The sequence below is a fragment of the Anastrepha ludens genome, chromosome 3 (genome assembly GCF_028408465.1).
Source record: "Anastrepha ludens isolate Willacy chromosome 3, idAnaLude1.1, whole genome shotgun sequence".
In the NCBI taxonomy this organism is placed as follows: Eukaryota; Metazoa; Arthropoda; class Insecta; order Diptera; family Tephritidae; genus Anastrepha; species Anastrepha ludens.
Genome location: NC_071499.1, coordinates 17,562,501 through 17,634,589, shown reverse-complemented (window position 1 = coordinate 17,634,589; position 72,089 = coordinate 17,562,501). Strand labels below are relative to the sequence as shown.

The 72,089-nt window shown below is 39.8% G+C and overlaps 1 protein-coding gene across 1 annotated transcript; it reads right to left on the bottom strand.

Annotated features, from left to right (window-relative positions):
- Positions 1-22,917: 22,917 nt before the first annotated feature.
- Positions 22,918-59,869, bottom strand: LOC128856559 (40S ribosomal protein SA-like). Its single transcript, XM_054091866.1, has 2 exons — positions 59,602-59,869; positions 22,918-23,187 (listed from the first exon to the last, which is right to left on the bottom strand). The coding sequence occupies exons 1-2, from the start codon at positions 59,824-59,826 to the stop codon at positions 22,918-22,920; spliced, it is 495 nt and encodes a 164-aa protein (XP_053947841.1). The 5' UTR covers positions 59,827-59,869.
- Between the last annotated feature and the right edge of the window lie 12,220 nt (positions 59,870-72,089).

The following is a 72,089-nucleotide window of genomic DNA, read 5'->3' as shown; positions in this document are numbered from 1 at the left end:
GAGTTGGATTGTTATTTTTTGAAGAGGCTTAGAGATTTCTAAAATTTCTAAGACACATCATTTACGGATCTTTTCTATAGGAAAAAAAGTAAGTGAAAGAAATTTGCATAAAAAATGCATTGGATGCGAACAGCAGGAACCACACGCCGTAGTGGGTGAGAGGATGAGTGAGTGACTGTCACAATTTTTTGCGTTAACACAATTGCATAAGAAGACACGCATGCGACACACTTAAGGAATACCCAAGGCACTTGAGAAGAGTTTTTTATGTATATATAAATATATGTAGATATATATGTACGTATATAATACATCTATGTTTATACAATATGTAGGCACGTAAATATATTTTAGAGTATATTTTACAAATGCTATGCATTCATACGAGTGCGGTCAATAAGTTCCTTAAAATTGAAACATAGGTATAACTCTGTCACCTCACATCCAATATTTTTTTTTATTTTATTTTTTTTTTTTTTTTTGCCGAGACAACTAGCAAGTGCAGCACTCAGACATTAATTGAGTCCATTGTACTACACTTGGATTCCCTTTTAATTTTCTTTAAATCTACCCGATCTCCGAAGAAATCTGAGTAGATCTTGTGGTGCCAAGGAGCCAAGATGGTCGCTTTTTAACACATCAGTGCCAAAGACCTCAAACCTGATTCGAGCGAAGGCGGGGCAGACACACAGGAAGTGGTCCGCCGTCTCATCCTCCTCTTCACAAGCTAGGCAGAGTACACTGTCTGAGATGCCCAACCTTTCCATGTGCTTTGCCCACAGAAATTGGCCCGTCATCAGTCCAACCAGCCGTCTGCACTCCCCTCTGCTTAATGACAGAAGGGTTTGCGACAGTCGATCGGACATGACAGGTAACATCAGTTTTGTCCATCTGCAGCCTCTCTCAGCCTGCCAAGCTCGCTTGTGGGTAGTAGTTACCCATTTGCTAACCGTGGCTGTGATGGCCGCAGAAGGGAGTGGCAAAACGGGCTCTGGGCCAAAGAAGGAGCCATGCTCGGTCCTGGAGCCATCCGTAAAAATGCGAAAACAGTGTTAGCCGGGCTCATTTTCTGAGTCTCCCCACAACTGAGCCTCTGGTAGCACTACACTGTATCTCTTTTCAAGTACGACTCTTGATGGCATGGAGTCAAGGGGCATGGAGAGAATCGTTGGATCGATGTCCATGCCTTCTCTGTGTTCCAATGCCGGACAAGGGCCGTACCAGTTCCCAATGTGTTTCAGCCTGCAGATGGCCTTCAAGGCCTCTCCTCGGATGAAAGCATCAAGTGGTGGTAACATCTAATATTTAATAGGTACATTTTTGTGAAACCGGAAAAGTGAAATTCGTCTGCAAATATTGTGGGCACTCTGCCCTATCCCATTAATGGACAACCCTCTCACTTTCATCCAGTGCAAAGTGCTTAGGACTCCAAACATAGCTGGATACTGAACATAGAAAAATAAAGCAATTGGAGCTTCTTTACCCATAAACCTATATTTGGAAGAAGATGGGGTCTTCAACCCAAATATACTTTATGCCTGTATAAGGTGGCTGGTTATACGACAAATTTTATCGCATGGAATGGTAGTTTGGAGGAAAGCTTGGCAGAAAAGCTTTCTTAGCAGAAAAGAAAAATCAGCCTGTGAAATAACGGTTGGTGATCATATTCTAGTACGACTCTTAATGCACTGACTCATGTTACTCCGGTAGATTTCTATATCAAGAAAGTGGCTTACCATGAGTGCATTTAGGTTAAATGAAGCGGGTCGCCGGTTTCAAGAGGTCCCGACGGCAACATTCAACACACATTTTGCCACTCTCTTTCCATCTCAGGAGGAATGAGGTAAAGGATTCTGACTAAAGAACTTTGACACTACAGTCTATACAGATGGCTCTAAAATGGATAGAGGTGCTGGAACAGATATACTTATATATTCTCATATATTTAAAATTGTAAAATCTGTATGTCTTTCTAATGCCTGCAGTGTCTTTCAATCGAAAGTACTGGAAATTGGGGAAGCTTATTGGTTAGTAAACGCCGATTTCTCTTTTAGGGACAATCTTCCAATTCTTTCGGATAACCAAGTTGCAATACAGGCACTAGATTCTGCCAGAACAACCTTTAAACTTATTGAACAAAGTAGAAATAGCCTTATCACCTTGAGTGAAAACGATAAAGTTAATTTAATCTGGGTCCCGGGTTATCGGAACATTGAAGTTAACGAAAAAGCAGATGTACTGGCAAGAGGGGGATCGGCCATGAATGACAATCTTGCAGAATCGGTATTCACACCACTGGGTGCAATCAATAATATAATTTCCTCAAAATACCTCCGAATCGCGAACGTTATGGCCTACTTACAACCACAAACAAACGTTAATATTGATAAACATGAAACGCCGGGATGCCTGCAGACTCACAGCAGTGACAACTGGTTTCTGGTATATAGGAGGACAAGCAAAAGAAAAAAATAAATAGGCATCGCTCACAACACACACCGTCATAGTTGTAAGCAACCGGAGAAAAGGGAAAGAATTTTCCATTTCCTCTGTGAATGCCCTGCCTTATGGAAATAGAGAATGCGAACCCTGTGCAAACCACTGTTCGAGAGTCTCGAACAGCTGCCTGGTTTAGATATCAACAACCTAATAAGGTTCTTAAGCCGCACAGACTGTTATAGTCATAATTTAATAACCGCTAAACAAATTGGTAGCGAGAATTTGGTAACAAAATGGTGCGGTAGCGCTAGTTGGGTTCCGGAAGAATCACCACTTCAACCAACCAACCTACCCTATTCCTTGAAATCATGCAAAACTCATCATTGGTCATCACACCAACAATTTTAAATAAAACGTGCGGTATGGCATTCGAGATTACCACGAACAGTGGCCATTTGTTGCATCGGAGCTATTCCGACTACTTCAGGCCCGGCATTAGACGCCCTGGCTAGTCTGCCACCACATGATGTTATCATCCAATGAAAGGCCTTGTAAGTCATATGCAGGTTGAAACACAATGGGAATTAGTAAGGCCCCTGTTGGACATTGGGCAACAGAGACGGCATGGACTTCGGCCCAACGATTCTCCCCATGAACCTTGAGAGAGATACAGTGTGGTGCTGCGAGAGCCCGGCTAACACTGTTTTCGCATTTTCAGGATGGTTCCAGGATCGAGCACGGTTCTGGCTCTGGTATCAATGTGGAATCCAGCGGGACAAAACTATTCTTTGCTCTTGGAATGTACGCATCCGTCTTTCAAGCGGAGGTGATTGCTATTCAAAAATCGATGAACTTTACTGTGGAAAACAGATTGAAAGACAGATCTAAATATATGTATGGCCTTAGACATCCCTCCAACCACTTCAAGGGCAATTGAGTTCTATAACTGCAGACTGAACTTTGACGATACGGTATGACATTGGACGATCGGCAAGAGTGGTTCGCGAACTAACAGAAAATACTTGGATATGAAGAAGCTGTGCGCGAGGAGGGTGCTAGATTTGTTCACAATTGACAGCAAACGAAATCGATCTACAACTTCAAAGCAACGTTTGGCAATGTTCAGTCGTAATCTGATCGAGTTTTTGTAAAGTTTAGTAAACTTGAACGAAAAATGGTTTTACTACGATACATCACAGTATAGAAGAAGAGACTAGTAGTGAATCGAAGTTGAAGTAGGGCTCGCACGATCTGTTTACTCACAAAGAGTATGGCGAAAGTTCTCTGCCATTCACATGGATTAACTTGAAGAGGTAAATCTAAAGATAATAGCCAACGGATCTATTCTATGAACACTTGAAGTAAAACAAACTCGTTTGAAGACAATAAGGTTCTCTTCCATCAAAACAATGTACCAGTACATGAGTTCGCAGTCGTAGTAGTAAATTCGCATAAATTGCGGGATCATCCTCGGCATCGTATAGGGGTTTCACTCGACATCTTGAGGACCTGGACTTCGCCGATGACATTTGTCATCCGTCTCTCACAAACACACTAACATGCAAGCGACGACGGAGAGACTAGTCACGCTGGCACGCACTGTTGGACTGTAGGTTAACATTGCCAAATCAATACTTATAATGGTTGACGGGTGTCCGGTGGAATTTGTCGAAAGCTTCTGATACCTCGGCTGTACTATCACGACAGAAGGCGGACCAGGTTGTGATCTCAACTGCAGGCTAAATAAAGTAAGCGCGGCTTTCGCGCGAACGCATACAATATGGACAAGTTGCGAATATTTAGTTCATGTGTGAAGTCTGTATTGTTGTACGGAAGTGCAACATGGCTGGTCTCCAACACCATCACAGAGAGGCTACAGTTTTTCGCCAAGAAATGCCTCCGCATCATCTTTATGATATGTTGGCTGAACATTATCTGTGGAGAGATGGTGTTTTGTGGATCAAGGAATGCGAAATCCATGGCAATTCAAACGAAGAAAGTGGCGATGCATATATCACGCGTTTAGAAAACCTAGAATAGCACTTTACTGGAACCCGCAAGGGAGCGGAGATCGCAGTCGGTCAAAGATCACTTGACGAAGGTCGATGTTGCGCGAACTAGAAGATGCCGACATCCCATGAGACTGCGCGAAAACAAGAACCCAGAACCGTGTACGATGGAAGAGTCTGGTCGAGGCCCCATGCTCTCGAACGGAGTGAACAGAGATATACAAAAAATTTATTTAGCAATGTTAACTATATAACTTAAAACATCTTTGTAAATTCAATCATGAAAATTGTGACTAGAACTAATAATAAATAAGATTTACCCTTGCTGCGTTAGGATCGAATAACTAAATAAATGAAATAAAAATACAAGATAAAAGTAAAATATAAAACAAGTTTTTTTCCCAAAAAGGTGTACCTAATCCAAATTTTCATGGACTTGACTTCTCGAGCAACCCTCGTGCATAGCTATATCCGTAGATGAGTGCACATTTCCATTCATATTGCCAAGTGTTAATTGTTATTTGGTAAGCACGCAAATGTATTAAGTGGAATTGCAAATTCATTCACACCACAACAACAATGCTAACCACAAAAGTGAAGCAATTGGCAATGAAAATGCAACATTTGTGCCCTAATGAAGAGCTCAGCGACACAAGCGGCACGAATGACATTTACAACGCTCACATAAAAGCGTATCCACACACAAACCTACGCAGCAATGTGAGTATTAAAATGATATGAAAAATCAGTAAGTAAATTACAGGACATGTGCAGCTAATGAATTTCAATGCATTGCAGCGGCACGAACACTTTATCCCTGCTCGATTTGACATTGGCTAAGACACCCGCAATACTTCCGCGAGCAGGCAGCTGTTCTGCTATCGGGCACAAGTTTTCGCACTCCCGTTCCATTTTATGCCACTACTACGACGAGTATCCCGGCGGTATTTGAGCATAATTAAAATTGTGTTTTCGGCATTTTATTTGTTTTTTTTTTTTTCATTTGTACGCAGCGATGCAGTAAAGAAATTGCGTGAAATCCGGTGCATCTCTGATAATTAAAATATAATCGCAATCGTTTATCTCTCATCAGCAATGAAAGCTCAAATGAAGTTATTGTGCATTTCATGCAACTGACACAAATAAACACATACGTGTGTGTATATGCGCGTGTGTTTGCCTTTGTGATACCCACAATTTGATCGCATTATCGCGTAACTGGTGATAAAGTTATTCATTTTATCTAACTATGGCTGCGCTGATGAGGATTTACTTGTAACGTGCCGCGATAATGCGCTGCATGCAACACACACAGACACACACACACACATCGCCAACGTCATCCAACGTTTGCTAAAGTGTAGCACTAAGCCATTCAGCCAATGACGACAACAGTCCACTACAACAGCCTACAGCCACTGCACTACAGCCATCAACTGATTGGCTTTAATGTATCAAATGCGCATCGCGGTGACATGATTTGAATTATCTTTACGCTGATCGGCGATAATGCAATTTATGTGGCATGTTTGACGCTGACAACTGCAAATGAAGAACATTTCCTTATTGGCATTTGCGCCAATAAAGCGAGAAATTATTACTTGACTGCTTTGGTTTTTTTAGGTCTGGCTTTTAAAAGCTTAAATTAGCCTTGAGTGTTACTTTTATGGTTATTTTAGGATTTGAACTTCAGGAAAAGATAGATAAAACGAAAAGTGAAAAAAATTGAGTTCGTAAAGATTATACAAATTTAGTGCTGTGCGAACATTAGTGCATAATTTCAAGTTTGTCAAGTGTGATTATCCAGCTACCAGTCAGCAGTGTCCAATAATGATAGTGGGTTGGGGAATAAGTTCATAGAGTTTTTATGATTTATTTTATTTTTCAACTATTTGTTTGTTGTTTGGCAAAGAGTAATAATTCTTTCGATGGAATTCTTTTTGGCAAATGTCACAATTAAATTATCAGTAGTTCAATTCGTTTTCTGTAGAATTTTTGGCATAAGCGCATTTACAACAATATTTTTGGTCCGTCCAAGTGACTCAACGATACATTTTTACGATCTTTTTTGTTTGCCAACTGTGCAATCCTACGCACACCTCATTTTTTAAAGAAATTCATATTATTTATTGGTTGTTAATTCGTTACTTATGTTACATTCGCTATTTTTCACTGAATTAGTTAAAATGCAAGAGTTATGAAAATAACCGAATCTGTGCAAACGATAACGCAACTTAATATAAAGGGTATTTTAAATTCACAACGAAGCAGGGATGAAAATTTGAGATAGATGCCCAACATGCTACCCATCGTTTTGGTGGTCATCTTCTTCTTTCTGGCAGCACATCTCGAGCTATTTTTATCAACCGATTGCTAGCGGCTCGTGTTCCATGCTGGTCTTCTGGCTCTTACGAATTTTACAATGCCGGTCACACCTGTCTGTGTTCTTATCTTCTCGTCTCTTATATGGTCTAGTCTAGTTTTTCCAGTCATGGCCCTAACGGAATGTATTTCGGTAGTCCGCAGCAATTATTTCGTTTTTCACCAGCTTCTGCTCCATAAGTAAATATTGGCCTTACAATTGTTTTGTAGAAGCTTGGTGGAATTTGGTTCAGTGGAAGCGAAACCAAAAATTACTGAAGCATTTGAGTTGATGAAAAAAGTTTATAGCGATGATTGTCTACCTCGTGCCAGAGTTCATCAGTGATTTACACGTTTCAGATATGTTTGAAGAACATAAATCAGTAATCATCGAAAACTCCATCGAAATTGTCCGTAAATCTATCAAAAATGTTCTTACGAAAGGTCTGCGCACAAGTTAACTGAGGATCAAAAATTGCTCAGAATTCAACATTCAACATTCGAGAAAAGACAAGCACGTCCTTTACAACATTGTGAGGGGTGATGAAAAGAGGTGTTTCCAACATGAACCTGAAACTTGTCTAAGTGTCGAATGGAAAGCCCCAAATGAGCCAGCACCCAAAAAATTGCGTTTGGAGAAGTCAAAAATCAAGTTGCTACTTATTTGTTTTTACGATTCCAAGGGAAACGTCTACAAGGAGTTCGTACCAACGGGCTAAACCGTCAATGCAATTTTCTATCTTGGCATTTTGAAGTATTTGTTGCATCGCATTCGTCGAATTCACCCAGAATACCGCGAAGGAGGAAGCTGGCGTTTATTGCATGATAATGCACCATCTCATCGATCCACTTTTTGACTTATTTTTTCACTATAAATCGCATTTTAAACAACAATTATTCACCGTATTTGCCTGATATGGCTGCCTGTGTTCTACCTATTCGGAAAATTGCATTTGGCCATGAAAAAAAACCTTTTGCGTCCATAGAGGCCATCCAAAAGGTGTGTACCGACATCCTGAAGAACATTCCGATCAATGACCTGAAACACTCCTTCGAAAAGCTTTTAGAACACGCAAAACAGTCTATCGAGGGGGAACTAATTTCAATAAATAAACTAGAAGTTATCAGAACAAATCTCCTGTCGTTTCTAATTTATTTCTCGTGTTCTGTTATTGGATACATTTCTTTGTTCAATGTGGCGTTCTTTTCCTTCGCCTGTATTTGCTGTCTTGTAGTCTAAAAATGCCTTGTTTTTCTATTCAGTTATCCGTTTCACTTCTTCAGTGAACCAGAGAGTTTTGTTCCTCTTAACCTTAGCAATGCCCACTAGCAGTTTGCCTAGAGCTTTCATCTGATGCTTTCAAAATATTGGACTTAATCCCTTCGATCAGTCCAATTTTTGACTACTTTTACAATAAATCTGCCCGTATGGCGTCAGTTGTGGCTCGAATATTGCAATAAATCGATTGCTAAGTGCGCTGCATGGCAAGTTGAGCCGTCTTAATACAGCCGGCAGAAATTCACTCGAAGGCTTGCCATTGCCGGCGACCGCTATTAGAAAAAACCACAGTCATCGATATCGATAGTTCTCATGCAGCTAAAAAACACGCGATATTATTTCTGAAAATAAACCTATAATTAATTCAGTAATAGGATCTTAAAACATCCACAGAAAAGGTGTTTAGCTGCGATTTTTGATTTATCTAATTAAAATATTTAGTTTATTCGTGGAAGTTTTGATACTAGAGCCTCCATTAAAATTCTGAACCTTTCTTATACAGAAATGTGTGTCCAATTTCGTTTTGTTTCTGGCACCTGAATTTATGGAAATAATAGCGCATTGAAACCAATTAATTTGAACTGCTTATCTTCTGCATTCACGGCGAGACGAAAGTTTGATGGTGCCTGCATAGAAATGTGATCCATTTGCATTTGTATTTTAACAGCTAGAAAACGTCAAACATTTTTAATCCATGCGTAATCCTCAGATTAGTGTCAGATTTTGAAATACTAATTATATTGATTTGTCGCTGCTTTTTGCCGACATTTCTATCGGCTGCTTGGTGTGCGTTGCATAGCTACAAAATGAGCAGCGGGCTACCTTTTTTCGTTAGAGTGTTTGCTTTGTTTTTTTTTTTTGCTTAGTTTTTTTTTTGTTTTTGATTTTATTTTTTTTTTGCTTTTTCTTTCTAAAACTGACCATTAACTTTCAAAAATGTGTGCATAATTAAGGCATAAGCCGAAAAGAGTGATCCGCACAATGGACGCGTCGCGGCGCATACGTTGCAGTCAGCGGGGATAAGCGTTTGTGCGATTTGCTATCTAACGACTGCATGTGTGTCCAACTCTGCTGATCGAAATGCACGTGCACATATTTTTGGATCAATTTTTTTTTAAGAGAAATTTCGAAAATGAGCATCACAATTAAAGTGAAAAATCTCCGATTTCAACTACTTGCTTTGCTACTGGTTTCACTTGCGATTTATCTGTTCTATGTTTTTCTGGGAGTTGACAGTCAGTGTATCATTGATAATCTCTATCAAAGCGAGTCCTCGGAAATTCTGAGAAACAAGAGAAATCCGCTCGAAAGCGTTTAAGTATTTACTTCCGTTCTGTCTGGCAATATTTTTTTCGCAGTTAGAAATAAGAAAAGAGTTTTCTGAATGAAACTGAATGAATTGTATGGAAACCGCACAATGTCAAGACCAACATGAAATCCTTTTCTTTCTTCCTTCAACTATTTATTGCTACTTTCCTCATTTGTTTTGCTAATGTTTGTCCTAAAGCGCTTAAGCCTCTTTTGTTTGTATTGTTTTTCCCACGAATGTACACAAAACGCTTATGGGTTTTCGTGTATTTGGCGCGTGCATTTGTAATAAATTCAACTTTATGTCAAACGAAGTGTCATTGAATAGTGTCATCCCTCAGAAAATTTGCCTGCTTCCTTCCTGCCACTTCGTTGATTTATGCACAACCTTTTGTTTATTCAGTTTTTCTTCTTGATTGTTTATTTTCGTAGGCTGTGCCCAGTTAAATGGCTTAAAGTTGAAAGAGTTGAGCTATGGCACGAATGCCACGAAAAACACTATGCGCCATAAGTATATTCATATTCAAGTAAATGTATGGCAAAATATTTTTCTAAGCATGTTGCCTTTTGTGTACACCTGAGACGTACATTTTTGTACCAAAAAATATTTGTACGTATGCGTAAACATTTCAAAATATTTCTACGAAGCCTTTCAACACTCACTCAGCACACTCAAGTGTTTCATATCATTTACCGAACCGCCTGCAGTTTGAAAAGAAAAAAAAAAATCCCATCATTATTCTCTCGATGCTTACCAATTCATTCCACATTGTGCTGTTGTTGTTGCACAAGCAACTGTTGTGTTGTCGCGCAAAAATTAGCCAACTGTCGTCGCCTCTCATGCCACATAACCCATAAACAATAATCCAATTTGGTTTTTATTTAAGTATTTGCGATTATTCACAAAAATGCACCAACCAATTTGAATTAAACCAATTGGCGATGTCTCTTAACTGATTTGCCTTTTTGATCGCCGCGCAGGCGCAGTGAAGTGGAGTTGAACAGTCACGCAGTAGCTCAATTGCTGAGCAGCCATTTGTAGTGATTTCCGACGGCTGCCAGATCACGGCGTTATTTCACAAATTCCGCGACAATTCTTTCCTAATTTGCCTACCCGCTTTATGATCGTTACGCCAAATGCCGCTGTAGTAGTTGTTTGTGATTGTTGTTGTTCTTGGCAGGTAAATTGGCAAATTGGCTAACAACCAACAGCGATTGGCGATTATTTATGTATTTGTTTAAGATGTGCGCATATTTTGCATTCACTTTGGTAATCTTGCATTTGAAATGTACGCTGAAAGTTGGTGTTAATTTCAGATAGACACTGGAAGAAAATTTTACATTTATTCGTACCCACTGGTCCTTTTGGAAATATCTGTGTGACCAAAATCTCAACAAAAAGTGTTTATAACTCAATCTAAATATATCTGAAGTTTCTACAGATAGGCTCTACTACTTTTTGATAAACCATTTAGGACTCGTCCCATATTATAAAGCTGCAATTGAGTAGAAGCGAGGTTTTATCACTATTTTTGGTGATACTGCATACCAGGTGCTCACTCCCCCGAGTGCATTTCTGCAACGAAAAAAGATCCTCATGAAAAACCATTTGCCGCTCGAAGTCGGCTGGGGTAGAAACTGTGAAAATTGAAACTGAAATTAAAACAGATTGATTATTCTATGGTCTTCAGAATAATTTCATACATTTGAAGGGAAATTCCAGGAGTGTACCCAGCACTGGTACACAGATGACTCGAAAACACAGAAGGCTTAAGCATTCTGTGCCAATGGGTAATTTTCCTTCCAGGCGGAGATTAATGCCATCTGTCTATGTGTAGAAATAAAACTTAGAGAGAAATTTCCCAAATGAGCGAATTGCCATTTTGAACGGTAGTCAGGCGTCACTCAAAGCTCAGTCATCCTGCAAGCTTAAGTCGTAACTGGTTCGTGAATGTACTGAGCAACTGAATATACAAAGAACACACAATTGTGTCCGGCTAATTTGGTTCCCAGAACACAGGTGTATAACTGGGAACGAAGTAGCGAACGCTTTGGTGAGAGATGCTGCGGACTTGCCATTAATAGGAGCCGAGCCCTTCCTACCAATTGAACAGTACACCGGCAAGCAGCAGCTTAGAAGTGAAAAGCTTAATCTAAGGGAGGTTAGCTGCCACCAAACTATGGGGGTATGTCGGGCAAAACCCTTACTACTAGGAGAGCACAACCAAAAGAGGCTTGAAAAACTCATGATTCTCCCGAAGGATAAACTGAGATTGCTCACGGGCTTTCTCACATACCATTGCAGACTACATCGATATCTGCGATATGGTCCACTGATTCTTGTCATTTCTGCCACGAATCCCAGGAGACTCCAATACACCTACTCGGTACCAGAGATCCGTCTGAGTTTATTGATCGATTTTCCGACATATCCCCAGCTTCTATATCTTGTTCATTTGCCTCGGATGGTTTCGACATCGGTATATCGCACTCACTCATTCGGACCTCCTTTGACATAGTCAATTTACCATTTCTCACCGCTAGTAGTGTGCTTCCTCCGGAACCCTGCGTGCCAGTACAGCTCATAACGGGATGTGGGGCTTGAGCCTGCGCAGCCGATTGCCCGAGCCGCCGATTTTTCGACGGGAGGATTTCCCAAAGATGGGATACCTCGTGGGTTGTAATAGGGGGATACATGTCATGGATTTCATAGAATGCTGGGCTAGGGAATAAAAGGAGGACGTTGGTACAGTAATCTCCACTTGCTGCTTGAATGGCCACCAATTTCGCCGTTCCCCGGTTGGATTATTAGGCAATCCTTATATGGAGCTTCCCCCTTAGTTCGTGGTGAGTTAGCCCCCATGAGATGGGGGCTAGACCGCCACTTAACCATCATCACCACAGCAAGAAAACCAACGTGATGAGGTTTGCTATATAACCAGTACAGAATATATAATATATAACCAGCAATACTTTGCAAATACAAAAGTTTCCAAACAAAGTCTAAAGATGTGATATTGACGCGCCATGGTACGTACGCAGTAGTGATCTCGAACGTCATCTTGGTATTGAGCCAGTCGCTGCGGTAATCCAAAAATATCTCATATCCCACATGAAGAGGCTCTTTCACGATGTTAATACCGAAGACTCAGCTCTCACCGATCGGAGTGAGTGGAAAGAAAGACTGAAGCGTAAAACCCGAATCACCTCACAAATGTAACCGACGGTACCAATGCCAACTCCATCATATGATCACAATCAGGGCTACTCACCCATGAAAATACACAAACTGCTTCTCATACTTGACACTATCTTTGCGCTAGTCCTGATCGCCATACTCGCTGTGGTGTTGTCATTCATTATCAAAGCTGGTGGTGATGATGATGTTGCGACAAGCACTAAATGCATTAGCATTCAACTGAATGAGGTGTAGTCAAGGCTGCTCTACCGACATGACGCACTGACACACATTATTCCAACAGACCTACACATTAAGAAGACGGCAACCATGAGTGCATTTAGGTGAAACGAAGCGGGTCGCTGGAAAGAACAAACTCATGGTCATGCCAGCCGACTACTGCGACAAACTCAGTTAACCTCGGTGAGGGCTGACTACATCGTCCCGACGGTAACATTCAATAGGAATTTTGCCACTCTTTTTTCATCTAAGGAGGAATGGAATAAGCGATTTTCACTAAACAAATTCCACACTACAGTCTATACAGATAGTTCTAAAATGGATTGTAGTGTTGGAGCTGGTATATATTCTCATAGACTTAAAATTGAAAAATCTGTGCGTCTCCCCAATGCCTGCAGTGTCTTCCAGGCGGAAGTGCTGGCAATTGGGGAAGCTGTAGGCTGCTAATCGCAGATTTCTCTTTTAATGGCAATATCGCTATTCTTTCGGATAGCCAAGCTGCAATCCAGGCATGTGCAACAAAGTAGGAATAACCTTTCCACCTTGAGCGAAAACAGTAACGTTACCTTAATCTGGGTCCCGGGAAATGGGAACATTGAAGGTAACGAAAAAGCAGATGAACTGGTAAGAGGGGGATCTACCTTGAATAACGCTCTTGCAGAATCGGTATTCACACCATTAGGTGCAGTCAAGAGTACAATTTGCCTTAAATACCTTCGAGTCGCGGATTGTAGAAGGAGAAACCAGACGAAATGCAAAATCAGCAGAACGTTTTGGCCCACCTACAACCTTAAGCAATCGTCAACATTGATAAACATGAAACGACGGGACGACTGGAGACTAACGGCAGTCATACCTGGCTTTTAGTCTGTGGGAGAACAAGCTGCCAAAATGGGCATCCTCACAACACATACTGTCACAGTTGTAAACAGCCGGAGAAAAAGGAAACAATCTTCCATTTCCTCTGTGAATGCCCTGCTCTATGGAAGGACATAATGTTAACCCTGGGCAAACCGCTGTTCGAGAGTCTCGAACAACTATCTGGCTTAGACGTCAACAGCGTCACGTCAACGGTTCCTAAACCGCACAGACTGGATATAGTCATGCCGTAAATAAGTAGTAAACAACAAAATGGTGCGGAAGCGGTAGTTGTATTCTGGAAGAATCACCACTCAAACCAACCAACCAACCAACGATGTGAAGACGAAAAAAACAAGGCCCTCTGGCATGACGAGCATCAGCAAATTTTCATGTTTGAGAAGTTCGCAGATAGTGAACTACTATTATTGGCCATGAATTTATCCAAAAACTTCCCTCAAAGTTATATCTTTAGAAAAAGAAAATTTAAAAAACCTGCGATTTTCATGTTTTTCAAAAAATATTTATTACTTCTAATTCTAATATCCTAATATCTAATTTGACTCCCTTTAAAATAATCCTCCATCCAGATATAATAGACTTGCACTTTTTCCTACCCTCAAAGCCCATCGGATATGAGCTTTTTGGCGCTCCTGAGTTGCAAACCTCCATAATTTCATGGGCATTTTCAGTTTTGAGGAGCAGGAAAAGTTCGCAGAAGGCCAAGAACGATAAATATAGTGGCTGAAGCATGAATGAATCTACAAAGTTATCAAGTGACTGGTCAAATTTTAGAAACCTCGTAGAAATCGAGCATCAAACACAGTCACTCACACCTTATTTGATGCAGATACGATAAAGAGTGATGTATATTCCATAATATTTTGCGAAAATGTAAAAGCAGAGTAGGCAGACATCTTATTTATATTGTTTTTTTTTTCATTTCTCAACATAAAATACAAAAAAGTGTCCACTGATTCCGTTGTAATGCAAAAAACACGAAGATACAGAGAATTCACGCCACTGCTCTTCTAAACTTTTGCTATAGATTTCCTTCAGCGTAATTTTTCAGTGTAGTACAACAAAAATTAATAAATAATGTCAAAGTATTTTTCATCCCAAAGCTATCTATTCAAAGACTTGACCGTCTACATATTTTTGGCGGGCATATTTTTTATCGGCATGCAAGGCTTAATTATATTCGTATAAATCGATCGAGAAAGATCAAAATGCACTAAAAATCAAACAGATATTCATCTCAACTAACAAAAATAAGTATGTATGTTCATGGTTTTCAACAAAAAAAAACATTAAAAAAAACACCGACGGCACAGTGGCACATGAAACTGTCGCGATCAAGATAAGACTGCTGTTTCTAACGCCTTCGCAGCGATAAAAGGTGAGCGACGCTACTTTGATGCGGCCGACTATCAGAAATGATTAAATAATTTACTGAATCAAGATGATCAAGAAATGCAGGAGTCAAAATAATTAAAGAAAAAGAAAAATTTAGATATGTAAAGTGGACAACACTAAGTAGTTGCTCCAATTAAGCGCAAGAGCCTGGGGCAGTTGCACGCATTCTTGAAGCAAAGCAAAAAAACAAAAAAGGAAAGTCGAAGAAAAATATTCTTAGCTGCTTGGGAACTCAAAATTGCGGGTGGTCCTCTGCACTTTTGTTGAAAAACAAGGATATACAACGGATAGCATTCATATAAATTCAAACAATGTGTGTTTGTGTGTGCCTCTGTCTGTGTGTGTGAGTCCAAATCTAGAGCGTACGGCTATTTTTGTATAGGATAAATTAGCTAATCCAGCGCATGCGCAAGGATTGCACGTAGCAGTCCAAAATTTCAAATTTATATCTGCCTAAATATGTTTGTGTACGGGCAGGCGCTGCTTTATTCTCCTGCTGCGCATTAAACTACATCTTTGGGATTTTCTATTTTTTATTTTTCTATTTTCCATTTTTTTCTAACAACATTCAATATTTTTTATTTCTTCTCAACCAACAATTCAAAAATCATGCAGAAAATTTTATTGCTAACTATAACGAATGTGATTTTCCCATGCAAAGAAGAAAAGTAAGATATGAAAGGGATTTGGCGCGAGAAATGTGCCAGCGAAAGGATTACTGCATGTAAAATGGCCAATGCGAGATCTACAAGCGAGAGGTTTTATATTCGATTTGTTTTACTCTGTTCCCAGCAATTCAGTTCGCAGCTCAATTGAGTGGAAAAGTTAATTTACGTAGGCAATTTTCTTTTGTGTCTATTGTTGAGAGCTGTAAAAACATGTCAGTCAGTTTTTGTGAGGAAATCAGCTACGCTGTTGAGTTTTCAATTATGTAAGAAAGAATTTGTTAGCATAAATTTCACGCTTTTCACTTGAAGCAAAGATGTTTATTTAAAATTTTTGTTCTACTTACAGCAGCATTGCAACGAAGGAAAGTGGAAGACTACAGGCCATTTGCTTTTTGTTTTTCAAATATAAAAAATATTGCAAGCAGGATTGGCCATTTAGCTGGTTCCTTTTAAACACTTATTTTGGATATTTTTATAAGGTTTTTGTTCGGCTACCGCTTCTAGTTGCAGTAAATTCTTCAGACCATCACCTGGTTTGAGCTGACTATATTTTGCCATGTCCCCATGACCATTAACTTCCTTCTGCGCTCAGTTCAGGTACTTCTCTCGCATTCCTTTAGCGTTGAGGTGCACTCTGGATCTATAGCGTATAGTAGAGAAATCCATAAGAAAATGTTGAGACTTCACGCCCACCAAAAAAAAATCTCACTGTTTATTGTACTTTATGAGCTAAAAAATCTATTTTTGGAGAGTCTTATAATTAATTATGAGCGCTAATGAACAATTATTACAAATTTTTTTTTAGATTTATTGCAGAAATATTCAATGCACCCATTTTTTTCTTTTCATTTTTTGGTGGGTTCAGAATGCTTTCGATCTTACAGCGACCGTCGTGACTGCGTCAAGTGGTGTGCCTACTAAAGCAATCCCACTTCCTCTTCTGGGGAGACTCCCTTCCCGATACTATATTAGATTAGCTCCTTTATGAGGTTCGCACTTCGACCACATGACCTTTTGTGCCTTCTACCTATTACCGTAACTCATCCAGACCCTTCCCTTATTAAACTCAGGATGGAGCTGGGTTGGATTGAGCGTATGTGCTTTTCTTCTGGCTGCAGTTGGTCAAAATGTCTCTACCTTCTCCGCGCTATAGCGCTGCATTCCAAGAGAAGGTGCATTGGAGTCTTTTCTGGAGTCTACTTCCTTATTATTTCTACTTTCTGCATTACTTCGGGAGGGTCCAGAATGACGTCCATGAAATGGACCAGTTCTATACGCCCACGTCTGGATTCAGCATTTTTGTAGCCAGGCTCGCCTTCTTATGTATCTGTCTCTGTATGCGGCTTCTCTTTGTTGTACTGCGATGAGGTCTGATAAATACTTAAGTTCACGTAATTTACCTATCAACTGTCCACCACGATCCTGTAATTTCATGCCCGCAGGCGAATCCACATTTGTCGCGTTACTACCGATATACAACTTTTCATTCACGTCCTCTCAAGAGCGTAGTGCGACATTTGGAAACGGAATGTTCGCGCATGTATCAACGTTGAATGATAGGGGTTGGTGAATTTGTGTGCCGAATTATCTGATAATAAGCATTTGTATAAGATTACCTCGACACAGTTATATTGAAAGAAACTGCTGGGCTAATGAGCTATCAAGTGAATTCTCCATGCAAGTAGACGACTGGAACCCCCGTAACTAGATATGAAAGGTATACTTCGCCTAACTCAACGGATGTCTCGAAGTTGATATATTATCGGTATATTTTGTGTCCCAGTTACCGGAGTGGTAGTAAATCAAAGACGCTCGAGGGTAGCTACCTGGAGAATGAGATCAAATCATCGCATCACCTTCCATTAGCTCTTCTGCCTTTTAAGTAAGATATACGCATCTTGGCCACAGAGCTCGTCTTATTTATGACGAAATATAAAATATCTAGAACCTTTCTCTTCTTAATAGCGGGCCCTCCGTTGGTGCTCTCTGACAGGGTAAAGTACCTGGGACTCATCCTTAACAGATAGCTGGTGTGGAAGTCCAATATTGAGGAAAGAATTAGGAAGGCAACAGTCGCCTTGTATGGTTGTAGCAATGCAAAAGATGGGTCATGTTGCCTAAAGTTACGTTTTGCCTTAATAACACAATTAATAGACTTTGGGCTCGTTGTTTGTGCGTTCGAAATTAGTCGGGGAATGCCTGACTTCTCTCTCGATTGCATCCGAATACTTCGATATAAGGCTCATTTGGAAACTGCTGGGCTGATGAGTCGGCCAGGCAGGGAACTTTGAAGACGGTTTCGTCGCAAAATCAGAGGATTTGGGTTCCCTTAAGAACCTGCGGTCTACTCCTGGAAAGATGGGACATTGCCCATTAGGTGTCCATGCGGTGAGACTTGCGATTGCCTCAAGTCCATTCTGCAGAAGCTGTCTTGAGGCCGAGATGGAATCATCTCAGTACCTTCATCTCAGCTGCCCTGCTCTCGTCTGACAAAGATTTAGAGGGGTATCCCTTGAGAACCTGTGGTATACTCCTGAGAAGATGGGCTTCGCATCAACTCAGCAGGCGCTGGGCTACTGAGCAAACGTGCAAAGTGCGAGATCCTGGTATTCTAACGCTCGAGATCCTGGTCTTCTAACGCTTACAAAGCCGCAGCTCTCGAATTCGGTAGGTATCCTTACCGGGAATTTTCCGTGAAGTGTCCATGCGATGAGACTTGAGATTGCTTCAAGTTCTTTCTGCAGAAGCAAGTTCTTTCTGTGCCTAGAGAACGAGGTGAAATCGTCTCAGCACCTTCCTCTCAGCTGCCCTGTTGACGTCGCGCAAAGATTAGGACATATTCTTTGCTACACCTACGGATATTGCGCGTTTAAATATCAGACACCTGGTGAAATTCATCAGTACCTCGAATCAATTAATACGAACGTAATTAGCCACTGTTGATCGTCATCCTACAATCCAAAGGCCATTCTTCCTTTTTCCACCTGTCTGGTTCGTTTCCTTCTGGTTTTTATTTTCTTTTTTGGATGGGTGGTGGGCATAGATTCATTCTAATTCCTTTGTGTTTTATTTCTTTCCTTCAAAAACCACAGTAGCATTTGCGTATCATATAACTTATTTGAAAATAAGTGCCGCGCTTAACTTCGAATCATATTTAAAAACCATATTTACCATTTTCGAAAAAATTAAAAAAAAAACAATTTTTTTTCTTTAACAGAATGCCTCGTACCGAAATAGTGTTTCTAAAGATTCACTGCTTATTATAAATTACGCAAGTGCCACGCCCATTTTCGGCATTAATTTATGACTTTACCATTTTCGAAAAAAATTTAAAAATCATATTTTCGTTTTGGCATTCATCCCTTGCGCTAATTTTTGGGTTTTGAAAAACATTAAGCGTATTGGAAATTAAGAGGTGTTATGACCATTTTTGATATAAATTTTGAAACAATTCTAATAAGCAAATTAAAAAAAAAAAAAAATGTTAATCCCCTGGTACCAAATTTGTGCACTTTTTCTTCAATTATTGTAATATCGAATTTTCAGTATTTTCGAAAATTACGGTTATAAGATAGATTAATTATCGAAATATCGAATTTTCAGTATTTTCGAAAATTACTGTAAAAAGAAAGATGAATTATAATATAGAAATACCAAATTTTCAGCATTTTCGAAAATTACTGTTATAACGAAGGTAGGCACACTCTACATCAAATTTTGTTCATTTCCACTGCCAACATATTTTTCTGTTCAAGTGTGACGTCCGCACTGAATTTCGCTGAGATATCTCAATGTTTACTCGAGTCATCTGTTACTCAGTCAGGCATGGCTTAATCAAGTCCCCTATGGTTTGACGCGTTTTCGTAAACACACATTTGGGTAGGCTTTTGCATGCAACCGTCAAATGAGCAAAATTATAGTAAATACCTTCGCTGGTGTATCAGAACGGCTGTGTATTAAAAATTCAATTTGCACTGAATTTCGAAGAATTTTGAGAATTTCGAAAATTCACTCGAAAAAGGAATTGATTAACGATATTAAAAACGGGTAACCAAATTAAAATGCAGTAACTGCACTTAAATAAGTTGTGAAAGACGCTGCCGATTGTGCACGAAATTGCTGAAATACTCGAACACAACAACAATAGCAAGCAAAGTGAAGAAATACGATGGCGCGCGCGTGAAATTTCGCACACAAAAGTCGACACGATTCGACGATTAAATTACATTTTTGGCCGCAAGTACCGTTCGCTGGCCAAACGGTGTAACCAAAACAAGCTGCCATTGTTGGCGGTAGGCTGCGAAGTGCCAATAAGAGCAACAGAAGCCATTTCGGAGAGTTGATAAATTTACGAATTACGCTTTTCCAGCTGAAATACTGCCACTACTCGCACGCTGGCTGCGTCGGCATATCGTATGCGCGTATGTATGTATGTGGCAGAGGCACTGTTGCAATACTTAATGCGTTCATTTAAAAGCAGTTTACGTGCGTAATTTCCACACGCCACACGGCACTGCATAACATCAACAGCAACAACAACAAATTTGGATAATATGAAATTTTGAAGACTTTATGAATAAATTGAAATGTTGCTTTACTTGCCTTGGCATAGTAAAATTTATCGAGTACGTAAGCAAAATTGAAAGTGAATAAAAGTTAAGTGCAAGTGACGGCATTTGTGGCAGCCACCATTTAGCGTGGAACGACATTGTTGACGTGCTGCTGTGTATGGCGGAAAACCAGCGACAATTTTATGCACTTCCACATAGCAGCTGCCGCCTATCAGGCATTGCAGTGACGGGCTGTGGCATCACGCCTGTGGCATACGCATGCCAATAACAAATTCAAGTAGTTTTAGCTGATACGATGCAGGCGCTGATGCCGACGCCAGCATGCGGCAGGCGCAGTAGAAATTCAAGCCACGTACCGAGGCAAGCGTGTAAAGGACATGCAGGTACTTAAGTACGACTACACATACACACACATACATACATGCATATGTATATGCCACATGTGTAAATATGTGCCTATGTAGGCTGCCAGTGACGGTGACAAGCAACAACTTGCAGTTGCATTGTATGTTTATGTATGTGAGTAGGCATGTGCGTATGTGTGAGTGCGAGCACGCGCATAAATTGTATTATATTTCCATTTCTAATGATCTCTCACATGCTGTGGATGTGGTTGGCGGTTATTGTGCACATTTTGTTTCTGCCGTAAAATGAAAAATGGAAAAATTTTACTACACCACACGCCACTCCATTCCATGCCACATTGCAACGCAAATAAACCGCAAAACGCCAGCATATGCGCCAAATTTGATTTTCATTTCCTTAGAAATTAAGTTGACAATTCCCTTCGGGTAAATTAAGCTGCCATTAGAAATGATTTGCTGGCACACCTGGCTTATTTCTGCAAGGCAGAGGAGTAAACAAATGCTGAGCCACCGACTGTGCCACACAGCTGTGGTCAGTCAGCGTGATCAGTGCGAAATATCAGTCATTGGCATCAGTGTCAACCTCAGCATTGTCGCCTTCAACTTCACCTAAGCAAACTAACTGGCCAATTTGTTGTTGTACGTGCATTTGTGCCCAACTCGGCACACGTCGCATTCGTGTTTTGGTTTTTTTTTGGTATTTTTGTTTTATATATTTTCCATGTCATTCCTACTTCCATATGTATGAGTTTGTTTTTAGTTTTGCGCCTATAAAATAAAAATATTAAAACTGTTTGCATACTGCGCTCACGCCAAAGGGTGCCTGGTCATGACTATTGTCCATTCGCAAAGAAGTCTGTAAATATTTGGCTCGAGCTCCTCCATTCATTCAATTACCAATTAATGTTAAATTCTACAGCAAATACAAAAAATCCAATTGTTCTTTCCAATAGCCATAGAATGGCTGGGCAGTTGCAAAGCAATGAGTTTCGTTAAAATTCCAATTGAAAAAATTTTATTGTTTCTTAGCTTCATTTATAATAAAACAATGCCAACAATAACTGCTTCGAAGCGGGAAACGGGAAGTCTCAGATGAGCACTCAAATCAAATATTTGTACACTATTTCTCCGTAAATGTCGTGGTAGGTCAATGAGGGATTTTTTTAATGACTAACTCAGAACCATGCGCTTGAAGCCTTTTATAATTAAGTCCAAAATAATTTTGAGCGGCAAAAAAATTCTACTGAATTATCTTATACTCTTTTTCTAATATTTATACCCAAAAGCGGCGAAAGAATTTGGTAAAGTAAAATTCTACTGAATTTTCATATACTCTTCCTCTAATATTTATAAAAGTGTTAATTTTCATTAAAATTAAAAAAAATCAAAAAGTATAGAAAAACAAAATAAATCAAAATAAATAAATAGTTGGCGTGTACACCCTTTTTGCTTTTTTGTGGCCAAGCTCCTCCTCCTATTTGTGTTGTGCGTCTTCATTTTGTTCCACTAATCGAGGGACCTACAGTTTTAAGCCAACTCCGAACGGGAGATGGTTTTTTCCATACCAAAACTATACTCGAGAGATTTCCATTGCTTGCCGAGGAACGACCGCTATTAGAAAAACTTTCTATTTATAATTTTGCGGTTTCACGTACGGAGATTCGAACCCACGTCCTCCCGAATGGTACGCACCAAACTGTTTGGAAAACCTGTCGCTTTTATAGTAGTAAAGTTGAGGCTCTACATGCAAAAGTGTTGTAGAAAACTAGTGAGGTATTGCCTACTCGATTCGCTTGTGGACATCGCTGACTTCGTGGAAAATGAGTAGAACCAATTCAAATTCTGGAGGATTTTGAAGTTGCAAATTTATTTAAAAAACGTTCAGGACTCTCTTATCATTACCTTCTATATACATTTTTTCTTTCTCTGATACTTTTCTCCTTCCCTGCTTGACTATCTACCCCCTTTCAAGAACTTTAAATACAATGGGCTTTTTAGCCAGAGTGTTTTAGGAGCTACCAAATCTCCTGGTGCTCCTTGGTTCGACCTTTTCAAATTTCAATTCCATATACATTTTACTTCATCAAAAGGAGGGGCTTTACTCGCCAAGATCATTCAGCTAGAAGGAGCTCGGTCCCTGGCGGTGAAGCTGTCGAATCCGCCTGGTGATGTACAGGTAATCTCTAGAATATCTCAATCTGATAGCAACACACCCATATCGAGTTTCAGGCCGACGAAGCGATCTGATTCGCACCAGCTGGCAGCAAAGAGGTTGACACTTCGTCGTCAGTGCCTGCAATCTCTCCGTCGATTTGCGACTTGATCGAAGGCGGGGAGACCGCAACCAAGGGTAGTCCTGGTCTAGGCGAAGAGGTGTCGATGAATTCTAAAGTGCAAGCTTCACAAGGGTCTACTCTGGCAAAGACTGTCGCATCCAAGAAAATAGGGATTATACAACATGATTTCTCGGATGGCGTTTGGTCTACCAAGGAAATCTGTAAGGTACAAAAATGCATTCTTGATAAGATGTATGAATTCATTTTCAAGCCTGGCTGACTAGTTCTTCGCTGCCTGGACAACGAAGCAATAGCCTGGACCAAAGAGGCAATACCGGCTCCACAGGCTGAAGTGCCAAAGGCTACAGTCATCGTTCGCTACTTTCCAAGTTCAGTTTCGTGGCCTAACGAACAAGGTTTGAGGCAAATAGTGTCGCGAGACTCGGAACTTCGTATCAGCGAATGGCGAGTACTTCACCGGCTTCAAAATTGGTAACTAGTGGAGCTGTCACTTGTTCTGGACCCTAGTTCGGCTGAAAAAAACTGATGATGCGGCAAAGGTGCCGGACGATCAGCCATCAACTTCCGTAGCGGCTCGAGCTCTGTTAAGCATCCAGAAGCCAAAGGTGTGATGTAGCAACCAGTGCCAAAAAACCATCCGCCTTTTCTGGTCTGTGGAGAAAATGGGAAAGGAAAGACCCGAAGGCAGTGGAAATAAAGTTTAGTAAGGTTCGGAAGAGCCAGTCTGGGAAATAATACCCCATGGGACTCACCCCAAATTTTAGCCCTGGAGGTAGTTTATTTATTTAAACCTGCAGACAGTTTCGCAGTTATCAAATAAACCTCCACCGCGGAGAAGAAGCCTCAAAAAGGCTCAGTGTCATGGTGGAGAAAACGTTTATGAACTTTGTGGCCATTAAGGAACTGTGGGCCTCATATGGAAGCGTTAAAGGTTTGCACACAAAAATGTGTAAGTTTAGTTACGATACCAATGTTAACCTGCCCAGAGCGGCAATATTGATCGGAAAAAATATAAATTTTCTTCCAATTTCTTAGCTCATACAACGTGATCTGATGGCAGCACAGGCAGAAGAGGCCATTGCCCGAGGAAAAAGAGCGATTGTCCGGGCCTTGCTATCGCTTCTAGGTAGTTCTCGGCGACTACAGCCACTAATGGTCTATTATCGCAATCAAAATTTCCAATGGGTCACATGCTGCGACGTCCCACTGTATGGGGACGCACGGAAATCAATGTATGAGTTGAATCACTTCTTCATTTTACTTCTACTAATAATTTAGTGGTGACAAATAGAAGCGGTGGATGTCCTTGATCTCACTCTTACTAGCGCATTTAAATCAAATACTATTTCCAATTGCTACCCGCTATGAAATCTCTTTGTCTGATCTTCGGTATATTCGGTTGCTCGTTATATCAATTCCACTGGGAGCAAAACATTGGGGTTCTGAGTGGAAGAATTACTAACTCTGAGGAGCTTAATCTTGAAGTTAAAAAGTCAATAGAGGGAAAACCCTTACGTGCTTACCATTGCCTCTTACGTGGAACCATACATGGTCAAGTCCAAAATAAACAAGACTGAGCTAAGAGAAGCGGCAGGAGCTTTGTTCTAATAACTTCGAGTTTATTTATTCAAAATAGTCCCCTCTGGCCGCGATACACTTTTCGCCCGATCTAAAAGCTTTTCGAAAGAGTGTTTCAGGTCATTGACCCGAATGTCCTTCCGGATGTCGGTACAAACCTTTTGGATGACCTCTGTGGACGGAAAACGTTTTCCTTTCATGGCCAATTGCAATTTCCCGGATAGAAGTCACAGGGAGCCATATTAGGCGAATACGATGAGTGATTGTTGGTTAAAATGCGATTTCTAGTCCAAAAATCAGTCACAACAGTGGATCGATGAGATGGCGAATTATCATGTAATAAGCGCCAGCTTTCTCCTTGGCGGTATTCAGGGCGACGATGCGACAAATGCTTTAAAACGCCAAAATAAAAAATTGCATTGACGGTTTGGCCCGTTGGCACGAGCTCTAGCAGCGTAAAAACAAATGAGCTTCGACTCGATTTTTGACTTCTCCAAACGCGATTTTTTTGGGGGTGGCTCGGCTGCGGCCTTCCTTTCGGCATTTTGGCACTTAGTTTCAGATTCATCTTGGAAATTCCACGTTTCATCACCAATAAAGGAAGCTGTCGTCTTTTCTCGCCTCTTCAATGAAGTGTTTCGAATGTTGAATTCTGAGCAATTTTTGGTCCTCAGTTAACTTGTGCGGAATCAAACGTTCACAGACCTTTTCTAGACCCAAATGATCAGTTGAAATAAGATCAATCGATATTTTGGAGATATTCAATTCCGATCCCATGAATTTCAAAGATGATTTTGGTTAATTTTTGATAAATTTACGTAGAATTTCGATGCAGTTTTCGGTGATTACTGATTTTGATGGTCATTGTCATTTATATTCTCACAACCATCTCTGAAACGTGTAAATCACTCATGAACTCTGGCATCAGATAGACAATCATCGCCATAAACTTTTTTCATCAATTCAATGTTTAGGAAACATTTTAAAACAAAATTTGATATTAGTTCTTTGTTCGAAACGCATTTGTGTACCGATGACACAAACATACTGACACCTTAGACGCAATAACTTCGCTTCTACGGAACCGAAAGTCACTAACTCATTAAAAAGGTCAAAGATGATTTCACCTTGTATGTTTACAATTAGGCAGTGCAATAATGGAAAGCCAGTCAATGTTGATGAGGGATCTAGTTTCCATTCATTCTAGGCTAGACTTATCTAACTATTTCACAAGTGGGGTCCGTGGTCCATCTCTTATTGGTATGGCCGATGTTAACCGAATTGTTCCAGAACTTGCTTGTTGATAAAAACATGTCCACATACTGGACTGACTGATTTAGACCAGACCATACTTGTGGTGCACCGCTTAGCCAGCTCATTTAGAGTGGCTCTACATTCGATTGCTTCTTTGGGGGAAATATAATTGTTCTATAAAAATTTGAGCAGCTTGACTGTCAGAGTAGATAGTGAAATGACGGAAATTTTTTACTTGATTTTTTTTTTTAAATAACGGATCATCGAGGTAATATTTACAGTAAATTATAATAGAAATTACTAGAAAATATCCTCATCATCATCGATTTCTGTTTCTCCCATCGGAGCATAGAGCCTCCGTCAAACTGTTACATACTTCTAAGGCTTGTGTCGTATACATGCATATGCGCATACATACATACATATATGAATAGGTATATGTATTTATTTATATTGAATTGAAACATTCAATATGCGTCTGCTAAATTGGCTCGAATGCTCATTTGTTTCGCATTTGTGGCGTTGTTTTGCCTGTTACCTGTGAGGTCTGCGCATTGTGTCCGATAACAATGTTTTGACCGCAGTGTAACCAAAATATAGGATACCAACAACTGCATAAATGGTTGTGAACGATATAACCAAAACATCAGTGCAGCAATGCTATGAGCGCGAGGATATGCCACAGGATATCCATAATGCCTGCATGTTTGCCATTTGCCATTTGCCAGTTGGGCAGAAAATGCACAAATGTACGCAATCAACTATTGTCGCTGTTGCTGTTGTCCTTTGAATGGGCGTCATGTTGACATGTTCCACTAATAGCACGCGCAGCAACAACCAAACACAAGCCAGAGATTTACTTGTCACAGAGTTGGAGTTGCGTGTTTTGGTAACTTTGGTGGTCTGCAATTGCATTGTCTGCGATTACCGCTGTGCGTGGTGAGAGTCTGTCCGTGGTGTTGCCAAAACAATGTCTCATTATTGTTAAGACTCATTTAATGGTATTTTCAGTTTCGCAGTTTGTTGTTCTTGCTTTTGAGTTTCGACAATTCGTTACGTGGATTGTTTTATTGCAACCTTGGTGACATCTTTTTTAAAGGAAAATGTCTTGGAAATTGCCTAACTGCAGCATAAAATTTCCAACGAATTGAGGCATCACAATTTGACGGGCTCCGCTGTAGGTACTGCTGCTACATATTTAACGAATGTCTCTCTTTTGTGCCAGCGGGCGTGAGTTGCTTTGCGAGTTATACTGCAGTTACACATAGCGAATGGTGACTGTTAAAAATAACTTATGTATGTATGTATACTCGTATATTATTGCTTGATTTTATAAGCATGTCGCAATTTGTGGGCGTTTGTTTAGTAATAAACATTTCTACAAACCCAGCACGCGAGGACAATAGTCGCCATTGTTGTAAGATTGCGGTTAGCAGAGAGATTTGGCTGCGGTGATAAGCATTTTGCCGATGCGCATGTGACCACTGACCAGATGCGCTGGTAGAACGATTGGTGAACATTTTTCGAATTAAATGGAAACGAGAGAAAGATTGGACAATTGAAGCGCCACCAGCGTTATTGAATAATTTCACACATTAGTTGGCATGATTCATAGCAGTAAATATAAAAAAGCATTGAATAGTGCAAAGGAATTTTCTAAGAAACCCAAGAGGTGCTAAAGATTGTTTGAGAATTTTGGAAAGTATATAAGTACAAGACTCCGAATGCTTCCAATGCTTCACGTATAGTCAAAATGTACAACGTCTAATGAAAACTAAAAAGCAACGTTAGAGCTTGAGGTAGTTCGTATCGAAGGGAATCGGACCATTAACAATGAATTTAAAACTCCGTTGGGTACCAGGTGTTATTTTTAATAGCCCGCTATTTCGGCAGATGTCACTTTTGAAGCTGTCATTTTTTGATATTTGACAAGTAGATACTACGCCATTAATAAAAATGAAACGATAAACGCTTAAACAATGCATTATAATATTAAAATTCACTATAAAAATGGTGAAAATTTGGCAAAGACGGTTCGTAAAACTCGAACATTTTTGGGTCATCGTGAAGCACCTTGTCGGACCGCAATACAGAAATTGGTGAAAAAAAATTCGAAAATTCGAACTGTTGGGACAAGTTGGTGATGTGAAGAATAAAACCCGTGTACGTGGCTCAAGCACAGCCGAAAATATTGCTGTTGTGGCCGAAAGTGTTGAAGAAACCCCAGGTTTATCAATTTCTCGGCGTTCTTTGCAATTAGGCATTCCACAAACGTCATTACACCATATTTTGCATAAAGATTTGGGTCTTAAGGCTTACAAAGACCAGTTAACACAAGAACTCAAGCCGGCCGATCATCAACAACGTCGTGACTTTGCTTATTGGGTCGTTAAAATGCATGAAAATGATCCGGAATTCCATCGAAAAATCATCTTGAGTGATGAGTCCCATTTCCATCTCGGTGGCTTCGTCAACAAGCAAAATTGTCGGATCTGTGGTACGGTTTATGGTCCGGCGGAACATTGGACCTTACTTTTTCGAAAATGAAGCTGGAGCAACAGTTACGATTGTGTGCGCTATGTCGAGATTATTAACAATTTTTTATGGCCGGAATTGGATGGTATTTATCTGGACAACGTTTATTTTCAACAAGGCGGCGCTACGTGCGACACAAGCAACGAAACCATTCTTTGAATATCAAAATAACACCTCCTATTTGAAAATCCTATAACAGGAGGAAAATAGGCCAGACCTGGGTGCCTAACCGAAGGTTTTAAAAAAGGTACCCAACGGAGGTTCAAGCGGAAATAAATAAAAGCCTATAAGTAGCAATCAGCTCTTTAAAACTAAAACATGCGAGGAAGACCATGTTTAAGATCAGGCTGATCCGATCTTAATGTGGTTTCTTACACATTCTTACGACTTTCCAATAAGGGTGGGTCGGATGGAATAAAACAAGCTGTGTGAGAAGTATTTACGAAATTATTTTACTTTTTATTTTTCTGGTAAAGCATGGCTCAGTAAAAATTTATACGCTTAAAAATATTGCCAACTTCTGAAAGAAACTAGTGTTCGAAAGTTTTTATCTTGAAAGAAAGGATATTTATTATGCTTTAATTTAAATTAGAGTACCTTGTTGTGCTAAAAATGGCAAGCATTGTTATTAATCTACTTTATTAACCTTTGAATTTAAAGAACATTGAATCGTTTTTCTTTAAAATGCATCTTCTTTTCTTCAACTTGGCTTTCCCAATCACCCAAAATTTCTATTTAATGTAAACTCGATGGGTCAGACCAGAATTTGCCAGGTGATCTGTGACGATGAATGAAACGCTAAATTGCTCCTGGAGACACGGACACGCTCCCACGACAGTCGGTTCGATGTTACTGGAACGACGGGAACTTACATCAGGCACTCCCCCGTACATATATGGGTATGTTTTTGCTACTACAACATCAACCATAACACCAACACTAACAGCAACAACACTAACAACAACATCACACTCAAAAAACAACAACACCAACTACAAGAAATATAGAAACCCACCAACAACAACAAGTACACAAACGACAATAACAAAAACAACCCCAAAAACAATAATACCCAAAACATCAACAACAACAAAAATAATAATAACAATAACATCAACAACAACAGCAAAAACAACAACACTAACAATAAAAGCACCAACGAAAAACAGCAACAAATATACCGTTTATAGTAAATTTGTGATTTCATTATGGACAAATATCTTCCCTTTCAAGTCGCAGCTGCATATCATAACCTTTTCCCAAATTCACGAAATTTAAATTTTCACGGGGCCCATCTACATTTATTTTCATCTAATTTTTGGTCTGGAAATTTGCTCAGATCTAGTTTTACATGTGCTTCACCCTTTATAACAACACCGCCTTTGTTGTAAAAAAAGTCGGTGCGTCTTTTGCTACAAGGTTCTGTTTATCAGAACGGTTTGAATATTTCCTGGTACGATAAGATTTGAGCCCCTGATTTAAAAGAATTCGTTACGCTGGCTTCTACTTGTTTGTCATATTTTTCCCGACCGTAGTCCAACAGCTTAGGATTTTCCTGACTGATGCCAATATCTTCACCTTCAATGTCGGATCACGTGTCTTCATGACACCCATTTTAGTATTTGTGTTTTTTGTATGTATAGTTTTTAGTTTGGTATGATCATTTAATTGCGCTGTAAATAGTTATTTTTAGCCATTTTAGTCATTGGGCAAGTTTTGAATCGATTTTTGGGGGATTTCGTTCATAATTAGTTTTTGAGTTTCGCGCTTCATCGTCTCGAACCGAGAACTTATTAACAATAAAGCTAAAATTGTAAATATATTTTTAGGTACATTGATTACAAATACTTCAATATTAAAATTAAAAAAAAAATACTTCATTAAAAGCAGTAAAATGAGAAGCTAGAACTTCAACTCCTATAAGTTGCATTTCAAATGCAATGAACCGAACATTGCTCGTTGTTCATATGACTCGTTAAACATTTTTTGAAAGTTAGTAGTTTAACTAGCCTCCCTGTATCGTAGATTATCCAGAAAGAGAGTTACTTCAGAGGCCTTTTCGCCGGTGACTCTGACCATTAATTTCACATGTATTCACACACTGGTCCAATTAGTCGTTGTTCAGACAGCAACGACAATTTTTTCGTAAACAAATCCCAGTCGTAACCCCGATTACGTCAGCAAATCAGCTGATTCCTTCAAAACCACAGAAAAACATGACTTTTTACTGGGTTGACATTGAACAATTTGTGCACCGTGAATAGGCAACATTTTTTCATAGAAATGTAAGCACCAGAAGTATAGATATATTTAACGCAAATTCCATTCTTACGGCTTTATGAAATTCTAAGACTAAGCTAATTCAGTGATCAAGTCTCATATTTAGAGCTCTCTTTGTATATACATACATATGTATGTATATATGTACGGTTTCTACATACATATATATGACTCCTTTGAAACATCTTTTTTAATGCAGAAATCCCCAAATTTATAAATATATCTGATTCTGTTTAATTTCAACATTTTGCATTTCGATTTTTTCGGTTGATTACTCTAATATTTACTTGCATAACTTCAACGGCATTTTCCGCTAGCCTCTTCGCCTGTGATTATCTTGACCACCGAGGGGAAATACGAGCACAGCTCATATAACGCATTTTTCCACCATTTGGAAGGAGCGATAAGAAAAATACACACATACGACACCACTTCATGACACGCTTCATGCTCGAGTGGTGAACTCAGCACTTCGAGACAGACCACCGTTTGATCATCGATTTTGGACGGTGGCAGCGGCAGCGGCGACAAACACAAAAACCGCACGTGACCACGTAAAAGCGGGCGGTGATTGAAACCACAAACCGCAGGGCAAGCAACAATTCTAAATCATTGATTGAGACATGCATTTGTGCTCTTCCAATCGACCGAACAAATATTGGGCAGATGAAGTAAAATTTGCCTTCAAAACTGAAAAAAAAAAATTAAAAAATTTCCGCATGCGAGTTAATTGATTTACGAATGCAATTTTATGCTTATTGTCGGTAGATTTTCTTCAAACTTCACCGCCGCCAGCGTTGCTGTGAAAATTGCTGTCTTAAGCCGATTAGTGGCGAGTGGGCGATCCAGCTACGCAACCTAATACAGCTGGATGCCTGCGTGCTTCGACCAATTTGAGAAATTTCACACTTTTCGGTGGTCGCCTAGAAAGCAATGTGTTGGAAAGTAGCGAAATTACTCAATTTAATGCCAACTCACAGTTGGGAAAAGTCAATTATGGCATTTTACGCAAGATTTGTAATAGAGATATTGTCGCATTAGGCAAAGGTTATCATGAGCAGTGTGGCAATTATAGCGAGTTTCCTTTTTGCCACCCGGAAAACACTAATATTTTAATATTTTTGAGACGTTTGTAATTTTCTTACTTTAAGTCTGTTTTACCGTTTCCGGATTTTGCCTTACCTTCAGATTGGATGAGGAGTAAGCTGGCAAACGGGAATGGATAATTAAATTACTTAAACGTAGTTATACCTAAGTCTATTTGTACTGAGCGTCGAGGTTGAAGTGGACCACGCCTTTTTAATCATCCAACGGCCATTAATGAAGCTGAGGAATCGGTGGAGCCGAAAATTGGTCCGTTAACATTTACAGAAAAAATCTTTCAAAGTGCTCTAAAGCAAACTCTAAAATTATAAAAGTAATTGAAGACAATTTAAAATATATTTCTTAATTTAAATTATTTTTTTATAAAAATATAGTTCATTCTATAAAAAAAAAAAAATTATAATTCAAGTTTCATATTAATTCATCATTTTAACTATAGTTTAAGAAATACAAAAAATAATTATTTAGTTTCAATTTATTTTCAATTACAAGATTTCTAAAAATCTGGAAAACTTTCATCAAAATTTCAAAATTTTTGGTCAGAATTACCAAAAAAATAATTGGGTATGCAGCTTTATAACCCACTGAATTTTGGTATAATAAAATGCAAGTTCGAATTGGCTTAAAAATCACATTCACCATCGGTTCCTGTTTCTCTCATCGGATGGATTTTGGATAATTTTTCCCCTGACGTTGTAGCGCATTTCCTCCGTATAAAAGTGAATATCGTGTTTTCGCGCATAAACAAAATGCTTCCAAACATTCTTAATAAAACGTCTAAAGTTTGTAGGGAAATTGATGAATTCTTCTTTCTCAAAGCGTGTGCTACATATTGTGCCGCTGTTAACGTCCAAATGTTGTTGTTGTTGTTGTTGAAGCAGTAAGAGAAGCCCCGTCAGTGAAGAATATATCATCGGTCGTTTTCGTCAGGCTCATCTAAAGGTAGGCCCAGGAAATATGCTGTTTCGACAGGTTGGGTCCAGAGAGAGAGGGGTGTTAGATGAGTGGGTTTTAAGGGGCTTGCGAAAAGGTGATTAGTGTCGTGAAGGGTGCCTTCACATGCCGGGCATAAGTAAGGTATGTCAAGGCCAATTCTGGATAAGTAGAAGTTTAACCTGCTACAATATCCAGAACGTAATTGTGCCAGTGTTACGCGAGTCTTACGGGGAAGCTGAAGGTCTTCATCTGCAATGGGTAGTGGTTGGACTCCGATTACGACATTCACTGGACGGGAGCTTATGAAGGTGGTAACAGTCTCCCGGTAAATGTCGTTTAATGTCAGTCTAAACACTGTCCAGTTTAATAGGCCCCTGTTTGTCTTGTCCTGGATCTCGTCGGCGTAGGTGCCTTCTGTCGTGCCTTAAGTCCCATAGGGAGTGATCCACACGGTATGTGACCACGTGTTGCTCCCGTCAGCAGGCGTCTGTTGCCTTAACGGCTACTACCACCCCTGATAGGCCAGCACCACCAACCGCCACCATAACCCATTCCTCCACGGAAAGGAGACTATCGGAGCAACATAACTCCCCCAACACACCCGATCCTCTTATCACCAGCTCCAACCCCAGTGCGAGGACAAACCAGCGGCTCTTGGTCCCCCGCACAGTCTGCCCCGTGTGTCAGACTAGAATATCTCGGAACCTGGCTTCAGTCAAATGCAACTCTTGCAGTCGCTGGTGTCACTTTCGGAGATGCTCCGGTCTGCGAACCCGCAACCGCCCTCCGTGGCGCGGCCGCCCACCACCACCAGGCCGCAACAGCTACACCGGAATGCACAGCAAGCCCAACGTAGGCAACCCCACGCGCCCCTCCGTCCACGTGTTACTATCACCTTACCAAGAAGCTTCAAGCTTCTTCAATATAACTGCAACGTACTAACGAGTAAGGTCGACGAGATAATTGACTTTATGAGCCGACACAGTATCCCAATAGCTGCGGTCCAGGAAACCAAGCTGCATCCGTGATCACCAGGGATGGCTATAGCATGCACAGACACGATCGCTAGACCAGACCACTTGCCATTATCGTCTCAACTGAGAGACCCGCCGACTTCACCGATCCTATATTAACTTTAACAAAGCTAATTGGGCCGACTTGGCGGAGTTCGCCGAAAATACTTTCGCCACTTTTCCCAACCCCATCGATGTGCGCGCAGGCGAAAGCGCGTTCCGCAAGGTGCTTACAGGTGCTGCGGCTCGCTTCATCCCCGTTGGAAAGCTCAAGGACATCCTTTGGGAGTAGGATTTCTCTCAAGGGTCTTCAAGCTATCCTTCGCCATCCCACTACTGAAACCTGGGAAATCCGCCAACCAAGGGGAATATTATGGACCGATAACTCTCCTTTCCCCAGTAGTGAAGACGCTTGAAGCCCTCCTACTCCCACTTTTTACGAAACATCTGGCCCCAGCCCCACATCAGCATAGTTTCCGTCGAGTGCATAGCACCACCACTGCACTCACCGTCATAAACTCCCAGATAAACCGCGGGCTTAACCAAAACCGCCAGCGCGAGAGGACTGTCCTAGTAGCGTTGAACTGAAGAGGGGGTCCGCCAACTATCTGAGCGATCGTCACTCGTCAGTGATTTTTCGTGACCATACATCTAAACAGAGGAAGATTAAGCAAGGTGTTCCGCAGGGTGGTGTCCTTTCACTCTTGCTGTTCAACTTCTACATCTCGAAACCCCCCAGCTACCAAAGGAGTCTCCCTCACATACGCTGACGACTGCACGATAATGGCGTCGGGCAATGACATCGATGGCCTGTGCTCCAAAGTGAAAAACCACCTCATCGACCTTTCTCGCTTTTTCACTGCGAGGAATCTCCAACTTTCCCCCACTAAGTCCAAGGCGACCCTCTTTACCACCTGGACAAAGGGGGTCAAACTGTCGTTCAAGGTAAAAGTCGATGACACACCAATTCCGACTGTAAAGAACCCCAAAATTTTGGGTGTAACCTTCGACAGTTTGCTCTCCTTCTCAGCGCACACAACCGCAAATGCCACTAAAGTCCAAAATCGCAACAAGGTCCTAAAATCGCTTGCCGTTAGCACTTGGGGCAAATACAAATAATTGTTGCTATCGACATTTAAGGCAATTGGGCGGCCGGTTCTAAACTATGCTGCGCCTGTCTGGTCGCCTGGAACTAGTGACATGCAGTGCATAAAGCTTCAGACATGCCGAAACACTGCCATTCGGACTGCGACGGACTGCCTCCTGATGTCCCCATTACAACACCTTCAGAACGAAGCCAATATGCTACCTGTCAAGGAGCATAACAAATTGCTAAGCAAGCAGTTGCGGTTGGGGTGTTACCGCAGGTTTCACCCTTGAAAACACCTGCTTGAGCCAGAGCCGCCTCCCAGGTCTGAATAGGTCTTAAGGTAGCTCCACCCGTTGCACTTGTTGCACTTAACCGAAGTGGAGTTCGGGTGGAGCCGTTTATGGCATACGCAGCAATAGAATACTTCTGGCCCAGGGTTGGATTCAATACCAGCCCTGAAGAGAAGTATTTGGAGCAAAATTGCTGCGAGTCGTTGCTCCTGTGACGGTGTTGGTATGGACGTTGTTGTTGTTGTTGTTATTGTAGTAGCATAAGCATTCCGCAGCCCTATAATATACAAGGAATGCTGCTTAAGTGACAGTCCTTGGACGGTTATAAATCCTGGTCGCCCCCGTTACCTAGAACCGACTGTCGTGGGAACGCTTTACTTAGCTGTTGTGAAATCTGTAGTTTTAAGCCGACTCCGAACGGCAAATGATTTTTTATGAGGAGCTTTTTTTAAAGCAGAAATACTTCAGAAGTTTGCCATTGCCTGCCGAGAAGCGACATCGGTGGTTCGTGCACTACTGAATGGTAGTTCCACACCAATCCACTCGGCTATGACAGGCCGTTTTTCAATGCGTAGAACTTTTCTTTACTTTGATACCAATGTTTGTATGTATGTAAGTATGCATCGTTTCTGCATGTCACTATCCATAATTTTAGTACTTTCTCTACACCATAAAAGGCAAAAAAAAGAGGAAAACGAAAAAAAAAACACGAAAATACGCTTGTCACCTCCTGCAGCATTAGATTTCTGCCACACCTACCAATGCATTCAAAAATTGTTGTACATACATACACACCTACATGCATATGTATGTACATACACTTTGTAGACCGCGCTAAGTGTACTTGTCAGGCGTGTAATTTCCGATCAGCTAGCATTCGTTCCAAAGCAAGCAAAAAAATTTCCACCAATTTTCGTTTGATTTGCTCGATTTTCACATCAAGATTATTAGATTATTCACCTACGTATTATCTGCCATAAAGAACTTGTCTTTCGCACCATTTTTTTTGTTTTTTTGCATTTTCTGCCACACAGGAAATCATCAAAGCACTAATTTGTAGTTACGAATTTATACAAACAAATTTACTGTACCAATTACATACATAGAAATACATACATACATACATATGTACGTACATAGGAGCAGAACATTCGCGCCTATGTAGAAATAAGTTATCAAGCAAAGTGTTTATTTGATATGTTTCATATCCGGTCTGAGGTTACTCAATTGAAACTCTTATAAGCGCAGTTTTATCTGCTCTCAATACGAAGGCCTATTTCCGCTGGCTGTGTGACATTTATTCATTTCCATTATATGTAAATCCAAGTATGACTAAAAGTTGTTTCATATCCATAAAACTACAAGCATTTATGTATGTACATATGTACCTCTACATATTCCTTAAAAATAGAACTGCCTGACCCAAAAGTCACCGTCACCATAATCATTTCAGTGTTTGTTGATATACTTGTACGAGGGCAGGCTGATAGGTGGCTTGATTGACCACTTTATGGCGAAATTATTTAATATACAGCTGCTCACACTCAAAATGGGACACAAAGAAAAATTATATGTTGCCTTATTTGGAACTAAAAATCGAAAACTTCAGTTAAAATTGAAAATTCACGTTTATTATGCTCCTCTTTATTAAAGAAATATCAAAACGAAAGAAAAAAAAATACAGTAATTTCCATAAGAATTATCTGAAATTATTCATTTCATATTCTAGCTGCTTACAGCTCACCTCACACTCCAAGTAGAGAATAATCTCATGTTGCCATATTTGGTACTCAAAATTAAAACTTCAGTTAAAATTGAAAATTTTCATGTAAAACTTTTCTCTGTATTAAAAAAATATGAGAATAAATAAAAAAAAAATACAGTAATTTCCATAAAAATGTTCTAAAATTAGCAATTTCATATTTTAGCTGCTTAACGTTCAGCTGACACTCCAAGTGAAGCAAAAAGAAAAATCGTAGGTTGCCATATTTGATACTCAAAATAAAAATCGCGGTTTGAAGTTCAGAATTTCCATTTAATATAATATATTTTTTTTATTGAAGAAATATGAGACAAAACAAAAACTCAATCAATTCCATAAAAACAAAATGTATTCCATATATTCGGTTGGGAAAAAGAAATTCGTTGACCTCGCATTTCAGAGCTTGAGTACTCCCCCAGAGACAAGTAGTCTTTCAACGACGGAAAAGTTTATGGCGACCGTTTCTTTAAGATGTATATGAGTAATAATCTTTCATCACATTCGATTATCTTGAAAACGTATCGTCGAAATCACAGGAATATTAAATCCACTGAACGGTCATATTAGGACAAATATATCTCATACATTCTCGCGACAGCTGGCTCTACATTATCGGAACGACCCAGACTTGTATCCGGCCAAGGACTGTCATATGTGAGGAATATTTATGTTGATACAACAACAAACACCTCATTTAGCAAAGGAAAATGTGCTATCTGGAAAGAGAAATAAGGCATATTTTAGAGAACTCAAGGGAGCACATTTTTCGGAAGACCTAAAAATGTTGAGTAATTTCTATTCTTAAGGTCAATCAATGTAAAAAAAATTGTTTAAATCATTGAAAGTAAAGTTTTCTGAGCGTTTTTTGCCAGATATCTTTAGCGAGCCATATCCCGTGTTGAGGCCAGCTCTATGCAAATTATTTCAAACGGGTTTCTGACTAATCTTAGTATGCGAGTTTTTAATCAGAATCTTTAGAAAATTTTCGGGTAGAAGTTTCATAGTCTATTGAATTTTGATAGAATAAAGTGTGGGTTTCAAGTGGCTCAAAAATTGAGTTGATTTTTTACTTTTTTTTGCTGGCTGGAGGAGAAGCTTGGAAAAATACGTAACAGAAGTGTTCGCCCCAAACAAAACTAAACGCGATTTGTATTCAATGTATCCAATGCCCTATAAATCAGCATATCTGAACTTTTTTTAAAGATTATAATTAAAAAGTGTAAAATCTTGATGGACAATTGCTGATTTTTTTTTAATTTGGACAAAGTTTGAAACCTAGATTTAAGTGGTTTTTAAATGAATAAATTATATTTTCACAAAAGAAATTAGAAAAAAAATATTGAAAAACAAAATAATAAAAAAATTATTAAAAACTTTTAAGTCACTACTAAAATTTTGACAAAAATGGTTTTTTTTTTCATTAATTAAGACAATTATCAGCTTTGTATTCAATTGACTATAAATCAGCATATCTGAAAAATTTCTGAAGATTATAATTAAAAAGTGTGCAGCCTTGAAAGAAATTATACAAAAATTAATAAAAAACATATTTCTTATAAAAAAATTACAAAAAAAATTACAAAAAAAAAAAATTTAAAAAAACAAATACAAAAAAAAAAAACGAAAAAAATTATAAAAAAAGTTATAAAAAAAGTTATTAAAAAAATTATCAAAAAAATTATTATTTAAATGAAATAAGCAACTCAACAGCAAAGTTGTGCTCATGATCTTAGACAGCCCCCGAACCGCTTCAATGGTAGGTGAGTCCTTTAAATCCAGGCTGAACTATGTCGGTAGGCATAATATCCTGATGCTAACATGGGTCCCATGACACGTGGGTATCGCGAGTAACGAGATTTATGGCTATTTAGCTAGGATGGGCTATGAGGCTAGGATAGGCTAGGAACGACACAGTTAGCAAACGGGCCACAGTTAGCAAACGGGTTATTTTGACTCACAAGCGAGCTTGGCAGGCTGAGAGAGGCTGCAAATGAACAAAACTGATCTTACCTGTCATGTCCGACCGACTGTCGCAGGTCCTCTTTTCATTAAGCAGAGCGAACTGTAACCAGCTGGTTGGACTGATGACAGACCACTTTCTCTGGGCGAAGCACATGGAAAAGGAAGGCTTCTCAGACAGTGCACTCTGCCCAGCATGCCCAGGAGAGAAGGATGAGACGGTGAAACACTTTCTGTGCGGCTGCCCGGCCTTCGGTAGGCATCTCAGACAGTGCACTCTCTGACTAGCATATGCAGAGGAGTATGAGACCATGGAGCACTTTCTGTACGTCTGCTCGGCCTTCGCTCGAATCGGGCTTGAGGTCTTTGGCACTAATGTGTTAAGAAGCGGCTGATGTGTATGGTTCCTTAGCACCGCAAGATCTGCTCAGAAAGGAACCCGAGTGCAGTACAATGGACCTAATGTTGTCTGAGTGCTGTACTTGCTAGTCTGTCTCGACAAAAAAACAAAACATATAAATTGTGTAAATTTGTCAACTAATCCTAGTGCTATACTTATTTCATGCATTGTATTTCGAGATTCGCCGGAAAATAAGGAAGACGCTAAGCTGGAACAGCAACAACAACCGAAAAACGACCCGCGTTTTTTACTTCATTAACAAAATTTTGTCAAAAATGTTTTTTCTTTATTAATTAAGACACTTAACAGCCTTCCCTCGTAGATTCATAAATGTAAGTGCTTATGTAAACATGTAAATTCGGATTTTATAGGCTCTCCAAGTACACAACTTATATACATACATACGTACTTATAGACAGACAATAACCTGACGACACTTAGCATTCATTTCCAATCAAAAGACAAGGCTTTTCTTATACGAATATTTCCTAAATAAGTTCTATCTTTGTTAATGTTTGCTCATACATACATACATACATACATACATACATACATGGAAATATGTATGTAAATAGAAGTGTGTTTGCTTATCACAGTGATAAACACGTGCGCACTGACAACTTTACTTTAGCTAAGTGCCAGTTAAATTTAATCTATCATTCCTCACCTCACAGAGTCGATTCACAAATCTTGGCTTACAACGCGAACCATTCAAATGCCACCGATGGACACACGCCAAAGATTAGAAGTGACAATTAACGAATTGTGATATGATAAGGCGAGCGCAGGGCGGAAAGAATGGCTCGCACTGTGTGTGATCTTCTTTATTGCCGGAGTGATATTCAAATCGAGGGAGACTCACACAGACGAGAATTAACTGTGGGCAAGTCAGTGTTTCCTGGAATTGTTTACTAAGCATTTATTAGCGTAATTTATTCAAAAGGGAAAAAAGAAGATTTTTTCTTTCATAAATAAATTGTGAATACTACATTTGGGGTCGTCTTTTTTCCTCCTTTACCATATTTGCCTATCCTGCTGTACATTCTTTGCTTCCAATTATGTACCTGTTGTGCTGAAAAAGAGTCCCATGGCTAATCAATGATTTTCCTTGGCACTTTAAAGGACACCGCCAGCATCGGTAGCCTGTGAAAATAGGATGTACCGGTGCGCTCCCTTTAGAAAGCAGAAAAAAAAACAAAAAAAAGAATCCTGGCTTGCATCTTGCCGCTTAGATCTTGCGCTAGATCTGCTTGTCTCTTACTGATATTTCTGTATTAGCAAAACTCAGGGAATAAATATGTATGTATGTATGTACTTGTGTATGTATGTATGTTTGTGTGCAGGTATCCCACACCTGATTATTGCGAACTCATGCTGTGCAATTGAGCCAAAGGAAAGGCAGGCGTTGCACTTGTTTCCATTCGTTTTCGAAAATATGCACTTTGTAAAATTTATTGCACTAAAATCGATCGAAAAGGTATGCAGCGTCGGTAAAATCGGCGGTCAAGGAATTCTTTCATTGTTCCAATTTTAATTTCGGTCAATTAAGTGGCGTCTGCCATTGCGGTGGCCTTCAACCAAAATCATTTTCCAACCACAAATATTTATGTTGCCATTGCTATGCCTTTTAATGCTGTTATTATTCTAAGCATCTATGACGCCCACCCGATCGATTTATTATTAGTCGCATTCATGGTTTCTCAATTTATTGCGGTCACTTTGAATTTATTCATTTAATTTGCTGCACTTCGGAAGTGGCTGGTTCCTTTCTATTGGAAATGGAGGTGTTGGCGTTGATCCTTTTTAGTTTTTTTTTTTTTCAAACCGCGGCTTAGGTAATTGTTCACGCCTTGTAAATGGTTTAGTTGCCTAAACTTTCTTCGTTGACTTGTCGGCGCTTTATTTGTTGATCTCACAACAGGAAAAATAAATACTAAATAATTAGTAGTCTTGTACCGCTATTTGAATTATGACTTAAGTGAAAATAGAAATGTGGATTTACGGCCAATTTAGCTGGACAATTTTTTTCATGATGGCACATTTTTTGTTGTAATCTTTAGATCCCCTTGTGCGACTTTGTTCGGCATTATCGAAAACGCGCTCAAAAAGCCTGGGTGGGTGCCCATCAGTTTGAAGGCCTTGATGATATCTCAAATATGGATATGGATGGCATCCTACGTGATGTGTACTTTAAATCTTAATAGATGTTAGTCTAGGTATCACTAGCGAGCAAAAGGTATGTGCGTGGCTTAATGCTAGCCGCGTTAACTTATTGGGAATTGATTGTTTTTTTTTTTTGGCGGGACCAACTAGCAAGGACATGACTCAGACAACATTAAGTCCATTGTACTGGATGGACGGGTTCCCTTTTTAATTATATTTAAAACTACCCGACCTCCGCAATAATCTGAGTCGCTTCTTAACACATCAGTGCCAAAGATCTTAGGCCTGATTCGAGCGAGGTCCGCGCAGACGCACAGAAAGTGGTCCGCCGTCTTATCCTCCTCTCCATATGCTGGCCAGAGTGCACTGTCTAAGATGCCTACCTTTTCCATGTGGTCCGTCATCAGTGCACCCAGCTGCCTACAGTCCCTTCTGCTTAATGACAAGAGGATTTGCTACAGTCGGACATGGCAAATAGCATTAGTTTTGTCCATCTGCAGCCTCCCTCAGTCTGTCAATCTTGCTTTAGGGCTGTTAACCGCGGCTTTGATGGTTGCAGAAGGAAGTGGCAGAACGGGCTCCGGGCCAAAGAAGTTGCCATCAGAGCCCATCCTAGCTAAAGAGTCAGAGGTCTCGTTACCCGCGATACCCACATGTCCCGGGTCCCATGTTAGCAACAAGATATTATGTCTACCGACATTTATTTATTTTTGTTTTGGTGGGTGGGTAGCACTTACAGCGACCGTCGTCTACTGCGTCGTGTGGTGTGGCCACAAAAACGATCCCTCCTCTCCTTCTGGGGAGACACCCTTCCCTATATTACTTCGGGAGGGCCCAGAATGGCATCCACAAAGGACCAATTCTATTCACCCACGTCGGGGTCCACCATATTTGTAGCCAGGTTTAAGGCTATCGGCTCGTCATCTTGTGTATCTATCTGTGCGGCTTCGCTTTGTTTCACGGTATCGAGGTCAATCTTTTTTTCCGTAGCACATTCTCGATGTATTTTAATGTCCCGAGCTAGTACGACCGCCGCTATATTGCCCGCGTATCTCACTAGATATATACTTGCTCAATATATCGTCGTAGCTCAAATTCCAGAGATCGAGGCCGAGAATAGATCCTTGAGCTGCGCCAGACGTTATCGCTTACGTTTTCTGACCATCTGGTTTGTCGTACAACAGTTCACGCTCACTCAGGTAGCTCTGGAGAATCCTTAGCACATATGCAGGCCCTCGAAAACTTTTTCGTAGTGCCTTTATAATGTCTATCCATCGTAGGTTGTTAAAGGCGTTTCGTATATCAAGCGTTTGCCAGGACGGTGATGCGGTTCGGGTAGTGGCGTCTGCGTTGATCACTGCTTACCACCTCCTCTATTACGCCAATGGTTGATTTTCCGCGTCAGAAAACATATTGCTTTGCTGACAATTCCCCTGCACTCTCAACGGACTCTGCAAGTGTGCGCTGTATGAGTTTCTCAAGGAATTTCCCGCCGCTGTCCAGCATGTAAAGTGGACGCCAAGTTGACGATTGCGCTAGGTCACTTTTACCCAGAAGAGCTGACCGGAGGGCCGTCTAAGGCTATGACATATACTGATCTGTCTCTCCATCAATCTAATCTATCGTTACTAACCGACTAATCATCACTTCTTCTTCTTCTCCTTATTGATTGGCGCGATAACCGCTTAAGCGGTTTGGCCTTTGGTTTTTGGAGGATGGTTCCCTTAGTTGAAGACTCTGATTGCCATTCACCTGGGCGTGACCAGGACGAGTTTTCTGCACTCGGTCCAAGCTGCTCACAACTTCCGGGCTTCGCTTAAGTATCCTATCCGAACATCCATTTGAGAGCAAGTTACTGTAAGAAGGCGAACCAGAATATCTGGTTGTGCGCTGACTTTGGCACCCGCCAAGTAAAAATCCTCCACCCACTGAAAACAAAATCGTCACATCTAGCGTCACAAAATTTTAACTTTTTTCAGTCTTTCGTCCGCATTTTTTTTGTAATACTGAGAATATTTTTTTCGTCAGTTTTCTTAATCAGCCAAAAAACTGTTTCGACGCATTTTCATATAGACATCTTAAACAGATAAAATCGTGCAAGATATCAACCAATTCCAATTAGGCATATGAAACAATCTTATGGGCATCCATTCTTTAAATTTGATAATGGATCTGCTTGAGGAGTGCATGGCTTGACTATCTTCTGGCGAAAAAAAAACGAAACATTTGGCCATAAGAAATACTTACTTTTTTGTATTGTACATTTGAATGTGTTAGTAGTAGACTCTAAAAACTTATCGGAAATTGGTATCACAAAAAAAATTCCTGTTTTATGGGCGTAGGTACATATGGATAGGTATGCACGTACGTAAGTATGTATGCATCTTTAAACTGATTCAAAGAATAAACAAACAGAGATACAACATAAAGACGAGCTGTAAAACTGATTATTCGCTTAATCTCTCACCGATCTGCGCAAACCTTTCATGGATGGAATGTCTCCTTACAAGCCCGTTTAGTCCAGCAAATCTCTTATCTGCTGTCATTAAACGGTCGCATTAGTGCAATACACACAAGCGCATACACACAGAAACAACCTTACATTTGCACAGTTCTTTCTGTACATTAGTGAGAAAAAAGAAACAACGGGATACCTGTCGCAAAAAGCGAAATTACCAAAAACAAACCGACAGTGAGCGAGTGGGTAGCGCATCTAAATTGCCCACTAGGCAGTCATGGGTATTCTGTGAGTACCTTTCTCGCTGTAATTACATGCACGGCACAGGAGGTGTTCAAATGCTCTTGTAGACTTGTTCGTTTACTAATCTGAAGGTGTGATGCATGTCAAGAGATCTGTCTGCGAGAGATATGAGTACATGTTGTAGACGAGTCACGTGGCTTTGGCGACATGCTTGCAATGAGCGAGCCTCTCGATGGAGTTAATGTCTGTGCTGCGATATGATTTATCTGTTTATTAGGGGAACACATGTGTAAATTATTTTCAATTTTTTATTATTTTAAATTTGTTTTGGACGATGACAACATCCGATGAAGCGACGCTTGGAGTGTTCGAGAGAAAGATTCTGCGTAAGATTTTTGGACCTTTGCACTTTGGCAACGGCGAATATCGCAGACGATGGAACGATGAGCTGTATGAGCTTTACGACGACATAGACATAGCGCAGCGAATAAAGATCCAGCGGCTACGTTGGCTGGGTCATGTCGTTCGAATGGATACAAACGCTCCGGCTTTGAAAGTATTCGATGCGGTACCAGCTGGTGGTAGTAGAAGAAGAGGAAGGCCTCCCGTGCGTTGGAAAGATCAGGTGGAGAAGGACTTGGCTTTACTTGGTGTGTCCAATTGGCGCCGATTAGCAGGAGAAAGAAACGACTGGCGCGTTTTGTTAAACTCGACCAAAATCGCGTAAGCGGTTATCGCGCGAATTAAGAAGAAGAAGGAAACTTTCCACGGTGACTTTCACCTTTGGACAAAGTAGGTCAAACTGCAACTTAAGGTAAAAGACGACGACACACCAAATCCCAAAATCTTGGGAGTAACCTTCGACAATTTTCTCTCTCAAGGCAATAGGCCGACCGGTTAAAAACTATGCTGCACTTGTCTGGAACCAGTGATTCGCCGTGGACTTGTCAAAACACTGCCATTAAGACTACGACAGGATGTCCCCACTACAACATCTACTTGACGAGGCCCCCATAAGCTCCCTGTAAAGAAGCATAATAAACTGATCAGCAAGCAGTTCCTGTTAGAGTGTTACCGCAGGTCCCACCCATGCAGATACCTGCTTGAGCCTGAGCGACCTCCCAGGCATGTCAAGAGGCACCACCTCAACTACGCGGACGAGATCCAGGATAAAACAGACCGACAATTACTGGATCGGACAATGTACAGACAGGCAATTAACGACATTCATCGGGAAACTCTTACCACCTTCTTAAGCTCCCAACCCCCAAATGCCGTCATCGGAGTCCAACGCGTAACCTTGGCACAATTAAGTTCTGGATACTGTAGCAGGTTAAACTCCTATTTATCCAGAATCGAGTCAGACATTCTAAACATATGTCCGGCATGTGAAGGTACACCGCACGTCACTAACCACCTTTTCACATGCTCAATCAAACCTACTTATCTAACAGCGCTCTCCCTCTAGACCCAACCTGTCTAAACAGCGAGTTTCACCGTTAGATGAGCTAGACGAAGGCGACCGGTGATTACACTACACTGAAAGGGCAAAGTTACTGCTACAACAACAAAAACACATCAAACTCTCCCATCTAACACTCCTTGACCTCTGGACCCAACCTGTCGATTCAGCAAGTTTCCGGTGCCTACCGTTAAATGAGATAGACGAAGACGACTGGTGTTCTACATAACACTGACAGGGATAAATATACAACAACAACAAGCTGGAAAGCAAGAGCAGGCCCAAAGGTCTGCCCTTATTGGCATCAATGGGGAGCTTCGGACCACTCCTACTCTAGCCCTGTACGCAATGCTGAATGTGTTACACGTTGGCATCGCAAGAAAAACTGCCGCTGCACGTGCCGCAATCAGATTGAGGTGTTCGGACCACAATTTAGACTTAAACGGTGGGCGCTCTAGTATTCTTAGAAACTTTAAGTTCATCCCCATAGTGCTTGATCTGGGAACATCCTTCTTGGGTTCGAGAGTCCTTTTTTCATTCATATTCCCTCAAGGGAGGAGTAGGCGGGTTGATACATTTAGAGACAGGATATGGCGAACATGTTTGCGGATGGCTTGAAATCGGTGGGAAAGGTTAGTGGTAGAGTTTTTGCGAGAAGCTCCTTATCAAGCTCAAATTTAGGCTAATAAGCCACTGTAGTGGTTTCCGCGCGAAAGTAGCCGCAATAAAAGAAGCAGTAGAGCAGGTACAGAGGTAAACATTTAGTCCGCCAGCCACCGGCTATTAAGATCCTGGGCTCGTTATTGGTGCGTTCGAAGTTAATCGGGGAATGCCTAACTTCTCTCTAGACTACATCCGAATACTTCGATACTATATTAGGACCACTTGAATTCCCCGTCACAGTGGTGAAGTGGGAAGCTTCTGGGCTGCTGAGCTATACAGCCTAACGGGGGACCCTCGAGACAGTTTCCTCGCGCTACACAGGGCTAGTTTACTGGGGCGGCAGCCCTTGGTCGGGAAAAACTCGAGTCATTCAGACAATGAACGACATTCATCATGAGACCCCTATCAACTTCCTAAACTCCCGACCCCCGAGTGGCGTTATCGACACTAATCACTTAATCACTCACTCACCTAACATCTCTCTAGCTCTGAACCCAGCCTGTCGAAACAGTACGTTTTCTGGGTCTACCTGGGATAGGTGATGAGGCACTAACAGGGTTTATTAAACTCATACAACAACACCATCAAAGGTTTCCTCGCGAAAGGAAATGATTGGTTTCCCCCTTGAGAACCTGTGGTCTGCTCCTGGAAAAATGGGACACGCGTCAACTCAGTGAGCGTTAGGTTAGGGCAAATGTCAATGTTATGTAGATCAAACATGCAAAGTCGCAATTTCCGCCTGGCCATGGTTAGATCGGAGGCGCTCGAGGGAACTTTTAAAGCTAACAAAGCCTCAGCTCTATAATTGAGTGGGTATCTTTACCGGAAATTGTCCGTTAGGAGACCATGCAATGAGTCTTGGAACTGTTTCAAGTCCTTTCTGCGGAGGAAGAGATGGAAATACTAGTAAACTAGGCCTGTCTAGTGTACCGTATCGCGGAGGATGAGATGGAATCATCTCAGTACCTTCTCTTCAGATGTTCTGTTCTAGTCGGGCTACGATTCAGACATCTTGCCTCTTACGTTTTTGCTATACCTATGGATATAACAGATTTCATAATCACACACCTCGTTAATCTCTTCAGCAGCTCGAACTGGTTAACGCAAATGTAATTAGCTTCCATTTGGCTGCCATCTTTCTCTAATTCAAAGTCGCTACATCTTTTTCCCCTTCCCTTGTTCGGTTCTTCTACCTCTGTTTTCCTCTGTATTACTCTGTATGGCATCGCAATGCTCGAATTCGATTCTCTTTCCAAGTGGGCTCTTGTATGAGCACCCATTTATTCTAACCCATGATTTAACAAAATTAACTGAATGCCAAACTTTTATGAGTGAGGTAAAACAACGTAACGCAGACTAGCTGGGCTATCGGTTGTGATGTGGTAGGAAAGTGGCTTGTCGTTTACGATATTTAATCGGTTCTGTCGCTATCTCTTTCTATATATATATATGTATCTTTCTATCTCTCTCGCTATATATCTCTCTCTTGTATTTCTATTTTTTTCTCCTTTTACTCTCCTTGTTTCTAAGAACATTCTCAAATGCAACGTATGAGAGCTATGGCCCACATCTTTCACAAGACAGCGCCTTCCCAATTCGCCGTGACGTCAGAGCTGCGAGTAAACAAACCACACATGGATCTGAAGTCAGTTCTAAGGCCACAAATTGAAAATTGTGAGGAAATAGATTTTGAAAAAATTTGTAGTATAATTTGAAATGTGTAGAGGCAGCGATTCTACAGAATCGTTACAACTTTTTTGTTATTCAATTCTATTTGTTAAGCACAAACAACATATTAGGAAAAAAGTATTTTTTCTACCTCATACCGTCTTGCTTTTAAAGCGAAAAAGGCTGCTTTCTACAGGAAAAAAAGAAAAAAAATCTGTAACAAAAATTGGCATCCGTTTGGTTCTGGAATAAAAGACAAAATTATTGTAACTGAATATAATAATGAAAAACACGCGTTTGCTTTGCAAAATTAATTACCACAAATAGGGCAGGAAATCCGCTCTTTTTTGCCCAAACATTTTATATGTACTCTTTTTAGCGAATTCCTTGGGGAACAATTTCATTTCTGGAGCATAGAAAATCACAAAAATCAGCGAAGTTTTCCACAAAGAAATGCAGACCATCCCACTTCAGGTACCATTTCTGCAATTCTTCTTAGCCAACAAAGCTGTGAAGAAATCGTGCAATTAACGCCCTCAAAGAGACGCCCACATGGGAAACTCCTTTGAACAGATGAAGGAAAAGATGGAGTGGACGGCAAGGCAGCATTGAGCCATTGCAAGTGTGGCAAAATGGGAAATCCATTGCACAAAAAATGTGCGTACATAAAAACAATTTTGTAGTGCAAAAATCCGAGAAAGTGGGTGTAGCCATGGCAAACCGCTTTATTGAAATTTCAAAGCAACGTGCGAATGAAGAAGAAGGAAATTACAAAACAAAAAAAAAAATTTTTTTTTGAAAATAAAAAAATATTCGAAAAACGTTGAAGGAAGATAAAGGTCGAGTTGTTGAACGGCAGCATTGTGTGATGCAACAGCCGCTTGAGTAATTCATGCCAGTATGCGACGTTGCTGGTCAACTCTGGCTGCTGGTCAGTCGCTGCACTTGCTTAGAGTCGTTTGAAAATTTAGAGAATTTTATGTGCAAGAGCTGAGCATCTTCTTCTGATGCTGTCAACACTATGTCAATAAATGTATATACAAAGGACTGTTTTGTTGTTGTTTTTTGCTAACAAAATTGTATGAATTTTTGCATGAATTGCACAGTAGCCACCACAGGACATTCGATAAACCATATACTTGATGGGCATTTTTCTGTGAACGCTGCAGTCAGTTTGTTATTTCTTCTTCTTGTTCCGGCTTCAGAAATCGATTCTTATTAAAGATTAAGGGGCTAATTGGACCTCTGCGCCCGATTGTGGTACTGGGACCATCAGATACCTCCAGGCCGACTATTACATTCTATACCTACCGGCAGGTGTTAATACCGCCGCTTCTCACATGAAGTACAGACGCTGACAGAATAGCTGCTCACTCTAAGACAGACAATTTAAAATTTTTTTATTTTTTCTAGTTTTGATCCGCGGGTGGCATTTTATTTCCCCAACGACACTTTATATCTACCGCGCATTCCCCTATACGCCATCTGGGCACGCGTCCGTTGTGAGACTGGAAAAGTCCAGAGGAAAAATAGTATAACTTCGTTGAATCGCAGCTCCGTGGTGCCCAGTTGACATCGCCGGGACGTCTGATGACACGATTACTGAACTAAAAGCGCAAAAGATTGGTTGTGGCATGGGCTGTGTGGCATTATGCGCCATGCGCTGGAACCAAAGGTCATCCAAAAATTGCGTTCCCCCGACAGCTTGTAACCGGAACGACCCGGATTTATAAACGGGAAGGGCTGCCACTTCAGCAGCGTTCCCCGTATTACATATACGGAAATATTTATTCGGCTACAACAACAACATCATCATCAAAATGCCTTCAATCTCAGGCCATAAGAGGTCGTTTCTAATGGCTCCGCAGCAGAGATATGATGCTGAGTTTCCGTGAAGATCTTCACCAGGAAACCGCTGCCGCTGTTAAAATAACACACCAAAACTCTATTCCGACCACCCTGTATAAATTTAGTCATTTGGTTCACAGCGTTGAAGACAAGATTTGCTATTTCGCTGATGTGCCTTCATAGTGACAATGGTGACAATTTCACGTCTAAATGCACATCAATGCATTGAGCGGAGGCCGCCTGCTTTGTCATCCTACTTTAGCCTTTGTGCGCTGCTGCTATTGCTTTGCGGCAACATAAAGAATTGCAAAAAGCAAGAGCAAAATCAACAATAAAGCAAAGCAAAGAATCAATGCTGGGTCGAAAAGAGGTTTTTTTGATAAATCGATTATCGACATTACCGGCACAAAGAGAGTTCACAAAAAATGGCTAAGCAAAAAACAAACCCGTACTGAAATAATAGCAGTAATGCAGCGGTAGATAGATTTATGCCCTGATTTTCTTCTTATTCCCTTTCTAATTTTAATGTTTTATTCTTGTCTTATATGTTATACTTCTTTTATACTGGCGTGCATGCCATTAACTGGCTGCATCGAAATATAAACCAAAACCGTCCCAGTGTTGACATTTCTTTTCCTGTACTCTGCGTCGCAGTTCAGTGATCCGCATTGAGGTCGCCGCCAAGACCGCCTCCGCCTCCTTCTCACTCGCATGCATTTTTTGATATTACTCTGATATTTTTTTTGTGTTTTTTTTTTTTGGTTGGTTCTTATTCTACAGCCGCGTGTTGTTTGTGGTCATGTAGGTCACGCTTCAGCTGATCGCTATTGTCCTTTGCGGTAATACCCACGCGCATTAGCCATCCAAGTCAGTTTCTAATCCGCTCGCTATACTATCGCCCGATCGTATCATATATATTCTTTGATATTTCCCGAAGTCTAAGCTGGTTAGTTGCGTCGGGCGGGTTCTTTGTCCACTTATCAATAAATTTCTTTGTTTGCTCTTCTTGGTATTGATTTTGATTATTTGCGGTTGCGGTTTTGTTGCGCAATATGGATTTCATGCTTATCGGAGTGTGGCTAAATTCTATTGGAGTGCGGCTCAAAAAAGTGAGGCTCTAAAATGAAAGGCAAAAAATACTGCTCAGCCTGGTTGGTATTTTTGCTTCACAAAAAATGCTAGCCAGTCAGTTTTTTGCTAGTGGATTTTTCAATCTTCTCTGACGATATCACCTAAGTACAACAACGTCAACGTACTCGACTGGCCTGAGCGGCTCGTCTTCAAATGATGCTCCGTGTATAACCACGATCTATGACGAAGACGAAGCTTTTTTAGCCGGCAATTCATATTGCATCCTCGGGTCGATAGGTTCAAGCGTCGTGACAGCAGACGTGTGAACTACTTTCTCCAGCGGTGAGGTTCAGGTGACCATTAAAAAAGCGAAGGCTTCCAAACCCATTGGCTTGAGGGATTCAACATGCTAATGCTGAAACATCTGGGTCCATTATGAAGAGGATATCGCACAAGGATATTCAAATTGTCAATCACAATTGGCTCCACTATTGAAACCTAGAAAATCCGCCAACCAAGGGGCGTCTTATCATTCGACCACTGTGCTTTCCCCAAAGGCATATTGAAATCACTTCATATCCTCCCACTCTCACTTTTCACTGATCACCTGACACCAGCTATGCATAGCACCACCTCAGGACTTACCGTTCACTGTCCTAGTAACGTTGCACCTATCAAAGGCTTTCGATACAGTCATTCATTCCACACTACTAGATGATATTTGAACAGTCGACCTTCCCGCCGAGACTGAAGAGGATGTCTTCGTGACAGTCATGCTGCACTGAGGGCCCTGGAGAACGCGAAGCAAACCTCAAATTTTGTTCAAGAATGTCAGAAGAAGCTTAACTCTGTCGCAAGACAGAACAAGCTTGTACTTATATGGGTTCCAGGACACTCCGGTGTTCAAGGAAACAAGATTGCCGATATGGCCACCATTGGAATCATTGAGGACCCGATTTGCCTCTTTTGGTTCGAGGAGCCGGATATCACTGAGCATTTTCTCTGTAAATGTGCTGCCTTTGCTAGAGCAAGACTACGAATTTTGGATTCCGATGTTGCGAGAATGAGTAAAATTCTGGAGGGTATTTTCAGATTTGCCAAAGAATCTGGAAAATTCTGACAGGACTAGCTATCTCTCTCTCTATCTCTATTCTATCCTATCTCATTCTCTCTATTGCTTCTCTCCTTTCCTCCATGGCTATTTACCCTTTCCTACTTTCCAAAGCTTTGACTAAAAAAGGCTTTTTAGTCTAAGTGCTAAGTGGTAACTCCATTCTCTCGATGCTTTGTGGCTCGCCTTTTTCAAATTTCCAAAATTTCAATCTCGGGCTTAATCAAAACCGCTCTTGCGAAAGGACTGTCCTAGTAACGTCGGACCTCTCGAATGCTTTTGATACAGACCACCATTCTACGCCAGTAGAAGATATCCATCAGCCGACTCTACTTCTGGAACTGCAGATGTGTTCCACGAACTACTTGTGTGATCGGCAATCGTATGTCAGCTTTCGAAACTACAGCGGAAAACAGAATACCGCAGGGTGGTGTACTTTCACCCTTGCTTTTAAACTTCTATATTTCGAGGCTCCCCCAACCACAAGAGGGAGTTTCACTGGTATCCTCTGCTGATGATTGTTCGATAATGGCGTCCGGTAATGGCATCGATGACTTGTGCTCCAGAGCTGACTACTATATCGCCAGCCTTTCTCGCTTTTTCTATCCGAAGAATCTCCAGATTTCCCTTTAAATCCACTGTGACCCTCTTTACCACCTGGCCGAATGAGATCAAACTGCATTCAAAGGTGAGAGTCGTTGACACACCAATACCGACCGTTAACAACCCTAAAATGTTGAGTGTCACCTTCAACAATTTGCTCTCCTTCTTGGCGCATACAACCGTAATTGTCACTGAGGTCCGAAATAGCATGAATATCCTCAAATCGCTAGCGAGCAGCACTTATGGCAAGGTCACAGAAATGTTGCTGGCAACATTTAAAGCAATTGACCGGCTAATAATAAACTATGCTGCACCAGTCTAGTCGCCTGGCCGGAGATCCGTACCTATCGAAATCCTGCTGTCAGGACAGTCACGCGATACCTTCTGATGTCACCCCTGCAATACGTTCACAATGAGGCTTCCATGCTTCTGGTGCACTGTAAGATGCTCAATAAGCAATTCCTACTGGGTTATTACCTTAAGAATGACCTCTACCGACAATTTCCAGAGCTTGAGAGCTTTTTGACTACAGTCACTGAATTGTACAGTATATTTTTGATAAAGTTGAGTAATATTAGAGCTATTTAAAATTCAAGCCCATTACTGGACTAAATAGATGTTCTAGTCGAAGTGCATACCTTTTCCTCATAGCTCTCGTTACTTTTATTTATGCTAATATCCTGCTGTAAATCTACCAACGCGTTAAGGTTTCCACTTTAATGTTGTATAACCACTAACACTTGCACCAGATTTGCATACCTAATGAAATCACATAATCGTTAAAGCGCAACTAGTAATTTTCATCATTTAATTAATGAATAGCGACACTTGGAACGTGGCTGAGTCGACATTACGACGATGATCGATCTGCGCATGCGCACCGCAAAGGAAAACAAATGACTGCAGCCAATTTCTACAGGCGAGGCAATCATTAGTCTAAGGAAAATTAATCAATTCGTAGAAAAACAACGTAAGCATACTTTGCTTTTGAAGTGTAAAGGCACCTTTTTTAGTATGAAGTTTTGCGAGAAGTCGTAAGGCAGCAAATTTTAGACTTGTAAGATAGGCTGCAAGAAATATAAAATTTATTCTTCTTTTTTTCCCTTAGAAAGTATTATTTCAGTAGTTTAAAAAATGCTTTGCTTTAGTAAATTATGTCCACAATGTCTTTCGATTGATTAGTGCAATTAGGTGGTGATCCATGTTGGAACCCTGCGTGTGCCTTTACCTGCTAGCTAATGGTCATTGAAGTATATATTTCAGTCATATCCTATTATGACACCGACAGCGTTTTTCTGCTTCTAATTTTGACTAACAGTGGGTCTGAATTAGTCGCTTTACGCTTAAACGACGAGCTAAATATGACAAGGTTAGGTTGTGTCGGTTATCCACTATGAACACACGCAAGCTCGCAGCCCATTGTGATGCCGCGTAAGAAAGTTGCCCATATCTCCTAGAACCAGTGAGAACTTTCCAAACACTTTAGAAGAGCACTGAGATCGTTCCACAGTATTCAAATCTTCCAACTCATTAAAAATTGGTCTACCTAAAATTGCGAATCTACATCTCGACAGAGTAGAGCGATGAGCGAGAGCGTCTCTTCCTCATATAGACAGCTTCTACAGAAGTCATGTGTTTGCACGCCCACAGTCTGGGCGTGTCTGCCTATTAGGCAGTGCTCCGTTTATCACAGAAATCGGTGTGCTAAGACTGTGCTGAGATTCTCTGCGTTTAGCATTGAAGGTTTCGCCCACAATTGTGGGGCGATTCTGCATGTGGGTTCATAACACCATCTTACATTCGCTGCTCTTAAAATTTTCTCAAAAATAAGTACCAAATCAAGTCTCACTAGTTGATCGGCCCTCAATATCGCAATGGATATGAACCCATGTTACCTTTAGGTGAGAAGATTCAGGCACCCCCCTAATGAACTTGGTGGTTTCGACTGCCTTGGGGGGTTTTTATCGCCTCCTGCCTATCACTGAAAATGTAAAAATAATTTCTAGGTATCGTACTCGTACTCTACCATTGTCACAGCATCTATTATTGCCAATAAAAAATATAAAAAATTATAATGTGCGCGTACATTTCTGTTAGGTGTTTGGTTGAACTCGTCCGTGACTTTGTTGTCGTTTTCATTGGGGAAAGATCTTTTAAGATGAGAGGTAGGCCTCCTCTACGTTAAAAATATCAGGTAGAGAAAGATTTGACTTCACTTGGTGAAATATACTCGAAGGTTTGCTCTTGCCTGCCGAGGGACGACCGCTATTAGAAAAAACTTTTTCCTCATTTCGGTGTTTCGCGCAGATTCGAACCTACGTCCTCCGAATACTCCGAACCGACCCATTCGGCTACGGTGGCCGCCGAATTGCTTATAGCTTCACCAAATTGAAGGAGATCCACAGATGTTCGATATAAGCACTGCCACCCGCCCTACCCTCGAGCTTTAGCCTGTTTCCACTCTTCCCATGAAGGCAGGAACGCCGTGAACAATTGTAAGGACAACTGTAGGTGATAGTGCATAGTCCACTAGTCTAGGAAGACACGAAATGCCAGTGAGAACCCTACCGTGACCGTAGCTCTTGTGTGAACACGTCGCATATAATACTTTCGATGGCGTGGTTGACATTGCACCGGCTATGAGAACAGATGCGAGGCTTTGAACCTTGTCAACCCTTTTAATGTTCACACCTTTCTCAAGGGCATTCTGCCATACTACAATACCATTACCATACCCAGAGAATTCGCCTAACCAACGCTGTATGGAGCCAATGAATGTTTCTAGGTTTTAACCTCCATTTTTACTCAATTAGCCTTCTGCAGGAGTTCAAAGTCATCATGGCTTTGCGTACTGTATCTGAAACTATGAGCCCCCAATTTAGATTTTATGCAGTACAGGGCCTAGATATTTGGCCCTTTCCGTAACTCTAAGGGGTTTTCCTATAGGAATGTTTGTTTAAGAGCAGGTGTTTCCTGCTGAAAAGTATCAGATCCGCTTTCCCAGACGTGCTTCTAGTCCTCGACTAATACACACAAGTGATAGTCTGTTAATAGATCTTTTTTGAAGATCACACAATGTTGGAAAGTGTCTTCCAGAGATTGCTTTTAAAATATCATCGGCGTATGAAAATAAATTTCCTCAAAGTTCTTGGAAAAGAATATTGACGGGAAGGTTCCACAAAAATGGGGAGGTTACATCACCCCATGGGTGGGTCCCTGGTCGAAAATTTCTTAACTGATGATTCACCCAAATATCGTCCGCCACGATCAGCATTCGTTCTATTTACTAGCACCTCAGTGAGCGATCGTGTTAGTTAGAAGGCAGACTGCGACTTATTGGTAAAACCTTTCAAGACGGAACTCGGACAACTACGGACACTCAAGTATCCTTAGGCACTTTGGGTGGACATCTGATGAATAGACAATTCTGCTTAGTCCGAGCGAAACATTCGCCACTCACATTCCTTATAGGGAAGAGTGGGCGGGTGGCAGTACTTGGAGGCAGGGCCTGGTGAACCTGTTAACGGATGGAACGAAGGTGGATGGAAGGGTGGCGGAGAAGTATTTTGTGATGTGATCCCCATCAGACATCACGTTGACTACCTGCCGTCTGTTCCTGGAGAGGAATGCTTCGCGTCGTCAACTCAGCAAACGATAGGCAAGTGCATAAACTTGTAAGTTCGCGAAATCTTGCTATCCATGAGTGGATCGAAGGCGCTCGAGGTATCTACTGAGGTTAACAAAATCTCGACACTCGAAATTCGTGGGTGCCCTTATAAAACATTGGCCGCGAGGTAGACATGCTGTAAGACTTGGCATCACTTTGAGTTTGTTTTGCGTCAGAGGTAAGGAAGATGAGGTGGAATCATCTCATCCGCTTCTTCTTAGGGCTAAGATTTAAGATAGCTTGGCTCTTTGCTACGCCTGTTGTTATAGCAGAGCTTGATATTGAAAAGCGGATGAACTTCATCAGCAGTACGAAGTGACTAACGTGGCCGAAATTTAATAAATTTATTTAAATAATTTTAAATAATGATTGAATAAATTTAATTATCACTGAATTCCTAATAAATTGAAACAAATGGATTTGTATACAGTTTAACGCATTTTTAGGGAGATAATTATATGTGAACCACCCTGTACGTGTGAAAAAACAAAATTTCTCGACTATGATGTGCCGCATTTTCATCGCTTGCAGTTTTTACGTTTTATTGAAATGCGTTTGAAGGTCTGTGTACACTTTTGTAGCATCACCGCAGTCATCAGGTTTACATAACCGCAAATGGTTTCACATCATATCAATCACGTCTATAGCAGCAAATCACGCGTGGCAATGAAAAATGCTGAATTAAAAAAAAAACACGTAAGGTAATTCTGATGATTGAAATCATCGTCAAGTCACAAGTAAATTAAACTCTTCAATGAAAAGAGTTCCTCGAAGGCCTATGATACTCTTGGTTCTGTGGTTTTGCTATTATTCAGCGTTTGATGCTGTCATAAATGTGGTAACTGACAAGGTCATAAAATTATATGAAAAAAGATCAAATGTAGAGTACCTTGAAAGTTATATCTACTACACATTTAGGACTCAGAAAGATTTGTTGAACGTACGTAGGTATGTATGTACACACCGTCAGTTATAAGATTTCTACGTCTATTGATACTGATTTCACTATCAAATGCTGCGCATGCGCATACAACACAATTTCTTTCGCTTTTGTCTACATTTCACTGCGCTGCGCTGTTCATGACCTTTAACATTCACTTATATAAATATGTTCATATATACATACATGCATACATACATACACACCGTCCCATTCAACTTTGCTGTCAGCGTTTAATTTTGCTCCACAAATATTCTTCGTTGTATTAAATTTACTATAGAAATCGTAAACGAAAATGAAACTCGCTGACATTTGGTAGCTCCAAAGTCGTCGTTTTGTCAACTCACATTCACGTGCGCTATTATTCTCGTATATCCTGCATCAGGCAACAAGAGTGAGAGTGATTTTTTTTTGTTTTTGTATGTCTATTCACTTTTGCTGCTGCGCAGGATAAAGTGCCGCATTGTTTTTGGCTCCCTCACATGGCTGCTTCTTTCCTTCGCTGCTTTCGTGATGCGCAGTATTTTTCGCTTTATTTGTGTGCTCATATGTGACTACACTCACACACACACACACACTCCCGCATGTATTGTCCTTTGAATATTTAGCGATATTTCATTATAGTCAGATTTTTATGACTTGTTCGCAGTCAATTCGCTCTCGGATACCTTCTATTGTTTGGCTAAAATTTTTGTATAGGAAACTATCGTACCGAGATGTTAGATGATTGGCGGGAGTGCAATTTACAAAAGAACTTTTACTATGACACAGGTCAGGAGGATATGTGGAATGCATTGTTTGAAAAGAATTCTCAGGTTTTAGTACTTCTATGGGTCATTCACTCAGTTGAAGTGAAAACTTTGTTTGGCACAAAAGATTCCTATGACATATTGAGCTATTCAGTGGATGCTACTAGAAGTGGATGCTTGTTATTAAAATTGTTTTAATACAATAACCTTTGAATATTTTAGGAGAGTTGCATTAAAATGGCATTTTTCATATCACTTTTTTTTAAATTTCGTCAAGCAGTTATGTATTTATTGGCGTATAAAAGTATCTATGCAGCAAATATACTAAAAACGGGTACTAGTGACTGAAGCTAGGAAAAAGTAAAATAATTTTCAGTCTAACTGACACAGCGCAGATACAAAAGCATTCCAGACAACACAGCATAAAAGATACCCCATTTGCGGACTGGCTGCTCAAATGTGTACTAACAGTCAAGAAAGTAAATATTTACTCCGACAGCCAAGCGGCAATAAGAGTCCTCGGGTCTATGACGGTGCATTCGAAATTGGTCAAGGAATGCTTGACTTCACTTTCGACTGCGTCCGAATTCTTTGACATCAGCCTCATCTGGGTTCCCGGTCACAGCGACATTGTGGGAAACTGTGAGGCGGATGAGCTGGCCAGACAAGGGGCATGTGAGGTGATTTCCCCGCGAAGGGAGAGAATTGGGATCCCCCTGACTACCTGCGGTCTGCTCCTGAAAAGATGGGCATCGCGCCAACTCAGCGAGCGCTGGGCAAATACACAAATGTGTAAGGTCGCGAAATCCTTCTGGCCACGTGTGGACCGGAGGCGCTCGGGCGAGCTTCTGAGGCTGACAAAATATCAGCTCTTCAATCTAGTGGGTTCTCTCATAGGACACAATGCGCGAGTAATGCATGCTGTGACACTTGGAATCACGTCGAGTCCTTTTTGCGCTGGATGTATGGAGGATGAGGTGGAATCATCCCAGCACCTTCTCCTTAGCTGCCCTGCTCTGGCGGGACTAAGATCCAGGCATCTTGGTTCTTACTTCTTTGCCACGCCCGCTGATATAGCTGGCGCTGACATTAAAAATCGCAAACATAGTCATCGTTCGTAATACGCACGCTCCTAACCATCCCATCACCGCCTCTCCCCGCCCTCTCCCCGCATCCCATCGGTGTTTCCCTTTCACCTCACCTCCTTCACAATGGTATCACAAAGGACGAATCTTTCTTCGTCCAAGTGTGCTCACTCCCCGGGCAACCATACCAACCTAACCTAACCTACCCCACTTGTAGAACCGCTACAGTGGCCGGTCATTGTTGACTTAATTCTGAATATGTCTACTCGTGGCTTTCTTAACAACTCGTCAGTTGTGGATTTGTTAAAATTGGGCCACTTTCTTTTACTTAATTTGCAGGTATCCGTGTTAGTCCATCTGCCAACGGCCTGCTCCTGGGACAGCGAGAAGATCTCCCTTTTGCGCACGCCTTGAGGGCATCCTATTTCTACCACTTTGGATTCCTTATAGATTTCCCGCTATCTTGTCAGTTCATCAGCTTTCTCGTTTCCTTCTATGTTCCTATGGCCGGATATCGAGAGATGTGAGTGATGTGTGTTGTACGCTTCACTTAAAACCGCAATTTAATCTAACTGACACCTTCCAAAGTACATAAAGATACATATTTTTCTCTCAACTATCTTTCTCTTAATCTTGCGCTCGCTTCGCATTTTCGCCACTCTAAAACGTCTCCAATTTACCCAGATTCGCCCTGGGTACTCGATGGCAGCAATAGCACGGGCAGCTATCATCAGCTTTTCCCAGGTCTTGCCAAGATTGATGATATTGATACCATCAGTACGGCGCTTGTAGACGTACTGTTCCATTTGGAAGTTCACATTTTCGGAACCCAAATGGGTGGTAGCTACCAACATCTTGGTGATGTCGTCCTCTTTAAGGGACAGAATATCTAATCCTCCCGACATTTTAACGTATTGGAGCAACGGAACGTTGTGGATGCCACTGGGAGCGTTGCCTTGAAATAGCCGGTAAGTAACCTTCTCAATGAGTACACAAATTTTCGCTGCAAAACCAATTTCTAAGCACTAATCCTTTGAGCTCTGTAATTTCAGATCAGCTAATGACATACCGCGTTGGAAGCGTCAGTCGAAGGAGATTTATACCATGAAACAGTACACCCCAATAGAACGCGCTGAAATTGTTCAGCTGTACATTCAAAATTCCTTCTCGATTGTAAAAACGCAACGTGCGTGGAGAAAAAAAAATAAAGTGAAAAGTGCGCCCATTTCTCCTTGAACGGAACCGTAAATAAGCAAAATTACCGTTTCTACGCCACTGAAAACCCTCAAATTATTGAAGAGGTACCTCTCCACGACCAAAAAGTTACAGTCTGGTGTGGCATTTGCGCTGATATGGTCATTGGGCCGTTCTTCTTTGAAAATGGTCAACACCAACCATTGACCGTCAATCAAGAGCGTTATCGGGCCATGATAACCGATTTTGTGATGCCGATTGTTCGTGAAAATGGTATGGAGCACTTCTGGTTTCAGCAAGATGGCGCACCACCACACACAGCACGAGCCACCGTCAACTTATTGAAGACTTTGTTCCCTGGCCGTTTGATATCAAAAAGCGGCGATTTTGACTGGCCGCCACGATCACCGGATTTGACGCCACCGGACTTTTTTCTTTGGGGCAATTTGAAATCTAAGGTTTACGTCAACAAGCCAAAGACACTAGGCGCACTTAAGGCCAATATCCGACGGGAAATAGCCGCCATATCGGCCGAGACGCTGGCCAAAACTATGGAAAACGCCGAAAAACGGGCACATTACGCTATACGAGCTAAGGGCGACCACTTGCGCGATATCATATTCAAAAAGTGATGTAAACGAATCTCCTTGAACTAAATTAAATGTTTTTCACAATGAAACACAAAAAAATGTTTCTTTTTCCATATTTTTTTAATAATCACATGGGTCAGTTTAATATGGCCAACCCTGTACATATGTGCATAGTTGGTTGTATTCTGTGCAAGTATGGCGAATTGCAAATTACACCTCAACTATGTTTTTATATTTTAGGGCAGTAACTGTGGTGAATGACAAAAGAAACATAGATTAACTTTACTCAAAGGCAACTCAAACTGAGCTGCCTTACTATTTGTTTGAATACGATGATAGACAACTGACCTGGGTATTTGCTTATTGGATTTTAGTTGATGCTACTTGCGCTCAATCAAGGAAACAATAGAAGGTATGTTTGCAGTAGAAGAAAAAGAGCCTTTCCGAGATGGTGAGATTTTTTTAGGGCTATGTCTAAGAAACTTAGCAAAAAATTATAACAGGGAACTCATTTGGGAAAAGCGTTAAGGCGTTATTCACGTATGTTTCTACGTTAGGTTAGATTCGACGAGCTGCTTTTAGAAGCTGTTCACTCGGTGGCTACAGAAATCTTCTGTAATACCCAGAAAATATTTATTCATTTTAATTCCTACTTATCCTTATACACAAAATCATAAAAATGATTTTAATTCATTTTACGTAATGAACAAAAGGTAGAATAAAATGTGAATTAAAAAAAGGCAGTTTAATTTAACAACTTAAAAATCAAGTCGCAAACACAAGGAGATCAAGGATTCGACTTGATATTGATCTGATATTAAAAAAAGAGGTTGTCTGTAAAGTCGGTTTACTGACGATAGTTTAACGATAGTTTAACGTGATACTGATTGAATGGTTGCATTTTTCAAAAGAAAATTTTAATTTTATTTGTTTGATAGATATTTTGTATGGATATAGAGAATGAGTTAACATTAACATAACGTAATATAATATAACATAACACAACACAACACAACACAACACAACACAACACAACACAACACAACACAACACAACACAACACAACACAACACAACACAACACAACACAACACAACACAACACAACACAACACAACACAACACAACACAACACAACACAACACAACACAACACAACACAACACAACACAACACAACACAACACAACACAACACAACACAACACAACACAACACAACACAACACAACACAACACAACACAACACAACACAACACAACACAACACAACACAACACAACACAACACAACACAACACAACACAACACAACACAACACAACACAACACAACACAACACAACACAACACAACACAACACAACACAACACAACACAACACAACACAACACAACACAACACAACACAACACAACACAACACAACACAACACAACACAACACAACACAACACAACACAACACAACACAACACAACACAACACAACACAACACAACACAACACAACACAACACAACACAACACAACACAACACAACACAACACAACACAACACAACACAACACAACACAACACAACACAACACAACACAACACAACACAACACAACACAACACAACACAACACAACACAACACAACACAACACAACACAACACAACACAACACAACACAACACAACACAACACAACACAACACAACACAACACAACACAACACAACACAACACAACACAACACAACACAACACAACACAACACAACACAACACAACACAACATAACATAACATAACATAACATAACATAACATAACATAACATAACATAACATAACATAACATAACATAACATAACATAACATAACATAACATAACATAACATAACATAACATAACATAACATAACATAACATAACATAACATAACATAACATAACATAACATAACATAACATAACATAACATAACATAACATAACATAACATAACATAACATAACATACCATACCATAACATAACATAACATAACATAACATAACATAACATAACATAACATAACATATCATAAAGCATTCACCAACAGCTTTCATTTCATACCCATATTGTACATACACGTCCGAAGGTTACCCGGGTCCACGTTTTGGCATATATTTCCAGACCCTAGTCATCAATAGGTATGAAAACTACCCCGTATTAAAGCACTTATCAACAGCTTTCATTTGATACCCATATTGTACATACACAACCAAAGGTTACCCGGGTCCACGTTTTGACCTATATCTCGAGACCCCAGTCACGGAGCGGCATGAAAAATACTCTGTACTGAAGCATTCACCAACAGCTTCAATTTGATATCCATATTGTACAAACACATTCTAGGGTCCACGTTTTGGTCTCTATCTCGAGACCCTAGTCACGGAGCGGCATGAAAAATACTCTGGACTAAAGCATTCACCAACAGCTTCCATTTGATACCCATATTGTACATACACATCCGAAGGTTACCCGGGTCCACGTTTTGACCTATATCTCGAGCCCTATTTCCAAAATAAAATATAATCCATGTTACTCGTGGATGATGTAGCTTTCGAATGGTGAAAGAATTTTTAAAATCGGTCCAGTAGTTTTGAGCCTATTCATTACAAACAAACAAAGTTTTCCTCTTTATAATATTAGTATAGACAACATATCTTATAAGGCGTATGGTAAATATTAAAATACATTTTTTCCTTCATATATAATAAAAAAATTAATAATTATAACATTAAAACAACAGGTATTATTAACAAACTTGGTTTTATTTTAAATTCTTCAAGTGAATCAAATTAATAATAATCAATAAGAAGGCATATGCAAATACAAATACGTGAATTTATATATGTACATATGCGCAATGAGCAAGGTAACTACATATGAGCAAGGTAACAGTAATGAGCAAGGTAACACTAAAGAGCAAGGTAACACTAATGAGCAAGGTAACACTAAAGAGCAAGGTAACACTAATGAGCAATGTAACACTAAAGAGCAAGGTAACACTAAAGAGCAAGGTAACACTAAAGAGCAAGGTAACACTAATGAGCAATGTAACACTAAAGAGCAAGGTAACACTAATGAGCAAGGTAACTACATATGAGCAAGGTAACACTAAAGAGCAAGGTAACACTAATGAGCAAGGTAACGACACATTTTTTCGTGCGTGCAGCCTGTTAAATCGAATTATAAGACGTTATCACGTCAAAAGTAGTGTTCATTATGCAATAATAAATATACAAACCCTAGTGTAAAACTTTGTGCAACTTAAAAAAATTCTAAAGAAAATTCTTCAATTTTTTAACAAAATTTGTGGAAACTTTTTGGGTATATAAAGTAGAGTTTGGTCCACATTATGGTATCAAAACGGCGCGTAAGTGCTAGTTGTAGTGTACCTGGGGTACTCTTGCCATCTAACCTACCTACCTACCTGCCTAAAATATAGTTTTGTAGCCACGCAATTACATATACTCGCTCTTATACGCTTGCCACGGAGCTCCTTCTCCATTTTTCCACACTCAAATTGTCAGTGAAAAGAAAATTTTCATATGAAAATATTTTCACATTTATTTTCATTTGTTCACGGAAGGCGAAGGGCAAGGGTAATTAAATCGGGATAAAACTTTTCATTTCACATTTTTACAGAACGAGAATTGAACTCCCAGATAAAAGAAAAAAATATAAATAAAATTTAAAAAAATATAATATATATAAGTTTTTATGTCCTCCAATGTTTATAGTCCCCTAATTGCAAAAGACATTTTAAATTATTAGCTGGTGCCTTTTGCGCTACCTGGCACAGAAACAGCTTTTCTGGCATGCAATCAGACAGCATAACAAAAATAACTTAATTTTCCGAGATCAAAACTTTTCAATAAGCACTACCCATTCACGGGCCGTTCACAGGGGTGCTTTTTGCGAAAAGCTCTTTATTTTCTATGCACTTGTGCGTGGCCAGAAGCGATTCCTGTGCTGGGTTGTTCAATCAGCTCACAACCTTCAGCTTCGGCTAGCTGTTCCTAGGTGATAGCTTCTTGATAACCGTCATGAAGTTAACTAATTTGAGCAGGCAACAACCAAATGGTTGTGAGATCAACGTGGACACCTTAAATTCTACCACTTTCCTGCTTTCGTAAAGCAGGTTGCGTCGGGCTAGTGACCCAACCGGAACAATTATTACTCTCAAGAAACGGAAATTCCACCCCCAATCGGAGCAGACTAGGAGTGATATAATATGTTTTTTATTTTCAATTGTATTTATATGTAAAATTTATCAAGGAATACAAAAAATATAAAAAAATATTTAACTTTTCGTCCCTTCAAATAATTATTTTAAGAGATATCAGGTCAGTCCGTAAGCTCGTGCGTTTTTTAAAGGTGGTTTTACAGTTAATAAAAAATATGTTTAAAGTATTTATTAATCAATACGCGTCAACGCTTTTTTGTCTACATTGCAGATTTAAAACTAAAATGGTAAGGTTAAAATTATCCACAATTATATGTTTGCAAGCCTTTTTCATGTCTTAGATTTTTAATGTATATTCGTAATTTTTTTGCTGACTTCTGTTATTTCGAAAATTTCCTAAGAAAAAATTAATTAGTTTTTTTTTTTCATTGTTTCAAAAAATCATATTTTTTTGGGGAGCGATACAACCTATCAGGCACCCATTATTTAAATAACGAATTTCTTTATGATTCACGAATCACCATCTCATAAGTAGTAAATAAAACAAAAAATCTCCATTTAATTGAACATTGCATATGATTTGGCAGCACTGCATTATTTTTGTATCCACAAATTGTAATTTAATCCCATTATCCCATCATTTGAACGATACTTCATGAGATATCGAACTAGTGGAGTATAGAAGAAGCAACTGACATAAGCATACGTTGGCAGCACTGGAAAAGAGCTGTCAAAAAATGGTGTTTGTTTGGAAGCACTTATTGATTCTTGCCTAATGGGAGTAAGTTGTCTAATAAGAAAGTTAGAGCAATAATTTAGCGAGCTATACCAGCTTTATGAGATGTAACTCGTTACGCGTAACAATAGGCGGCCGCCGTAGCCGAGTGAGTTGGTGCGTAACTATTATGAATTGCTGAAAAAAATTAAATTTGTTTACCGCATAATCAATCGTTTGACTCAAATGTCTGAAGTGGCAGACAGAAAAAGACGTGGATGTCCTCGCGTGGTTCGAAGCAGTGCAGCCATTAAAACAAAGAATTCGCAGATATTCCTTCAGAAAGCAGCATATCATGACCAGGGAAATGAAAGTATTGACCAGATCCATGTCAAGATTAATTAGAGATGAACTCCGCACGAAAGCTTTCTATCGCGCAACTGGTTATCTATTGACAAGGCGCTTGAGAAAATTATTCTCTACAGATGCATGCAGCTTCCTCGGTGGCGCGCGGTCAACGGTCATGAAAATATTTTGTTCACAGATGAGAAAATGTTCACTCTTGAAGAAGTTTTTAATAAGCCAAACGACAAAATCTGTTATAAAACTTCTAAAGACGCAAGAAATATTGTTACGTGGCCATCTTACAGCCTCCATAATGGTTTGATGGGGAGTGTCTTGTAAAGGCGTTACATCTCTTCATTTGTGCGAAAAATTGGTTAAGGCCGGCGTGTACCAGAGGAATGTGTTAGAAGGCTTGGTGAAGCAGTTGAGCAGTACTTTACTCAATGCAGAGCGTTGGATCTTCCAGCAAGATTCCGCTCCGACAAAGCAAAAATCACCCTGCAGTGGCTAAAAAACAATACTCCTGGGTTCATAGCCGCAGAAGATTGGGTGTCTGGATGTCCAGATCTGAGTCCATTGTACTACAGTTTGTGGATCGTAATAAATACAATACAATTTTAAATTTACTCACATCTTTGCTTCGATCACAATGGCAATTTAGTGCGAATGCATTAAATTCTCAAATCCTGGTCGATAGTTTCCTTCAAGAACGGTAGAGTACAGCACGTGGTCCCTCGTACCTCGTACATGCATTTATTATCACGTGAATACATTTGACAGAATTTGCCTGGGCGTATATATAGCCTTTGTATACATTCGAGCTGTTTTATTGTCTGTTCGCAAAATTCACAAATTTTACTAGAAAGAGCAACACGTTGCTGAAAAATGTCACACTCAATTTTTAAATATTGCCGTAAATGGCCATAGATGGCAATAAATATTAATCACAAGGGCATTCCGAAGAATTTCGCGTTTTCGCGTGAAGGTCAACCTCTATTAAAATACGCGAAATAATAGCTCAAGATCGAAATGAAATGTGTAAGCAAACTCGCGACTAGTTGCGCGTTTCTAGGTAAGTACAGAATCCTTGGGTAGGCTGCGCGGCTTTATTGCCGAATTGGCAGATCTGACGCCATGCGACTTCTACTTATTTTCTACCATGAAATTTACATTAAAAGGTACAAAAGGCGAGTCCGTAAAATTTGTACTCAGGTAGCACCAGTTTAAAGATGACTGAGAGAAGAAGATGACTACCTGCGCAGTTTCAAGCTAAGAGAGCCGTGTCAAAGGTTCTAGTAAGTGAGTGTGTATGAAATTACGACCATTGTCGCCGCATAAGTTGATGTGTAACCATCATTCGGTTATCTCTCGGCAGTTAAAGGCAAACCTCCGAGCGAATTCCGGCCACGAAATGCTTTCTCATTGTTCTTTTCATTAATGATGAAAATGTTTCTGATGTTTCAAATTTGTTAATTTTCTGCTTTAAGCTGAGGGCATTAAAATATTAGCAACCATCACAGATTTCTCCTCGAAAAGAAAGTTAGGCTAAAATCATGAGTAGGATACAAATAACAGCTTCTTTATGCATCTCTGGTGCTTTAAGGACTACCCCTTACGAAGCCCTAGAGGTGCTAATCCACTTGGCTGCACTAAATCTTGTAGGGAAACACGTGGTCACCGCCTCGGCGCTTAGATTCAAAAGTATGGCGCTATGGAAAGACCGGTGGTTTGGCCATGCCTCAATTTTGTATACCTGAATAGTCACAAACAAAAAATGGACTACTCTCATCCTAGAGTCACCTTCGACAGACTCTTCAAGACGAACATACCGTCAAGAAGTGAATGGCAGACACCAAAGCCTTGGAGTAGGGGGCAATTAAATTTTTATACAGATGGTTCCAAGATAGACGATATGGTTGGCTGTGGAGTTTTTCGAAAGAATTAGGACTTCACGGATAGTTCGACTACCGGACTACTGCCACGTTTATCAGGCAAAAGTTCTGGCTATAGAAAAAATGGCTACGTATCTGAATTCAGGTATGCCAGCCTTAACAAAAACTTCCCATTGATGTGGACCAAAACCAGATAATGTAATCGAATTATACTTTATATACGTAAGGAAAGTGAGTCCATCTTCTGGGAGTTGCTTCAGTACTTCTCCTGTTATGCGGTCATATCCTGGGGTCTTCCTTTTTTAAGCTTTTTTATCACTTTTTTAATTTCATTTGTCGAGAATTCTTTTATGGATGGGTTCATCTGGTGCGTGTGTTTTAAAGTATCTTTTACTTTTTGAGCAGTGCTTGGGTTCGATTTTGTTGCGGTAGAACACTCGGGTTAAGTTTGTCTTCTCGAGATTTTTTTTAGCCCATTTGTAAGTTCCAATTGCAATGGATGATTGTGCTAGAGTCGACTTTTTTCAATTTTCTATTGCTTTCGAATAGAGAGTAGTCAGTGGCAGAGGTTGCATCAAGTTTGCTGAGACAATTCCGGAGTTGAGAGTTGTGTCCTTTTTAAGTGAGTTCTTTAAATTCTTTTCTTGAGTTCTTCAAGTTCTTTTCTTGAGCTCTTTTTAAAGTATTCTTTTGTTCTCAGACTCTCTGCTTCTTTACCTCAATTTTTCTTTTACCTCAAGAGATATTTGTGTGTGGTGTTGAGTGTTGAGTTCCATGCTGCATGTTGGACACAAGCATTGAAATGCTCGACAGCGTTTATTATGGCTCCATTGCCCATGAGTGAGTTTTTTAGGTTACTGGTTGAAGTTTTTTAAGTTAATGGTTGAATAAATATGTCCTGTTGGTTTTACTGTTGTGGAGACAGCAGTGGGCAAGAAATTCCGCTGAATTTGTATTCAAAGTGATATATACGCGAATCTAAGAGAAAGTTTCAAGTTGCTAAAAAATCAAGTTGATTCCTTACATTTTTCATTTTATATTTTTATTTTTTATCAACGTGATTTTTTATATTGTAATTGTTTTCCTTGACCGTGTGGCGCATTTTATCCATATAAGAAATGCACGACATTTTTTTTTATATGGAGAAGATGCGAAATATCTCCATTACTTCACTCAAATTTCTACATGTTAAGATGAAAAAGATTCCATGAAACCCTTACGCGCAGTCTAATAAAGCAGTGATTTATATGAAGCTGACACTTGAAACCAAATAAATCCATGCAACTAATTAGATAAAGTTAACTTAATTTTCTATAGTTACTTGAGTTTTATTGCCACTTTCAAAGAATTCCTTCTTATGGCCGATACTTATGACAGCAGCCAAATTCTCTCAGTTCATGTGAAAAAGAGTACTCAAATTTAATGGCACACTTCAAAAATCCTTTCCCAAAGTGGTAGCCAGTAAAAAGAATTGTGATGCAACAGGATGCAATGTCCTTTGACTAAAGTAACAGTTGCGCGAGTGCTGAAGAAGGTGTCAAAATTCACTGGATCGGCAAGAAGTGCAGAATGCCAAGAGAGACTTTCAAGTGTATTAGTTATTAAGGGAAAAATTCATATTTTCCCAATTTTCAAATATCGAGTAATGGCAAACGGCACATACATACATAAATCACGCCAAAAAAGTAATCAATGAATATTAGTGGCAAAATGGGCGTGCTGGAGTTGTCTTACCAGACAAGCGCAAGTAGTGGGACCAAAAGATTTATGTGACGCCAAACAAACAATCGCACTAAACAAACATATGTGAAAATTTATGTCAACTCTCGGGCATGTGCATACTCTCACACACATGCATATGTTCTTGGGGGCAAACGCAGTCTGTTTGTACAGGAACCTGCACAAATTTATTGCAAGTGCTGAGGGATATATGAATGCTTCCGCACTAAAAATTATGTCAAATACGAGAACTTATTATTTCTACAATATTTGAACATCATATGTTTGATATGCTCGTGTACACACGTACACATATATACATACATACACACATGTGCGTGGAAACATATTTTCGTATCGTAAAACAACATTAACATTAGTATTGAATTTCAGTAGGATGCACTCCAACATATTTATATAACCTATTGTTGTTGTTCTTATGTTCCCAATGGGCGCTAAAGTACATAAAAATTTGTGTAACATGCACTTAGAGAGGAAATGTGGTGTGACAAGATGACAAGAGTCCGGCAGTACTGTTTTGTTTTTGGGGACACAAAAGCAACGATGCAGTGCAAAATAAACATCGACTACTTCCTTGCACGATTTTTTACTTGCACGAAAAAAAAAATTCTTCTACAACAAAAACAAAAAGAAATTTCTTCTACAGCAAATAAAAAATTTTTTTCTACAACAAAAACATAAAGAAATTTCTTCCACAATAAAAACAAGAAAATATTTTCTACAACACAAACAAAAAAATACTGCTACAACAAAAATAAAAAAAGTTTCTTCTACAACAAAAACAAAAAAACAAATTCTACAGCAAAACCAAAAAAAAAATGTCTGCTGCAACAAAAACACAAAAAAAAATTTCTTTTACAACAAAAACAAAAAAATTCTTTTACAACAAAAGCAAAAACAAACTTTTTTTCTGCAACAAAGAAAAAAGATTTATTTTCTAAAACAAAGAAAAAAAAAAAGATTTTTTTCTACAACAAAAACAATAAAAATTCCTTCAACAAAAAGCATCTTCTACAACAAAACAAACAAAAAAATACTTCCACAACAAAAACAAAAAAATCGCTTCTACATCCAAACCAAAAACAAATTCTCTTCTGCAACAAAAACAAGAAAGATTTATTTTCTAAAACAAAGAAAAAAAAAGATTTTTTTTCTACAACAAAAACAATAAAATTTCTTCAACAAAAAGCATCTTCTACAACAAAAAGAAAAATTAATTTTTTTCTATAACAAAAACCGAGAAAAAATTCTTCTGGAACACAAAAAAAGTATTCTACAAGAAAAACAAACAAAAATTATTAGGTATACAACAAAAACAACCAAAAATTCTACTACAACAAAAAAAAAAATTCTTCTACAACAAAAACAAAAAAACGTTTTTCTACAACAAAACCAAAAAAATGTTCTAACCAAAAACAAAAAAATTTCTTCTAAAACAACAAAAAAATTACAAAAACACAAAAAAAGCAAAAAAAATTCTGCAACTAAAACAAAAGCCTAAATTTTACAACAACAACAACAAAAATTATTCTACAACAAAAACAAGAAAAAATGTCTTCTACAACAACAACAAAAAATGCCTTCTACAACAAAAACATTAAAAAAATGTCTTCTACAAATAAAACACAATAAAAACATTTCTTCTAACACAAAAACAATAAACAAATTTCTTCCACAACAAAATAAAAAAAAAACATTCCTTCTACAACAAAAGCACAACAAAAGCACAAAAAAAGCATTTCTTCTACAACAAAAACAATAAAAGCGTTCTTCTACAAAAAAACAAACAAACTTCTTCTACAACAAAAACATAAAATATTCTTCTACAGCAAAAAGAAAAAAAAATTATTCTACAACAGGAACAATAAAAAAACTTCTTCAACAACACAAAAAAAAAAAATTATTTTACAACAAAAACAATAAAAAACAATTTATAAAACAAAAACAAAAAAATACTTCTTCAACAAAATCATCTACAACAAAAACAAAAAAAGGCTTCTGCAACAAAAACAAAAATAAAATTCTTCTACAACAAAAACAAAAAAACATTCTTCTACAACAAAAAAAAACAAAAATTTCTTCTACAACACAAAAAAAGAAAATACGTCTACAACAAAAACAAAAAAAAAAACATTTCTTCTGTTTTTTGCTTTTCTTTCCATTCTTTAAACTTTAAAAAGAAAAAAATCTTTTGGCCAACACGTTTTTTCTCTTTATTTTCCATAGTTCACTGAACGCATTCTATACTTTTACAAGGAAAAAAATTAGCTAGCTGTCTTTGAATGATAACAAGCCGTGCTCAGTATCCATTCTCGACACATTTTCGGCACAGTAATAATCTGAAATAGTTTTTTTTTTATGCAACTCAATTGATTGGAATCTGAGCCACCTTAGTTAGATATTTGGCACAGGCACTCGGACGCATGCGCATTTGCTGAGGATTATTCCGTGCAGTAGTTGCATAAATCTTTGACACAAATATTGCATCATTGGCTTATG

Coding starts and splice junctions, on each gene's coding strand:
- LOC128856559 (XM_054091866.1), bottom strand. CDS start 59,826: ATGTCGGGAGGATTAGATATTCTGTCCCTTAAAGAGGACGACATCACC. Junction 23,188..59,601: donor AGTACCCAGGGCGAATCTGG/GTAAATTGGAGA, acceptor TGTACCTTACAG/ATTTCCTTGGTAGACCAAAC.